We start from the raw sequence: 63,065 nt of genomic DNA, 5'->3' as shown, positions 1-63,065 counted from the left end.
CGCAGCTGTTCCTGCGCAGCTGTTCCTGCGCAGCTGTTCCTGCGCAGCTGTACCTGCGCAGCTGTTCCTGCGCAGCTGTTCCTGCGCAGCTGTTCCTGCGCAGCTGTTCCTGCGCAGCTGTTCCTGCGCAGCTGTTCCTGCGCAGCTGTTCCTGCGCAGCTGTTTCTGCGCAGCTGTTTCTGCGCAGCTGTTCCTGCGCAGCTGTTCCTGCGCAGCTGTTCCTGCGCAGCTGTTCCTGCGCAGCTGTTCCTGCGCAGCTGTTTCTGCGCAGCTGTTTCTGCGCAGCTGTTTCTGCGCAGCTGTTTCAGCGCAGCTGTATCTGCGCAGCTGTATCTGCGCAGCTGTTTCTGCGCAGCTGTTTCTGCGCAGCTGCTTCTGCGCAGCTGCTTCTGCGCAGCTGCTTCTGCGCAGCTGCTTCTGCGCAGCTGTTCCTGCGCAGCTGTTTCTGCGCAGCTGTTTCTGCGCAGCTGTTCCTGCGCAGCTGTTTCTGCGCAGCTGTTTCTGCGCAGCTTTTTCTGCGCAGCTGTTCCTGCGCAGCTGTTTCTGCGCAGCTGTTTCTGCGCAGCTGTTCCTGCGCAGCTGTTTCTGCGAAGCTGTTTCTGCGCAGCTGTTTCTGCGCAGCTGTTTCTGCGCAGCTGTTCCTGCGCAGCTGTTTCTGCGCAGCTGTTCCTGCGCAGCTGTTCCTGCGCAGCTGTTCCTGCGCACCTGTTTTTGCGCAGCTGTTCCTGCGCAGCTGTTCCTGCGCAGCTGTTCCTGCGCAGCTGTTCCCGCGCACCTATTCTCGCGCAGCTGTTCTCGCGCAGCCGTTTCCGCGCAGCCGTTTCCGCGCAGCCGTTTCCGCGCAGCCGTTTCCGCATAGCCGCTTCCGCGCAGCCGCTTCTGCGCAGCCGTCTCCGCGCAGCTGTTTCTGATTTTCTGATGAGACTTCACTGCAACAGCATGGGTGACGAACTCCGTACGCGCGCGTGGTCTAGAGATCCTACCACGCGCGTACGGGATTCAACTTTACATGTTCAACTGCCCAAAAAACATTGAACATGGAGGTACGCTCCTGTAACCGGAGGCTATAGAGTGTTTCTGCGCCGCTGTTTCTGCGCCGCTGTTTCTGCGCAGCTGTTTCTGCGCAGCTGTTTCTGCGCAGCTGTTTCTGCGCAGCTGTTTCTGCGCAGCTGTTTCTGCGCAGCTGTTTCTGCGCAGCTTTTTCTGCGCAGCTGTTTCTGCGCAGCTGTTTCTGCGAACCTGTTTCTTCGCAGCTGTTTCTGCGCAGCTGTCTCTGCGCAGCTGTTTCTGCGCAGCTGTTTCTGCGCAGCTGTTTCTGCGCAGCTGTTTCTGCGCAGCTGTTTCTGCGCAGCTGTTTCTGCGCAGCTGTTTCTGCGCAGCTGTTTCTGCGCAGCTGTTTCTGCGTAGCTGTTCCTGCGCAGCTGTTTCTGCGCAGCTGTTTCTGCGCAGCTGTTTCTGCGCAGCTGTTTCTGCGCAGCTGTTTCTGCGCAGCTGTTCCTGCGCAGCTGTTCCTGCGCAGCTGTTTCTGCGCAGCTGTTTCTGCGCAGCTGTTTCTGCGCAGCTGTTCCTGCGCAGCTGTTTCTGCGCAGCTGTTTCTGCGCAGCTGTTTCTACGCAGCTGTTTCTGCGCAGCTGTTTCTGCGCAGCTGTAACTGCGCAGATGTCTCTGCGCAGCTGTCTCTGCGCAGCTGTCTCTGCGCAGCTGTTTCTGCGGAGCTGTTTCTGCGCAGCTGTTTCTGCGCAGCTGTTTCTGCGCAGCTGTTTCTGCGCAGCTGTTTCTGCGCAGCTGTTTCTGCGCAGCTGTTTCTGCGCAGCTGTTTCTGCGCAGCTGTTTCTGCGCAGCTGTTTCTGCGCACCTGTTCCTGCGCACCTGTTCCTGCGCACCTGTTCCTGCGCACCTGTTCCTGCGCAGCTGTTCCTGCGCAGCTGTTCCTGCACAGCTGTTCCTGCGCACCTGCTCCTGCGCACCTGTTCCTGCGCAGCTGTTCCTGCGCACCTGTTCCTCCGCACCTGTTCCTGCGCACCTGTTCCTGCGCACCTGTTCCTGCGCAGCTGTTCCTGCGCAGCTGTTCCTGCGCAGCTGTTCCTGCGCAGCTGTTCATGCGCAGCTGCTCCTGCGCAGCTGTTTCTGCGCAGCTGTTCCTGCGCAACTGTTTCTGCGCAGCTGTTTCTGCGCAGCTGTTTCTGCGCAGCTGTTTCTGCGCAGCTGTTTCTGCGCAGCTGTTTCTGCGCAGCTGTTTCTGCGCAGCTGTTCCTGCGCAGCTGTTTCTGCGCAGCTGTTTCTGCGCAGCTGTTTCTGCGAAGCTGTTTCTGCGCAGCTGTTTCTGCGCAGCTGTTTCTGCGCAGCTGTTTCTGCGCAGTTGTTTCTGCGCAGTTGTTTCTGCGCAGCTGTTCCTGCGCAGCTGTTTCTGCGCAGCTGTTCCTGCGCAGCTGTTTCTGCGCAGCTGTTCCAGCGCAGCTGTTCCTGCGCAGCTGTTCCTGCGCAGCTGTTCCTGCGCAGCTGTTCCTGCGCAGCTGTTCCTGCGCAGCTGTTCCTGCGCAGCTGTTCCTGCGCAGCTGTTTCTGCGCAGCTGTTTCTGCGCAGCAGTTTCTGCGCAGCAGTTTCTGCGCAGCTGTTCCTGCGCAGCTGTTCCTGCGCAGCTGTTCCTGCGCAGCTGTTCCTGCGCAGCTGTTCCCGCGCAGCTGTTTCTGCGCAGCTGTTTCTGCGCAGCTGTTTCTGCGCAGCTGTTTCTGCGCAGCTGTTCCTGCGCAGCTGTTCCTGCACAGCTGCTCCTGCGCAGCTGTTCCTGCGCAGCTGTTCCTGCGCAGCTGTTTCTGCGCAGCTGTTTCTGCGCAGCTGTTCCTGCGCAGCTGTTTCTGCGCAGCTGTTCCTGCGCAGCTGTTCCTGCGCAGCTGCTCCTGCGCAACTGTTCCTGCGCAGCTGTACCTGCGCAGCTGTTCCTGCGCAGCTGTTCCTGCGCAGCTGTTCCTGCGCAGCTGTTCCTGCGCAGCTGTTCCTGCGCAGCTGTTCCTGCGCAGCTGTTTCTGCGCAGCTGTTTCTGCGCAGCTGTTTCTGCGCAGCTGTTCCTGCGCAGCTGTTCCTGCGCAGCTGTTCCTGCGCAGCTGTTCCTGCGCAGCTGTTCCTGCGCAGCTGTTCCTGCGCAGCTGTTTCTGCGCAGCTGTTTCTGCGCAGCTGTTTCTGCGCAGCTGTTCCTGCGCAGCTGTTCCTGCGCAGCTGTTCCTGCGCAGCTGTTCCTGCGCAGCTGTTTCTGCGCAGCTGTTTCTGCGCAGCTGTTCCTGCGCAGCTGTTTCTGCGCAGCTGTTCCTGCGCAGCTGTTCCTGCGCAGCTGCTCCTGCGCAACTGTTCCTGCGCAGCTGTTCCTGCGCAGCTGTTCCTGCGCAGCTGTTCCTGCGCAGCTGTTCCTGCGCAGCTGTTCCTGCGCAGCTGTTCCTGCGCAGCTGTTCCTGCGCAGCTGTTCCTGCGCAGCTGTTCCTGCGCAGCTGTTTCTGCGCAGCTGTTTCTGCGCAGCTGTTTCTGCGCAGCTGTTTCTGCGCAGCTGTTTCTGCGCAGCTGTTCCAGCGCAGCTGTTCCTGCGCAGCTGTTCCTGCGCAGCTGTTCCTGCGCAGCTGTTCCTGCGCAGCTGTTCCTGCGCAGCTGTTCCTGCGCAGCTGTTCCTGCGCAGCTGTTTCTGCGCAGCTGTTTCTGCGCAGCAGTTTCTGCGCAGCAGTTTCTGCGCAGCTGTTCCTGCGCAGCTGTTCCTGCGCAGCTGTTCCTGCGCAGCTGTTCCTGCGCAGCTGTTCCCGCGCAGCTGTTTCTGCGCAGCTGTTTCTGCGCAGCTGTTTCTGCGCAGCTGTTTCTGCGCAGCTGTTCCTGCGCAGCTGTTCCTGCACAGCTGCTCCTGCGCAGCTGTTCCTGCGCAGCTGTTCCTGCGCAGCTGTTTCTGCGCAGCTGTTTCTGCGCAGCTGTTCCTGCGCAGCTGTTTCTGCGCAGCTGTTCCTGCGCAGCTGTTCCTGCGCAGCTGCTCCTGCGCAACTGTTCCTGCGCAGCTGTACCTGCGCAGCTGTTCCTGCGCAGCTGTTCCTGCGCAGCTGTTCCTGCGCAGCTGTTCCTGCGCAGCTGTACCTGCGCAGCTGTTCCTGCGCAGCTGTTCCTGCGCAGCTGTTCCTGCGCAGCTGTTCCTGCGCAGCTGTTCCTGCGCAGCTGTTCCTGCGCAGCTGTTCCTGCGCAGCTGTTTCTGCGCAGCTGTTTCTGCGCAGCTGTTTCTGCGCAGCTGTTTCTGCGCAGCTGTTCCTGCGCAGCTGTTCCTGCGCAGCTGTTCCTGCGCAGCTGTTCCTGCGCAGCTGTTTCTGCGCAGCTGTTCCTGCGCAGCTGTTTCTGCGCAGCTGTTCCTGCGCAGCTGTTCCTGCGCAGCTGTTTCTGCGCAGCTGTTTCTGCGCAGCTGTTCCTGCGCAGCTGTTTCTGCGCAGCTGTTTCTGCGCAGCTGTTTCTGCGAAGCTGTTTCTGCGCAGCTGTTTCTGCGCAGCTGTTTCTGTGCAGCTGTTCCTGCGCAGCTGTTTCTGCGCAGCTGTTTCTGCGCAGCAGTTTCTGCGCAGCAGTTTCTGCGCAGCTGTTCCTGCGCAGCTGTTCCTGCGCAGCTGTTCCTGCGCAGCTGTTCCTGCGCAGCTGTTTCTGCGCAGCTGTTTCTGCGCAGCTGTTTCTGCGCAGCTGTTCCTGCGCAGCTGTTCCTGCGCAGCTGTTCCTGCGCAGCTGTTCCTGCGCAGCTGTTTCTGCGCAGCTGTTTCTGCGCAGCTGTTCCTGCGCAGCTGTTTCTGCGCAGCTGTTCCTGCGCAGCTGTTCCTGCGCAGCTGCTCCTGCGCAACTGTTCCTGCGCAGCTGTTCCTGCGCAGCTGTTCCTGCGCAGCTGTTCCTGCGCAGCTGTTCCTGCGCAGCTGTACCTGCGCAGCTGTTCCTGCGCAGCTGTTCCTGCGCAGCTGTTCCTGCGCAGCTGTTCCTGCGCAGCTGTTCCTGCGCAGCTGTTTCTGCGCAGCTGTTTCTGCGCAGCTGTTTCTGCGCAGCTGTTTCTGCGCAGCTGTTTCTGCGCAGCTGTTCCTGCGCAGCTGTTCCTGCGCAGCTGTTCCTGCGCAGCTGTTCCTGCGCAGCTGTTCCTGTGCAGCTGTTCCTGCGCAGCTGTTTCTGCGCAGCTGTTCCTGCGCAGCTGTTCCTGCGCAGCTGTTCCTGCGCAGCTGTTCCTGCGCAGCTGTTCCTGCGCAGCTGTTCCTGCGCAGCTGTTTCTGCGCAGCTGTTCCTGCGCAGCTGTTTCTGCGCAGCTGTTTCAGCGCAGCTGTATCTGCGCAGCTGTATCTGCGCAGCTGTTTCTGCGCAGCTGTTTCTGCGCAGCTGCTTCTGCGCAGCTGCTTCTGCGCAGCTGTTTCTGCGCAGCTGTTCCTGCGCAGCTGTTCCTGCGCAGCTGTTCCTGCGCAGCTGTTCCTGCGCAGCTGTTCCTGCGCACCTGTTTTTGCGCACCTGTTCCTGCGCAGCTGTGCCTGCGCAGCTGTTCCTGCGCAGCTGTTCCCGCGCAGCTGTTCCCGCGCACCTGTTCTCGCGCAGCTGTTCTCGCGCAGCCGTTTCCGCGCAGCCGTTTCCGCGCAGCCGTTTCCGCGCAGCCGCTTCCGCGCAGCCGCTTCTGCGCAGCCGTCTCCGCGCAGCTGTTTCTGATTTTCTGATGAGACTTCACTGCAACAGCATGGGTGACGAACTCCGTACGCGCGCGTGGTCTAGAGATCCTACCACGCGCGTACGGGATTCAACTTTACATGTTCAACTGCCCAAAAAACATTGAACATGGAGGTACGCTCCTGTAACCGGAGGCTATAGAGTGTTTCTGCGCCGCTGTTTCTGCGCCGCTGTTTCTGCGCAGCTGTTTCTGCGCAGCTGTTTCTGCGCAGCTGTTTCTGCGCAGCTGTTTCTGCGCAGCTGTTTCTGCGCAGCTGTTTCTGCGCAGCTGTTTCTGCGCAGCTGTTTCTTCGCAGCTGTTTCTGCGCAGCTGTCTCTGCGCAGCTGTCTCTGCGCAGCTGTTTCTTCGCAGCTGTTTCTGCGCAGCTGTTTCTGCGCAGCTGTTTCTGCGCAGCTGTTTCTGCGCAGCTGTTTCTGCGCAGCTGTTTCTGCGTAGCTGTTCCTGCGCAGCTGTTTCTGCGAAGCTGTTTCTGCGCAGCTGTTTCTGCGCAGCTGTTTCTGCGCAGCTGTTTCTGCGCAGCTGTTCCTGCGCAGCTGTTCCTGCGCAGCTGTTTCTGCGCAGCTGTTTCTGCGCAGCTGTTTCTGCGCAGCTGTTCCTGCGCAGCTGTTTCTGCGCAGCTGTTTCTGCGCAGCTGTTCCTGCGCAGCTGTTCCTGCGCAGCTGTTTCTGCGCCGCTGTTTCTGCACCGCTGTTTCTGCGCAGCTGTTTCTGCGCAGCTGTTTCTTCGCATCTGTTTCTGCGCAGCTGTTTCTGCGCAGCTGTTTCTGCGCAGCTGTTTCTGCGCAGCTGTTTCTGCGCAGCTGTTTCTGCGCAGCTGTTTCTGCGCAGCTGTTTCTGCGCAGCTGTTTCTGCGCAGCTGTTTCTGCGCAGCTGTTTCTGCGCAGCTGTAACTGCGCAGATGTCTCTGCGCAGCTGTCTCTGCGCAGCTGTCTCTGCGCAGCTGTCTCTGCGGAGCTGTTTCTGCGCAGCTGTTTCTGCGCAGCTGTTTCTGCGCAGCTGTTTCTGCGCAGCTGTTTCTGCGCAGCTGTTTCTGCGCAGCTGTTTCTGCGCAGCTGTTTCTGCGCAGCTGTTTCTGCGCAGCTGTTCCTGCGCACCTGTTCCTGCGCACCTGTTCCTGCGCACCTGTTCCTGCGCAGCTGTTCCTGCGCAGCTGTTCCTGCGCAGCTGTTCCTGCGCACCTGCTCCTGCGCACCTGTTCCTGCGCAGCTGTTCCTGCGCACCTGTTCCTCCGCACCTGTTCCTGCGCACCTGTTCCTGCGCACCTGTTCCTGCGCAGCTGTTCCTGCGCAGCTGTTCCTGCGCAGCTGTTCCTGCGCAGCTGTTCCTGCGCAGCTGCTCCTGCGCAGCTGTTTCTGCGCAGCTGTTCCTGCGCAGCTGTTCCTGCGCAGCTGTTTCTGCGCAGCTGTTTCTGCGCAGCTGTTTCTGCGCAGCTGTTTCTGCGCAGCTGTTTCTGCGCAGCTGTTTCTGCGCAGCTGTTCCTGCGCAGCTGTTTCTGTGCAGCTGTTTCTGCGCAGCTGTTCCTGCGCAGCTGTTTCTGCGCAGCTGTTTCTGCGCAGCTGTTCCTGCGCAGCTGTTCCTGCGCAGCTGTTTCTGCGCAGCTGTTTCTGCGCAGCTGTTTCTGCGAAGCTGTTTCTGCGCAGCTGTTTCTGCGCAGCTGTTTCTGCGCAGCTGTTCCTGCGCAGCTGTTTCTGCGCAGTTGTTTCTGTGCAGTTGTTTCTGTGCAGCTGTTCCTGCGCAGCTGTTTCTGCGCAGCTGTTCCTGCGCAGCTGTTTCTGCGCAGCTGTTCCTGCGCAGCTGTTCCTGCGCAGCTGTTCCTGCGCAGCTGTTCCTGCGCAGCTGTTCCTGCGCAGCTGTTCCTGCGCAGCTGTTCCTGCGCAGCTGTTATTGCGCAGCTGTTTCTGCGCAGCAGTTTCTGCGCAGCAGTTTCTGCGCAGCAGTTTCTGCGCAGCTGTTCCTGCGCAGCTGTTCCTGCGCAGCTGTTCCTGCGCAGCTGTTCCTGCGCAGCTGTTTCTGCGCAGCTGTTTCTGCGCAGCTGTTCCTGCGCAGCTGTTCCTGCGCAGCTGTTCCTGCGCAGCTGTTCCTGCGCAGCTGTTCCTGCGCAGCTGTTTCTGCGCAGCTGTTTCTGCGCAGCTGTTCCTGCGCAGCTGTTTCTGCGCAGCTGTTCCTGCGCAGCTGTTCCTGCGCAGCTGCTCCTGCGCAACTGTTCCTGCGCAGCTGTACCTGCGCAGCTGTTCCTGCGCAGCTGTTCCTGCGCAGCTGTTCCTGCGCAGCTGTACCTGCGCAGCTGTTCCTGCGCAGCTGTTCCTGCGCAGCTGTTCCTGCGCAGCTGTTCCTGCGCAGCTGTTCCTGCGCAGCTGTTTCTGCGCAGCTGTTTCTGCGAAGCTGTTTCTGCGCAGCTGTTTCTGCGCAGCTGTTCCTGCGCAGCTGTTCCTGCGCAGCTGTTCCTGCGCAGCTGTTCCTGCGCAGCTGTTTCTGCGCAGCTGTTCCTGCGCAGCTGTTCCTGCGCAGCTGTTCCTGTTCAGCTGTTCCTGCGCAGCTGTTCCTGCGCAGCTGTTCCTGCGCAGCTGTTCCTGCGCAGCTGTTCCTGCGCAGCTGTTCCTGCGCAGCTGTTTCTGCGCAGCTGTTTCTGCGCAGCTGTTTCTGCGCAGCTGCTTCTGCGCAGCTGCTTCTGCGCAGCTGCTTCTGCGCAGCTGCTTCTGCGCAGCTGCTTCTGCGCAGCTGCTTCTGCGCAGCTGTTTCTGCGCAGCTGTTTCTGCGCAGCTGTTTCTGCGCAGCTGTTTCTGCGCAGCCGTTTCTGCGCAGCCGTTTCTGCGCAGCCGTTTCTGCGCAGCCGTTTCTGCGCAGCCGTTTCTGCGCAGCCGTTTCTGCGGAGCCGTTTCTGCGCAGCCGTTTCTGCGCAGCCGTTTCTGCGCAGCCGTTTCTGCGCAGCCGTTTCTGCGCAGCCGTTTCTGCGCAGCCGTTTCTGCGCAGCCGTTTCTGCGCAGCCGTTCCTGCGCTGCTGTTTCTGCGCAGCTGTTTCTGCGAAGCTGTTTCTGCGCAGCTGTTTCTGCGCAGCTGTTCCTGCGCAGCTGTTTCTGCGCAGCTGTTCCTGCGCAGCTGTTCCTGCGCAGCTGTTCCTGCGCAGCTGTTCCTGCGCACCTGTTCCTGCGCACCTGTTTTTGCGCACCTGTTTTTGCGCACCTGTTCCTGCGCACCTGTTCCTGCGCAGCTGTTCCTGCGCAGCTGTTCCTGCGCAGCTGTTCCTGCGCAGCTGTTCCCGCGCACCTGTTCCCGCGCACCTGTTCTCGCGCAGCTGTTCTCGCGCAGCCGTTTCCGCGCAGCCGTTTCCGCGCAGCCGTTTCCGCGCAGCCGCTTCCGCGCAGCCGCTTCTGCGCAGCCGTCTCCGCGCAGCTGTTTCTGATTTTCTGATGAGACTTCACTGCAACAGCATGGGTGACGAACTCCGTACGCGCGCGTGGTCTAGAGATCCTACCACGCGCGTACGGGATTCAACTTTACATGTTCAACTGCCCAAAAAACATTGAACATGGAGGTACGCTCCTGTAACCAGAGGCTATAGAGTGTTTCTGCGCCGCTGTTTCTGCGCCGCTGTTTCTGCGCCGCTGTTTCTGCGCAGCTGTTTCTGCGCAGCTGTTTCTGCGCAGCTGTTTCTGCGCAGCTGTTTCTGCGCAGCTGTTTCTGCGCAGCTGTTTCTGCGCAGCTGTTTCTGCGCAGCTGTTTCTGCGCAGCTGTTTCTGCGCAGCTGTCTCTGCGCAGCTGTTTCTGCGCAGCTGTCTCTGCGCAGCTGTTTCTGCGCAGCTGTTTCTGCGCAGCTGTTTCTGCGCAGCTGTTTCTGCGCAGCTGTTTCTGCGCAGCTGTTTCTGCGTAGCTGTTCCTGCGCAGCTGTTTCTGCGCAGCTGTTTCTGCGCAGCTGTTTCTGCGCAGCTGTTTCTGCGCAGCTGTTCCTGCGCAGCTGTTCCTGCGCAGCTGTTTCTGCGCAGCTGTTTCTGCGCAGCTGTTTCTGCGCAGCTGTTCCTGCGCAGCTGTTCCTGCGCAGCTGTTTCTGCGCAGCTGTTTCTGCGCAGCTGTTCCTGCGCAGCTGTTTCTGCGCCGCTGTTTCTGCGCCGCTGTTTCTGCGCAGCTGTTTCTGCGCAGCTGTTTCTGCGCAGCTGTTTCTTCGCATCTGTTTCTGCGCAGCTGTTTCTGCGCAGCTGTTTCTGCGCAGCTGTTTCTGCGCAGCTGTTTCTGCGCAACTGTTTCTGCGCAGCTGTTTCTGCGCAGCTGTTTCTGCGCAGCTGTTTCTGCGCAGCTGTATCTGCGCAGCTGTCTCTGCGCAGCTGTCTCTGCGCAGCTGTTTCTGCGCAGCTGTTTCTGCGCAGCTGTTTCTGCGCAGCTGTTTCTGCGCAGCTGTTTCTGCGCAGCTGTTTCTGCGCAGCTGTTCCTGCGCAGCTGTTCCTGCGCACCTGTTCCTGCGCACCTGTTCCTGCGCAGCTGTTCCTGCGCAGCTGTTCCTGCGCAGCTGTTCCTGCGCAGCTGTTCCTGCGCAGCTGTTCCTGCGCAGCTGTTCCTGCGCACCTGCTCCTGCGCACCTGTTCCTGCGCAGCTGTTCCTGCGCACCTGTTCCTCCGCACCTGTTCCTGCGCACCTGTTCCTGCGCACCTGTTCCTGTGCAGCTGTTCCTGCGCAGCTGTTCCTGTGCAGCTGTTCCTGCGCAGCTGTTCCTGCGCAGCTGCTCCTGCGCAGCTGTTTCTGCGCAGCTGTTTCTGCGCAGCTGTTTCTGCGCAGCTGTTTCTGCGCAGCTGTTTCTGCGCAGCTGTTTCTGCGAAGCTGTTTCTGCGCAGCTGTTTCTGCGCAGCTGTTTCTGCGCAGCTGTTCCTGCGCAGCTGTTTCTGCGCAGTTGTTTCTGCGCAGTTGTTTCTGCGCAGCTGTTCCTGCGCAGCTGTTTCTGCGCAGCTGTTCCTGCGCAGCTGTTTCTGCGCAGCTGTTCCTGCGCAGCTGTTCCTGCGCAGCTGTTCCTGCGCAGCTGTTCCTGCGCAGCTGTTCCTGCGCAGCTGTTCCTGCGCAGCTGTTCCTGCGCAGCTGTTTCTGCGCAGCAGTTTCTGCGCAGCAGTTTCTGCACAGCAGTTTCTGCGCAGCTGTTCCTGCGCAGCTGTTCCTGCGCAGCTGTTCCTGCGCAGCTGTTTCTGCGCAGCTGTTTCTGCGCAGCTGTTCCTGCGCAGCTGTTCCTGCGCAGCTGTTTCTGCGCAGCTGTTCCTGCGCAGCTGTTTCTGCGCAGCTGTTCCTGCGCAGCTGTTCCTGCGCAGCTGTTCCTGCGCAGCTGTTCCTGCGCAGCTGCTCCTGCGCAGCTGTACCTGCGCAGCTGTTCCTGCGCAGCTGTTCCTGCGCAGCTGTTCCTGCGCAGCTGTTTCTGCGCAGCTGTTCCTGCGCAGCTGTACCTGCGCAGCTGTTCCTGCGCAGCTGTTCCTGCGCAGCTGTTCCTGCGCAGCTGTTCCTGCGCAGCTGTTCCTGCGCAACTGTTCCTGCGCAGCTGTTCCTGCGCAGCTGTTCCTGCGCAGCTGTTCCTGCGCAGCTGTTTCTGCGCAGCTGTTCCTGCGCAGCTGTTCCTGCGCAGCTGTTCCTGCGCAGCCGTTTCTGCGCAGCCGTTTCTGCGCAGCCGCTTCTGCGCAGCCGCTTCTGCGCAGCCGCTTCTGCGCAGCCGCTTCTGCGCAGCCGCTTCTGCGCAGCCGCTTCTGCGCAGCCGCTTCTGCGCAGCCGCTTCTGCGCAGCCGCTTCTGCGCAGCCGCTTGTGCGCAGCCGCTTCTGCGCAGCCGCTTCTGCGCAGCCGCTTCTGCGCAGCCGCTTCTGCGCAGCCGTTTCTGCGCAGCCGTTTCTGCGCAGCCGTTTCTGCGCAGCCGCTTCTCCGCAGCCGCTTCTGCGCAGCCGCTTCTGCGCAGCCGCTTCTGCGCAGCCGCTTCTGCGCAGCCGCTTCTGCGCAGCCGCTTCTGCGCAGCCGCTTCTGCGCAGCCGCTTCTGCGCAGCCGCTTCTGCGCAGCCGCTTCTGCGCAGCCGCTTCTGCGCAGCCGCTTCTGCGCAGCCGCTTCTGCGCAGCCGCTTCTGCGCAGCTGTTCCTGCGCAGCCGCTTCTGCGCAGCTGTTTCTGATTTTCTGATGAGACTCCACTGCAACAGCATGGGTGACGAACTCCGTACGCGCGCGTGGTCTAGAGATCCTACCACGCGCGTACGGGATTCAACTTTACATGTTCAACTGCCCAAAAAACATTGAACATGGAGGTACGCTCCTGTAACCGGAGGCTATAGAGTGTTTCTGCGCCGCTGTTTCTGCGCCGCTGTTTCTGCGCAGCTGTTTCTGCGCAGCTGTTCCTGCGCAGCTGTTCCTGCGCAGCTGTTCCTGCGCAGCTGTTCCTGCGCAGCTGTTCCTGTGCAGCTGTTCCTGCGCAGCTGTTCCTGCGCAGCTGTTCCTGCGTAGCTGTTCCTGCGCAGCTGTTCCTGCGCAGCTGTTTCTGCGCAGCTGTTCCTGCGCAGCTGTTCCTGCGCAGCTGTTTCTGCGCAGCTGTTTCTGCGCAGCTGTTTCTGCGCAGCTGTTCCTGCGCAGCTGTTTCTGCGCAGCTGTTTCTGCGCAGCTGTTTCTGCGCAGCTGTTTCTGCGCAGCTGTTTCTGCGCAGCTGTATCTGCGCAGCTGTATCTGCGCAGCTGTTTCTGCGCAGCTGTTTCTGCGCAGCTGTATCTGCGCAGCTGTATCTGCGCAGCTGTTTCTGCGCGGCTGTTTCTGCGCGGCTGTTTCTGCGCAGCTGTTTCTGCGCAGCTGTTTCTGCGCACTGTTTCTGCGCAGCTGTTTCTGCGCAGCTGTTTCTGCGCAGCTGTTTCTGCGCAGCTGCTTCAGCGCAGCTGTTTCTGCGCAGCTGCTTCTGCGCAGCTGTTTCTGCGCAGCTGTTTCTGCGCAGCTGTTTCTGCGCAGCTGTTTCTGCGCAGCTGTTTCTGCGCAGCCGTTTCTGCGCAGCCGTTTCTGCGCAGCCGTTTCTGCGCAGCCGTTTCTGCGCAGCCGTTTCTGCGCAGCCGTTTCTGCGCAGCCGTTTCTGCGCAGCCGTTTCTGCGCAGCCGTTTCTGCGCAGCCGTTTCTGCGCAGCCGTTTCTGCGCAGCCGTTTCTGCGCATACGTTTCTGCGCAGCCGTTTCTGCGCAGCCGTTTCTCCGCAGCCGTTTCTGCGCAGCCGTTTCTGCGCAGCTGTATCTGCGCAGCTGTATCTGCGCAGCTGTATCTGCGCAGCTGTTTCTGCGCAGCTGTTTCTGCGCAGCTGCTTCTGCGCAGCTGCTTCTGCGCAGCTGCTTCTGCGCAGCTGCTTCTGCGCAGCTGATTCTGCGCAGCTGCTTCTGCGCAGCTGCTTCTGCGCAGCTGTTTCTGCGCAGTCGTTTCTGCGCAGCCGTTTCTGCGCAGCCGTTTCTGCGCAGCCGTTTCTGCGCAGCCGTTTCTGCGCAGCCGTTTCTGCGCAGCCGTTCCTGCGCAGCCGTTTCTGCGCAGCCGTTTCTGCGCAGCCGTTTCTGCGCAGCCGCTTCTGCGCAGCCGCTTCTGCGCAGCCGCTTCTGCGCAGCCGCTTCTGCGCAGCCGCTTCTGCGCAGCCGCTTCTGCGCAGCCGCTTCTGCGCAGCCGCTTCTGCGCAGCCGCTTCTGCGCAGCCGCTTCTGCGCAGCCGCTTCTGCGCAGCCGCTTCTGCGCAGCCGTTCCTGCGAAGCCGTTCCTGCGCAGCCGTTCCTGCGCAGCCGTTCCTGCGCAGCCGTTCCTGCGCAGCCGTTCCTGCGCAGCCGTTCCTGCGCAGCCGTTCCTGCGCAGCCGTTCCTGCGCAGCCGTATCTGCGCAGCCGTTTCTGCGCAGCCGTTTCTGCGCAGCCGTTTCTGCGCAGCCGTTTCTGCGCAGCCGTTTCTGCGCAGCCGCTTCTGCGCAGCCGCTTCTGCGCAGCCGCTTCTGCGCAGCCGCTTCTGCGCAGCCGCTTCTGCGCAGCCGCTTCTGCGCAGCCGCTTCTGCGCAGCCGCTTCTGCGCAGCCGCTTCTGCGCAGCCGCTTCTGCGCAGCCGTTTCTGCGCAGCCGTTTCTGCGCAGCCGTTTCTGCGCAGCCGTTTCTGCGCAGCCGTTACTGCGCAGCCGTTTCTGCGCAGCCGCTTCTGCGCAGCCGCTTCTGCGCAGCCGCTACTGCGCAGCCGCTACTGCGCAGCCGCTTCTGCGCAGCCGCTTCTGCGCAGCCGCTTCTGCGCAGCCGCTTCTGCGCAGCCGCTTCTGCGCAGCCGCTTCTGCGCAGCCGCTTCTGCGCAGCCGCTTCTGCGCAGCCGCTTCTGCGCAGCCGCTTCTGCGCAGCCGCTTCTGCGCAGCCGCTTCTGCGCAGCCGCTTCTGCGCAGCCGCTTCTGCGCAGCCGCTTATGCGCAGCTGTTCCTGCGCAGCCGTTCCTGCGCAGCCGTTTCTGCGAAGCCGTTTCTGCGCAGCCGCTTCTGCGCAGCTGTTTCTGATTTTCTGATGAGACTTCACTGCAACAGCATGGGTGACGAACTCCGTACGCGCGCGTGGTCTAGAGATCCTACCACGTGCGTACGGGATTTAACTTTACATGTTCAACTGCCCAAAAAACATTGAACATGGAGGTACGCTCCTGTAACCGGAGGCTATAGAGTGTTTCTGCGCCGCTGTTTCTGCGCCGCTGTTTCTGCGCCGCTGTTTCTGCGCAGCTGTTTCTGCAGCTGTTTCTGCGCAGCTGTTTCTGCGCAGCTGTTTCTGCGCAGCTGTTGCTGCGCAGCTGTTCCTGCGCAGCTGTTCCTGCGCAGCTGTACCTGCGCAGCTGTTTCTGCGCAGCTGTTCCTGCGCAGCTGTTCCTGCGCAGCTGTTCCTGCGCAGCTGTTCCTGCGCAGCTGTTTCTGCGCAGCTGTTTCTGCGCACCTGTTTCTGCGCAGCTGTTCCTGCGCAGCTGTTCCTGCGCAGCTGTTTCTGCGCAGCTGTTTCTGCGCAGCTGTTCCTGCGCAGCTGTTTCTGTGCAGCTGTTTCTGCGCAGCTGTTTCTGCGCAGCTGTTTCTGCGCAGCTGTTTCTGCGCAGCTCTTTCTGCGCAGCTGTATCTGCGCAGCTGTTTCTGCGCAGCTGTATCTGCGCAGCTGTATCTGCGCAGCTGTATCTGCGCAGCTGTATCTGCGCAGCTGTTTCTGCGCAGCTGTTTCTGCGCAGCTGTTTCTGCGCCCTGTTTCTGCGCAGCTGTTTCTGCGCAGCTGTTTCTGCGCAGCTGTTTCTGCGCAGCTGCTTCTGCGCAGCTGCTTCTGCGCAGCTGTTTCTGCGCAGCTGTTTCTGCGCAGCTGTTTCTGCGCAGCTGTTTCTGCGCAGCTGTTTCTGCGCAGCTGTTTCTGCGCAGCCGTTTCTGCGCAGCCGTTTCTGCGCAGCCGTTTCTGCGCAGCCGTTTCTGCGCAGCCGTTTCTGCGCAGCCGTTTCTGCGCAGCCGTTTCTGCGCAGCCGTTTCTGCGCAGCCGTTTCTGCGCAGCCGTTTCTGCGCAGCCGTTTCTGCGCAGCCGTTTCTGCGCAGCCGTTTCTGCGCAGCCGTTTCTGCGCATACGTTTCTGCGCAGCCGTTTCTGCGCAGCCGTTTCTGCGCAGCCGTTTCTGCGCAGCCGTTTCTGCGCAGCCGTTTCTGCGCAGCCGCTTCTGCGCAGCCGCTTCTGCGCAGCCGCTTCTGCGCAGCCGCTTCTGCGCAGCCGTTTCCGCGCAGCCGCTTCCGCGCAGCCGCTTCCGCGCAGCCGCTTCTGCGCAGCCGCTTCTGCGCAGCCGCTTCTGCGCAGCCGCTTCTGCGCAGCCGCTTCTGCGCAGCCGCTTCTGCGCAGCCGCTTCTGCGCAGCTGTTTCTGCGCAGCTGTTTCTGCGCAGCTGCATCTGCGCAGCTGTTTCTGCGCAGCTGCTTCTGCGCAGCTGCTTCTGCGCAGCTGCTGCTGCGCAGCCGTTTCTGCGCAGCCGTTTCTGCGCAGCCGTTTCTGCTCAGCCGTTTCTGCGCAGCCGCTTCTGCGCAGCCGCTTCTGCGCAGCCGCTTCTGCGCAGCCGCTTCTGCGCAGCCGCTTCTGCGCAGCCGCTTCTGCGCAGCCGCTTCTGCGCAGCCGCTTCTGCGCAGCCGCTTCTGCGCAGCCGCTTCTGCGCCGCCGCTTCTGCGCAGCCGCTTCTGCGCAGCCGCTTCTGCGCAGCCGCTTCTGCGCAGCCGCTTGTGCGCAGCCGCTTCTGCGCAGCCGCTTCTGCGCAGCCGCTTCTGCGCAGCCGCTTCTGCGCAGCCGTTTCTGCGCAGCCGTATCTGCGCAGCCGTTTCTGCGCAGCCGTTTCTGCGCAGCCGTTTCTGCGCAGCCGTTTCTGCGCAGCCGTTTCTGCGCAGCCGTTTCTGCGCAGCCGCTTCTGCGCAGCCGCTTCTGCGCAGCCGCTTCTGCGCAGCCGCTTCTGCGCAGCCGCTTCTGCGCAGCCGCTTCTGCGCAGCCGCTTCTGCGCAGCCGCTTCTGCGCAGCCGTTTCTGCGCAGCCGTTTCTGCGCAGCCGCTTCTGCGCAGCCGCTTCTGCGCAGCCGCTTCTGCGCAGCCGCTTCTGCGCAGCCGCTTCTGCGCAGCCGCTTCTGCGCAGCCGCTTCTGCGCAGCCGCTTCTGCGCAGCTGTTCCTGCGCAGCCGCTTCTGCGCAGCTGTTTCTGATTTTCTGATGAGACTTCACTGCAACAGCATGGGTGACGAACTCCGTACGCGCGCGTGGTCTAGAGATCCTACCACGCGCGTACGGGATTCAACTTTACATGTTCAACTGCCCAAAAAACATTGAACATGGAGGTACGCTCCTGTAACCGGAGGCTATAGAGTGTTTCTGCGCCGCTGTTTCTGCGCCGCTGTTTCTGCGCAGCTGTTTCTGCGCAGCTGTTTCTGCGCAGCTGTTCCTGCGCAGCTGTTCCTGCGCAGCTGTTCCTGCGCAGCTGTTCCTGCGCAGCTGTTCCTGCGCAGCTGTTCCTGCGCAGCTGTTTCTGCGCAGCTGTTTCTGCGCAGCTGTTTCTGCGCAGCTGTTTCAGCGCAGCTGTATCTGCGCAGCTGTATCTGCGCAGCTGTTTCTGCGCAGCTGTTTCTGCGCAGCTGCTTCTGCGCAGCTGCTTCTGCGCAGCTGCTTCTGCGCAGCTGCTTCTGCGCAGCTGCTTCTGCGCAGCGGTTTCTGCGCAGCTGTTCCTGCGCAGCTGTTTCTGCGCAGCTGTTCCTGCGCAGCTGTTTCTGCGCAGCTGTTTCTGCGCAGCTTTTTCTGCGCAGCTGTTCCTGCGCAGCTGTTTCTGCGCAGCTGTTTCTGCGCAGCTGTTCCTGCGCAGCTGTTTCTGCGAAGCTGTTTCTGCGCAGCTGTTTCTGCGCAGCTGTTTCTGCGCAGCTGTTCCTGCGCAGCTGTTTCTGCGCAGCTGTTCCTGCGCAGCTGTTCCTGCGCAGCTGTTCCTGCGCAGCTGTTCCTGCGCAGCTGTTTCTGCACAGCTGTTTCTGCGCAGCTGTTCCTGCGCAGCTGTTTCTGCGCAGCTGTTTCTGCGCAGCTGTTCCTGCGCAGCTGTTTCTGCGCAGCTGTTTCTGCGCAGCTGTTCCTGCGCAGCTGTTCCTGCGCAGCTGTTCCTGCGCAGCTGTTCCTGCGCAGCTGTTCCTGCGCTGCTGTTCCTGCGCAGCTGTTTCTGCGCAGCTGTTCCTGCGCAGCTGTTTCTGCGCAGCTGTTCCTGCGCAGCTGTTTCTGCGCAGCTGTTCCTGCGCAGCTGTTCCTGCGCAGCTGTTCCTGCGCAGCTGTTCCTGCGCAGCTGTACCTGCGCAGCTGTTCCTGCGCAGCTGTTCCTGCGCAGCTGTTCCTGCGCAGCTGTTCCTGCGCAGCTGTTTCTGCGCAGCTGTTCCTGCGCAGCTGTTCCTGCGCAGCTGTACCTGCGCAGCTGTTCCTGCGCAGCTGTTCCTGCGCAGCTGTTCCTGCGCAGCTGTTCCTGCGCAGCTGTTCCTGCGCAGCTGTTCCTGCGCAGCTGTTCCTGCGCAGCTGTTTCTGCGCAGCTGTTTCTGCGCAGCTGTTTCTGCGCAGCTGTATCTGCGCAGCTGTATCTGCGCAGCTGTTTCTGCGCAGCTGTTTCTGCGCAGCTGCTTCTGCGCAGCTGCTTCTGCGCAGCTGCTTCTGCGCAGCTGCTTCTGCGCAGCTGCTTCTGCGCAGCTGCTTCTGCGCAGCTGCTTCTGCGCAGCTGTTTCTGCGCAGCTGTTTCTGCGCAGCCGTTTCTGCGCAGCCTTTTCTGCGCAGCCGTTTCTGCGCAGCCGTTTCTGCGCAGCCGTTTCTGCGCAGCCGTTTCTGCGCAGCCGTTTCTGCGCAGCCGTTTCTGCGCAGCCGTTCCAGCGCAGCCGTTTCTGCGAAGCTGTTTCTGCGCAGCTGTTTCTGCGCAGCTGTTTCTGTGCAGCTGTTTCTGCGCAGCTGTTCCTGCGCAGCTGTTCCTGCGCAGCTGTTCCTGCGCAGCTGTTCCTGCGCAGCTGTTCCTGCGCACCTGTTCCTGCGCACCTGTTTTTGCGCACCTGTTCCTGCGCAGCTGTTCCTGCGCAGCTGTTCCCGCGCAGCTGTTCCCGCGCAGCTGTTCCCGCGCACCTGTTCTCGCGCAGCTGTTCTCGCGCAGCCGTTTCCGCGCAGCCGTTTCCGCGCAGCCGTTTCCGCGCAGCCGCTTCCGCGCAGCCGCTTCTGCGCAGCCGTTTCTGCGCAGCCGTTTCTGCGCAGCCGTTTCTGCGCAGCCGTTTCTGCGCAGCCGTTTCTGCGCAGCCGTTTCTGCGCAGCCGTTTCTGCGCAGCCGTTCCTGCGCTGCTGTTTCTGCGCAGCTGTTTCTGCGAAGCTGTTTCTGCGCAGCTGTTTCTGCGCAGCTGTTTCTGCGCAGCTGTTTCTGCGCAGCTGTTTCTGCGCAGCTGTTCCTGCGCAGCTGTTCCTGCGCAGCTGTTCCTGCGCAGCTGTTCCTGCGCAGCTGTTCCTGCGCAGCTGTTCCTGCGCAGCTGTTCCTGCGCAGCTGTTCCTGCGCACCTGTTTTTGCGCACCTGTTTTTGCGCACCTGTTCCTGCGCAGCTGTTCCTGCGCAGCTGTTCCTGCGCAGCTGTTCCCGCGCACCTGTTCCCGCGCACCTGTTCTCGCGCAGCTGTTCTCGCGCAGCCGTTTCCGCGCAGCCGTTTCCGCGCAGCCGTTTCCGCGCAGCCGCTTCCGCGCAGCCGCTTCTGCGCAGCCGTCTCCGCGCAGCTGTTTCTGATTTTCTGATGAGACTTCACTGCAACAGCATGGGTGACGAACTCCGTACGCGCGCGTGGTCTAGAGATCCTACCACGCGCGTACGGGATTCAACTTTACATGTTCAACTGCCCAAAAAACATTGAACATGGAGGTACGCTCCTGTAACCAGAGGCTATAGAGTGTTTCTGCGCCGCTGTTTCTGCGCCGCTGTATCTGCGCAGCTGTTTCTGCGCAGCTGTTTCTGCGCAGCTGTTTCTGCGCAGCTGTTTCTGCGCAGCTGTTTCTGCGCAGCTGTTTCTGCGCAGCTGTTTCTGCGCAGCTGTCTCTGCGCAGCTGTTTCTGCGCAGCTGTCTCTGCGCAGCTGTTTCTGCGCAGCTGTTTCTGCGCAGCTGTTTCTGCGCAGCTGTTTCTGCGCAGCTGTTTCTGCGCAGCTGTTTCTGCGCAGCTGTTTCTGCGTAGCTGTTCCTGCGCAGCTGTTTCTGCGCAGCTGTTTCTGCGCAGCTGTTTCTGCGCAGCTGTTTCTGCGCAGCTGTTCCTGCGCAGCTGTTCCTGCGCAGCTGTTTCTGCGCAGCTGTTTCTGCGCAGCTGTTTCTGCGCAGCTGTTCCTGCGCAGCTGTTCCTGCGCAGCTGTTTCTGCGCAGCTGTTTCTGCGCAGCTGTTCCTGCGCAGCTGTTTCTGCGCCGCTGTTTCTGCGCCGCTGTTTCTGCGCAGCTGTTTCTGCGCAGCTGTTTCTGCGCAGCTGTTTCTTCGCATCTGTTTCTGCGCAGCTGTTTCTGCGCAGCTGTTTCTGCGCAGCTGTTTCTGCGCAGCTGTTTCTGCGCAGCTGTTTCTGCGCAGCTGTTTCTGCGCTGCTGTATCTGCGCAGCTGTTTCTGCGCAGCTGTATCTGCGCAGCTGTCTCTGCGCAGCTGTCTCTGCGCAGCTGTTTCTGCGGAGCTGTTTCTGCGGAGCTGTTTCTGCGCAGCTGTTTCTGCGCAGCTGTTTCTGCGCAGCTGTTTCTGCGCAGCTGTTTCTGCGCAGCTGTTTCTGCGCAGCTTTTCCTGCGCACCTGTTCCTGCGCAGCTGTTCCTGCGCAGCTGTTCCTGCGCAGCTGTTCCTGCGCAGCTGTTCCTGCGCACCTGCTCCTGCGCACCTGTTCCTGCGCAGCTGTTCCTGCGCACCTGTTCCTCCGCACCTGTTCCTGCGCACCTGTTCCTGCGCACCTGTTCCTGCGCAGCTGTTCCTGCGCAGCTGTTCCTGCGCAGCTGCTCCTGCGCAGCTGTTTCTGCGCAGCTGTTTCTGCGCAGCTGTTTCTGCGCAGCTGTTTCTGCGCAGCTGTTTCTGCGCAGCTGTTTCTGCGCAGCTGTTTCTGCGCAGCTGTTTCTGCGCAGCTGTTTCTGCGCAGCTGTTTCTGCGCAGCTGTTTCTGCGCAGCTGTTTCTGCGCAGCTGTTTCTGCGCAGCTGTTTCTGCGCAGCTGCTTCTGCGCAGCTGTTCCTGCGCAGCTGTTCCTGCGCAGCTGTTTCTGCGCAGCTGTTTCTGCGCAGCTGTTTCTGCGAAGCTGTTTCTGCGCAGCTGTTTCTGCGCAGCTGTTTCTGCGCAGCTGTTCCAGCGCAGCTGTTTCTGCGCAGTTGTTTCTGCGCAGTTGTTCCTGCGCAGCTGCTCCTGCGCAGCTGTACCTGCGCAGCTGTTCTTGCGCAGCTGTTCCTGCGCAGCTGTTCCTGCGCAGCTGTTCCTGCGCAGCTGTTTCTGCGCAGCTGTACCTGCGCAGCTGTTCCTGCGCAGCTGTTCCTGCGCAGCTGTTCCTGCGCAGCTGTTCCTGCGCAGCTGTTCCTGCGCAACTGTTCCTGCGCAGCTGTTCCTGCGCAGCTGTTCCTGCGCAGCTGTTCCTGCGCAGCTGTTTCTGCGCAGCTGTTCCTGCGCAGCTGTTCCTGCGCAGCTGTTCCTGCGCAGCCGTTTCTGCGCAGCCGTTTCTGCGCAGCCGCTTCTGCGCAGCCGCTTCTGCGCAGCCGCTTCTGCGCTGCCGCTTCTGCGCAGCCGCTTCTGCGCAGCCGCTTCTGCGCAGCCGCTTCTGCGCAGCCGCTTCTGCGCAGCCGCTTCTGCGCAGCCGCTTGTGCGCAGCCGCTTCTGCGCAGCCGCTTCTGCGCAGCCGCTTCTGCGCAGCCGCTTCTGCGCAGCCGTTTCTGCGCAGCCGTTTCTGCGCAGCCGTTTCTGCGCAGCCGTTTCTGCGCAGCCGTTTCTGCGCAGCCGTTTCTGCGCAGCCGTTTCTGCGCAGCCGCTTCTGCGCAGCCGCTTCTGCGCAGCCGCTTCTGCGCAGCCGCTTCTGCGCAGCCGCTTCTGCGCAGCCGCTTCTGCGCAGCCGCTTCTGCGCAGCCGCTTCTGCGCAGCCGCTTGTGCGCAGCCGCTTGTGCGCAGCCGCTTCTGCGCAGCCGCTTCTGCGCAGCCGCTTCTGCGCAGCCGCTTCTGCGCAGCTGTTCCTGCGCAGCCGCTTCTGCGCAGCTGTTTCTGATTTTCTGATGAGACTCCACTGCAACAGCATGGGTGACGAACTCCGTACGCGCGCGTGGTCTAGAGATCCTACCACGCGCGTACGGGATTCAACTTTACATGTTCAACTGCCCAAAAAACATTGAACATGGAGGTACGCTCCTGTAACCGGAGGCTATAGAGTGTTTCTGCGCCGCTGTTTCTGCGCCGCTGTTTCTGCGCAGCTGTTTCTGCGCAGCTGTTTCTGCGCAGCTGTTCCTGCGCAGCTGTTCCTGCGCAGCTGTTCCTGCGCAGCTGTTCCTGCGCAGCTGTTCCTGTGCAGCTGTTCCTGCGCAGCTGTTCCTGCGCAGCTGTTCCTGCGTAGCTGTTCCTGCGCAGCTGTTCCTGCAAGCTGTTTCTGCGCAGCTGTTCCTGCGCAGCTGTTCCTGCGCAGCTGTTTCTGCGCAGCTGTTTCTGCGCAGCTGTTTCTGTGCAGCTGTTCCTGCGCAGCTGTTTCTGCGCAGCTGTTTCTGCGCAGCTGTTTCTGCGCAGCTGTTTCTGCGCAGCTGTTTCTGCGCAGCTGTATCTGCGCAGCTGTATCTGCGCAGCTGTTTCTGCGCAGCTGTTTCTGCGCAGCTGTATCTGCGCAGCTGTATCTGCGCAGCTGTATCTGCGCAGCTGTTTCTGCGCAGCTGTTTCTGCGCAGCTGTTTCTGCGCACTGTTTCTGCGCAGCTGTTTCTGCGCAGCTGTTTCTGCGCAGCTGTTTCTGCGCAGCTGCTTCTGCGCAGCTGTTTCTGCGCAGCTGCTTCTGCGCAGCTGTTTCTGCGCAGCTGTTTCTGCGCAGCTGTTTCTGCGCAGCTGTTTCTGCGCAGCCGTTTCTGCGCAGCCGTTTCTGCGCAGCCGTTTCTGCGCAGCCGTTTCTGCGCAGCCGTTTCTGCGCAGCCGTTTCTGCGCAGCCGTTTCTGCGCAGCCGTTTCTGCGCAGCCGTTTCTGCGCAGCCGTTTCTGCGCAGCCGTTTCTGCGCAGCCGTTTCTGCGCAGCCGTTTCTGCGCAGCCGTTTCTGCGCAGCCGTTTTTGCGCATACGTTTCTGCGCAGCCGTTTCTGCGCAGCCGTTCCTGCGCAGCCGTTACTGCGCAGCCGTTACTGCGCAGCCGTTTCTGCGCAGCCGTTTCTGCGCAGCCGTTTCTGCGCAGCCGTTTCTGCGCAGCCGTTTCTGCGCAGCCGTATCTGCGCAGCCGTTTCTGCGCAGCCGCTTCTGCGCAGCCGCTTCTGCGCAGCCGCTTCTGCGCAGCCGCTTCTGCGCAGCCGCTTCTGCGCAGCCGCTTCTGCGCATTCGTTTCTGCGCAGCCGTTTCTGCGCAGCCGTTTCTGCGCAGCCGTATCAGCGCAGCCGTTTCTGCGCAGCCGTTTCTGCGCAGCCGTTTCTGCGCAGCCGTTTCTGCGCAGCCGTTTCTGCGCAGCTGTATCTGCGCAGCTGTATCTGCGCAGCTGTATCTGCGCAGCTGTTTCTGCGCAGCTGCTTCTGCGCAGCTGCTTCTGCGCAGCTGCTTCTGCGCAGCTGCTTCTGCGCAGCTGATTCTGCGCAGCTGCTTCTGCGCAGCTGCTTCTGCGCAGCTGTTTCTGCGCAGTCGTTTCTGCGCAGCCGTTTCTGCGCAGCCGTTTCTGCGCAGCCGTTTCTGCGCAGCCGTTTCTGCGCAGCCGTTCCTGCGCAGCCGTTTCTGCGCAGCCGTTTCTGCGCAGCCGTTTCTGCGCAGCCGTTTCTGCGCAGCCGCTTCTGCGCAGCCGCTTCTGCGCAGCCGCTTCTGCGCAGCCGCTTCTGCGCAGCCGCTTCTGCGCAGCCGCTTCTGCGCAGCCGCTTCTGCGCAGCCGCTTCTGCGCAGCCGCTTCTGCGCAGCCGCTTCTGCGCAGCCGCTTCTGCGCAGCCGCTTCTGCGCAGCCGCTACTGCGCAGCCGCTTCTGCGCAGCCGCTTCTGCGCAGCCGCTTCTGCGCAGCCGCTGCTGCGCAGCCGTTCCTGCGAAGCCGTTCCTGCGCAGCCGTTCCTGCGCAGCCGTTCCTGCGCAGCCGTTCCTGCGCAGCCGTTCCTGCGCAGCCGTTCCTGCGCAGCCGTTCCTGCGCAGCCGTATCTGCGCAGCCGTTTCTGCGCAGCCGTTTCTGCGCAGCCGTTTCTGCGCAGCCGTTTCTGCGCAGCCGTTTCTGCGCAGCCGTTTCTGCGCAGCCGCTTCTGCGCAGCCGCTTCTGCGCAGCCGCTTCTGCGCAGCCGCTTCTGCGCAGCCGCTTCTGCGCAGCCGCTTCTGCGCAGCCGCTTCTGCGCAGCCGCTTCTGCGCAGCCGCTTCTGCGCAGCCGCTTCTGCGCAGCCGCTTCTGCGCAGCCGCTTCTGCGCAGCCGCTTCTGCGCAGCCGTTTCTGCGCAGCCGTTTCTGCGCAGCCGTTTCTGCGCAGCCGTTTCTGCGCAGCCGTTTCTGCGCAGCCGCTTCTGCGCAGCCGCTTCTGCGCAGCCGCTACTGCGCAGCCGCTACTGCGCAGCCGCTACTGCGCAGCCGCTTCTGCGCAGCCGCTTCTGCGCAGCCGCTTCTGCGCAGCCGCTTCTGCGCAGCCGCTTCTGCGCAGCCGCTTCTGCGCAGCCGCTTCTGCGCAGCCGCTTCTGCGCAGCCGCTTCTGCGCAGCCGCTTCTGCGCAGCCGCTTATGCGCAGCCGCTTATGCGCAGCTGTTCCTGCGCAGCTGTTCCTGCGCAGCCGTTTCTGCGCAGCCGCTTCTGCGCAGCTGTTTCTGATTTTCTGATGAGACTTCACTGCAACAGCATGGGTGACGAACTCCGTACGCGCGCGTGGTCTAGAGATCCTACCACGTGCGTACGGGATTCAACTTTACATGTTCAACTGCCCAAAAAACATTGAACATGGAGGTACGCTCCTGTAACCGGAGGCTATAGAGTGTTTCTGCGCCGCTGTTTCTGCGCCGCTGTTTCTGCGCCGCTGTTTCTGCGCCGCTGTTTCTGCGCAGCTGTTTCTGCAGCTGTTTCTGCGCAGCTGTTTCTGCGCAGCTGTTTCTGCGCAGCTGTTGCTGCGCAGCTGTTCCTGCGCAGCTGTTCCTGCGCAGCTGTTCCTGCGCAGCTGTTTCTGCGCAGCTGTTCCTGCGCAGCTGTTCCTGCGCAGCTGTTCCTGCGCAGCTGTTCCTGCGCAGCTGTTTCTGCGCAGCTGTTTCTGCGCAGCTGTTTCTGCGCAGCTGTTCCTGCGCAGCTGTTCCTGCGCAGCTGTTTCTGCGCAGCTGTATCTGCGCAGCTGTTTCTGCGCAGCTGTATCTGCGCAGCTGTATCTGCGCAGCCGTATCTGCGCAGCCGTTTCTGCGCAGCCGTTTCTGCGCAGCCGTTTCTGCGCAGCCGTTTCTGCGCAGCCGTTTCTGCGCAGCCGTTTCTGCGCAGCCGTTTCTGCGCAGCCGTTTCTGCGCATACGTTTCTGCGCAGCCGTTTCTGCGCAGCCGTTTCTGCGCAGCCGTTTCTGCGCAGCCGTTTCTGCGCAGCCGCTTCTGCGCAGCCGCTTCTGCGCAGCCGCTTCTGCGCAGCCGCTTCTGCGCAGCCGCTTCTGCGCAGCCGCTTCTGCGCAGCCGTTTCCGCGCAGCCGCTTCCGCGCAGCCGCTTCCGCGCAGCCGCTTCTGCGCAGCCGCTTCTGCGCAGCCGCTTCTGCGCAGCCGCTTCTGCGCAGCCGCTTCTGCGCAGCTGTTTCTGCGCAGCTGTTTCTGCGCAGCTGTTTCTGCGCAGCTGCATCTGCGCAGCTGTTTCTGCGCAGCTGCTTCTGCGCAGCTGCTTCTGCGCAGCTGCTGCTGCGCAGCCGTTTCTGCGCAGCCGTTTCTGCGCAGCCGTTTCTGCGCAGCCGCTTCTGCGCAGCCGCTTCTGCGCAGCCGCTTCTGCGCAGCCGCTTCTGCGCAGCCGCTTCTGCGCAGCCGCTTCTGCGCAGCCGCTTCTGCGCAGCCGCTTCTGCGCAGCCGCTTCTGCGCAGCCGCTTCTGCGCAGCCGCTTCTGCGCAGCCGCTTGTGCGCAGCCGCTTCTGCGCAGCCGCTTCTGCGCAGCCGCTTCTGCGCAGCCGCTTCTGCGCAGCCGTATCTGCGCAGCCGTTTCTGCGCAGCCGTTTCTGCGCAGCCGTTTCTGCGCAGCCGTTACTGCGCAGCCGTTTCTGCGCAGCCGTTTCTGCGCAGCCGCTTCTGCGCAGCCGCTTCTGCGCAGCCGCTTCTGCGCAGCCGCTTCTGCGCAGCCGCTTCTGCGCAGCCGCTTCTGCGCAGCCGCTTCTGCGCAGCCGCTTCTGCGCAGCCGCTTCTGCGCAGCCGTTTCTGCGCAGCCGTTTCTGCGCATCCGCTTCTGCGCAGCCGCTTCTGCGCAGCCGCTTCTGCGCAGCCGCTTCTGCGCAGCCGCTTCTGCGCAGCCGCTTCTGCGCAGCTGTTCCTGCGCAGCCGCTTCTGCGCAGCTGTTTCTGATTTTCTGATGAGACTTCACTGCAACAGCATGGGTGACGAACTCCGTACGCGCGCGTGGTCTAGAGATCCTACCACGCGCGTACGGGATTCAACTTTACATGTTCAACTGCCCAAAAAACATTGAACATGGAGGTACGCTCCTGTAACCGGAGGCTATAGAGTGTTTCTGCGCCGCTGTTTCTGCGCCGCTGTTTCTGCGCAGCTGTTTCTGCGCAGCTGTTTCTGCGCAGCTGTTCCTGCGCAGCTGTTCCTGCGCAGCTGTTCCTGTGCAGCTGTTCCTGCGCAGCTGTTCCTGCGCAGCTGTTCCTGCGCAGCTGTTCCTGCGTAGCTGTTCCTGCGCAGCTGTTCCTGCGCAGCTGTTCCTGCGCAGCTGTTTCTGCGCAGCTGTTCCTGCGCAGCTGTTCCTGCGCAGCTGTTTCTGCGCAGCTGTTTCTGCGCAGCTGTTTCTGAGCAGCTGTTCCTGCGCAGCTGTTTCTGCGCAGCTGTTTCTGCGCAGCTGTTTCTGCGCAGCTGTTTCTGCGCAGCTGTTTCTGCGCAGCTGTATCTGCGCAGCTGTATCTGCGCAGCTGTTTCTGCGCAGCTGTTTCTGCGCACTGTTTCTGCGCAGCTGTTTCTGCGCAGCTGTTTCTGCGCAGCTGTTTCTGCGCAGCCGTTTCTGCGCAGCCGTTTCTGCGCAGCCGTTTCTGCGCAGCCGTTTCTGCGCAGCCGTTTCTGCGCAGCCGTTTCTGCGCAGCCGTTTCTGTGCAGCCGTTTCTGCGCAGCCGTTTCTGCGCAGCCGTTTCTGCGCAGCCGTTTCTGCGCAGCCGTTTCTGCGCAGCCGTTTCTGCGCAGCCGTTTCTGCGCAGCCGTTTCTGCGCATACGTTTCTGCGCAGCCGTTTCTGCGCAGCCGTTTCTGCGCAGCCGTTTCTGCGCAGCCGTTTCTGCGCAGCCGTTTCTGCGCAGCCGTTTCTGCGCAGCCGTATCTGCGCAGCCGTTTCTGCGCAGCCGCTTCTGCGCAGCCGCTTCTGCGCAGCCGCTTCTGCGCAGCCGCTTCTGCGCAGCCGCTTCTGCGCAGCCGTTTCTGCGCAGCCGTTTCTGCGCAGCCGTTTCTGCGCAGCCGTATCAGCGCAGCCGTTTCTGCGCAGCCGTTTCTGCGCAGCCGTTTCTGCGCAGCTGTATCTGCGCAGCTGTATCTGCGCAGCTGCTTCTGCACAGCTGTTTCTGCGCAGCTGCTTCTGCGCAGCTGCTTCTGCGCAGCTGCTTCTGCGCAGCTGATTCTGCGCAGCTGATTCTGCGCAGCTGCTTCTGCGCAGCCGCTTCTGCGCAGCCGTTTCTGCGCAGTCGTTTCTGCGCAGCCGCTTCTGCGCAGCCGCTTCTGCGCAGCCGCTTCTGCGCAGCCGCTTCTGCGCAGCCGCTTCTGCGCAGCCGCTTCTGCGCAGCCGCTTCTGCGCAGCCGCTTCTGCGCAGCTGTTCCTGCGCAGCCGCTTCTGCGCAGCTGTTTCTGATTTTCTGATGAGACTCCACTGCAACAGCATGGGTGACGAACTCCGTACGCGCGCGTGGTCTAGAGATCCTACCACGCGCGTACGGGATTCAACTTTACATGTTCAACTGCCCAAAAAACATTGAACATGGAGGTACGCTCCTGTAACCGGAGGCTATAGAGTGTTTCTGCGCCGCTGTTTCTGCGCCGCTGTTTCTGCGCAGCTGTTTCTGCGCAGCTGTTTCTGCGCAGCTGTTCCTGCGCAGCTGTTCCTGCGCAGCTGTTCCTGTGCAGCTGTTCCTGCGCAGCTGTTCCTGTGCAGCTGTTCCTGCGCAGCTGTTCCTGCGCAGCTGTTCCTGCGTAGCTGTTCCTGCGCAGCTGTTCCTGCGCAGCTGTTTCTGCGCAGCTGTTCCTGCGCAGCTGTTCCTGCGCAGCTGTTTCTGCGCAGCTGTTTCTGCGCAGCTGTTTCTGTGCAGCTGTTCCTGCGCAGCTGTTTCTGCGCAGCTGTTTCTGCGCAGCTGTTTCTGCGCAGCTGTTTCTGCGCAGCTGTTTCTGCGCAGCTGTATCTGCGCAGCTGTATCTGCGCAGCTGTTTCTGCGCAGCTGTTTCTGCGCAGCTGTTTCTGCGCAGCTGTATCTGCGCAGCTGTATCTGCGCAGCTGTATCTGCGCAGCTGTTTCTGCGCAGCTGTTTCTGCGCAGCTGTTTCTGCGCACTGTTTCTGCGCAGCTGTTTCTGCGCAGCTGTTTCTGCGCAGCTGTTTCTGCGCAGCTGCTTCTGCGCAGCTGTTTCTGCGCAGCTGCTTCTGCGCAGCTGTTTCTGCGCAGCTGTTTCTGCGCAGCTGTTTCTGCGCAGCTGTTTCTGCGCAGCCGTTTCTGCGCAGCCGTTTCTGCGCAGCCGTTTCTGCGCAGCCGTTTCTGCGCAGCCGTTTCTGCGCAGCCGTTTCTGCGCAGCCGTTTCTGCGCAGCCGTTTCTGCGCAGCCGTTTCTGCGCAGCCGTTTCTGCGCAGCCGTTTCTGCGCAGCCGTTTCTGCGCAGCCGTTTTTGCGCATACGTTTCTGCGCAGCCGTTTCTGCGCAGCCGTTTCTGCGCAGCCGTTACTGCGCAGCCGTTTCTGCGCAGCCGTTTCTGCGCAGCCGTTTCTGCGCAGCCGTTTCTGCGCAGCCGTTTCTGCGCAGCCGTTTCTGCGCAGCCGTTTCTGCGCAGCCGTATCTGCGCAGCCGTTTCTGCGCAGCCGCTTCTGCGCAGCTGCTTCTGCGCAGCCGCTTCTGCGCAGCCGCTTCTGCGCAGCCGCTTCTGCGCAGCCGCTTCTGCGCATTCGTTTCTGCGCAGCCGTTTCTGCGCAGCCGTTTCTGCGCAGCCGTTTCTGCGCAGCCGTTTCTGCGCAGCCGTATCAGCGCAGCCGTTTCTGCGCAGCCGTTTCTGCGCAGCCGTTTCTGCGCAGCCGTTTCTGCGCAGCCGTTTCTGCGCAGCTGTATCTGCGCAGCTGTATCTGCGCAGCTGTATCTGCGCAGCTGTTTCTGCGCAGCTGTTTCTGCGCAGCTGCTTCTGCGCAGCTGCTTCTGCGCAGCTGCTTCTGCGCAGCTGCTTCTGCGCAGCTGATTCTGCGCAGCTGCTTCTGCGCAGCTGCTTCTGCGCAGCTGTTTCTGCGCAGTCGTTTCTGCGCAGCCGTTTCTGCGCAGCCGTTTCTGCGCAGCCGTTTCTGCGCAGCCGTTTCTGCGCAGCCGTTTCTGCGCAGCCGTTCCTGCGCAGCCGTTTCTGCGCAGCCGTTTCTGCTTAGCCGTTTCTGCGCAGCCGCTTCTGCGCAGCCGCTTCTGCGCAGCCGCTTCTGCGCAGCCGCTTCTGCGCAGCCGCTTCTGCGCAGCCGCTTCTGCGCAGCCGCTTCTGCGCAGCCGCTTCTGCGCAGCCGCTTCTGCGCAGCCGCTTCTGCGCAGCCGCTACTGCGCAGCCGCTTCTGCGCAGCCGCTTCTGCGCAGCCGCTTCTGCGCAGCCGCTGCTGCGCAGCCGTTCCTGCGAAGCCGTTCCTGCGCAGCCGTTCCTGCGCAGCCGTTCCTGCGCAGCCGTTCCTGCGCAGCCGTTCCTGCGCAGCCGTTCCTGCGCAGCCGTTCCTGCGCAGCCGTATCTGCGCAGCCGTTTCTGCGCAGCCGTTTCTGCGCAGCCGTTTCTGCGCAGCCGTTTCTGCGCAGCCGGTTCTGCGCAGCCGCTTCTGCGCAGCCGCTTCTGCGCAGCCGCTTCTGCGCAGCCGCTTCTGCGCAGCCGCTTCTGCGCAGCCGCTTCTGCGCAGCCGCTTCTGCGCAGCCGCTTCTGCGCAGCCGCTTCTGCGCAGCCGCTTCTGCGCAGCCGCTTCTGCGCAGCCGTTTCTGCGCAGCCGTTTCTGCGCAGCGGTTTCTGCGCAGCCGTTTCTGCGCAGCCGTTTCTGCGCAGCCGTTTCTGCGCAGCCGCTTCTGCGCAGCCGCTTCTGCGCAGCCGCTACTGCGCAGCCGCTACTGCGCAGCCGCTACTGCGCAGCCGCTTCTGCGCAGCCGCTTCTGCGCAGCCGCTTCTGCGCAGCCGCTTCTGCGCAGCCGCTTCTGCGCAGCCGCTTCTGCGCAGCCGCTTCTGCGCAGCCGCTTCTGCGCAGCCGCTTCTGCGCAGCCGCTTCTGCGCAGCCGCTTATGCGCAGCCGCTTATGCGCAGCTGTTCCTGCGCAGCTGTTCCTGCGCAGCCGTTTCTGCGCAGCCGCTTCTGCGCAGCTGTTTCTGATTTTCTGATGAGACTTCACTGCAACAGCATGGGTGACGAACTCCGTACGCGCGCGTGGTCTAGAGATCCTACCACGTGCGTACGGGATTCAACTTTACATGTTCAACTGCCCAAAAAACATTGAACATGGAGGTACGCTCCTGTAACCGGAGGCTATAGAGTGTTTCTGCGCCGCTGTATCTGCGCCGCTGTTTCTGCGCCGCTGTTTCTGCGCAGCTGTTTCTGCAGCTGTTTCTGCGCAGCTGTTTCTGCGCAGCTGTTTCTGCGCAGCTGTTGCTGCGCAGCTGTTCCTGCGCAGCTGTTCCTGCGCAGCTGTTCCTGCGCAGCTGTTTCTGCGCAGCTGTTCCTGCGCAGCTGTTCCTGCGCAGCTGTTCCTGCGCAGCTGTTCCTGCGCAGCTGTTTCTGCGCAGCTGTTTCTGCGCAGCTGTTTCTGCGCAGCTGTTCCTGCGCAGCTGTTCCTGCGCAGCTGTTTCTGCGCAGCTGTTTCTGCGCAGCTGTTCCTGCGCAGCTGTTTCTGCGCAGCTGTTTCTGCACAGCTGTTTCTGCGCAGCTGTTTCTGCGCAGCTGTTTCTGCGCAGCTGTATCTGCGCAGCTGTTTCTGCGCAGCTGTATCTGCGCAGCTGTATCTGCGCAGCTGTATCTGCGCAGCTGTATCTGCGCAGCTGTTTCTGCGCAGCTGTTTCTGCGCAGCTGTTTCTGCGCCCTGTTTCTGCGCAGCTGTTTCTGCGCAGCTGTTTCTGCGCAGCTGTTTCTGCGCAGCTGCTTCTGCGCAGCTGCTTCTGCGCAGCTGTTTCTGCGCAGCTGTTTCTGCGCAGCTGTTTCTGCGCAGCTGTTTCTGCGCAGCTGTTTCTGCGCAGCTGTTTCTGCGCAGCCGTTTCTGCGCAGCCGTTTCTGCGCAGCCGTTTCTGCGCAGCCGTTTCTGCGCAGCCGTTTCTGCGCAGCCGTTTCTGCGCAGCCGTTTCTGCGCAGCCGTTTCTGCGCAGCCGTTTCTGCGCAGCCGTTTCTGCGCAGCCGTTTCTGCGCAGCCGTTTCTGCGCAGCCGTTTCTGCGCAGCCGTTTCTGCGCAGCCGTTTCTGCGCAGCCGTTTCTGCGCATACGTTTCTGCGCAGCCGTTTCTGGGCAGCCGTTTCTGCGCAGCCGTTTCTGCGCAGCCGTTTCTGCGCAGCCGCTTCTGCGCAGCCGCTTCTGCGCAGCCGCTTCTGCGCAGCCGCTTCTGCGCAGCCGCTTCTGCGCAGCCGTTTCCGCGCAGCCGCTTCCGCGCAGCCGCTTCCGCGCAGCCGCTTCCGCGCAGCCGCTTCCGCGCAGCCGCTTCCGCGCAGCCGCTTCTGCGCAGCCGCTTCTGCGCAGCTGTTTCTGCGCAGCTGTTTCTGCGCAGCTGTTTCTGCGCAGCTGCATCTGCGCAGCTGTTTCTGCGCAGCTGCTTCTGCGCAGCTGCTGCTGCGCAGCCGTTTCTGCGCAGCCGTTTCTGCGCAGCCGTTTCTGCGCAGCCGCTTCTGCGCAGCCGCTTCTGCGCAGCCGCTTCTGCGCAGCCGCTTCTGCGCAGCCGCTTCTGCGCAGCCGCTTCTGCGCAGCCGCTTCTGCGCAGCCGCTTCTGCGCAGCCGCTTCTGCGCAGCCGCTTCTGCGCAGCCGCTTCTGCGCAGTCGCTTCTGCGCAGCCGCTTCTGCGCAGCCGCTTCTGCGCAGCCGCTTGTGCGCAGCCGCTTCTGCGCAGCCGCTTCTGCGCAGCCGCTTCTGCGCAGCCGCTTCTGCGCAGCCGTTTCTGCGCAGCCGTATCTGCGCAGCCGTTTCTGCGCAGCCGTTTCTGCGCAGCCGTTTCTGCGCAGCCGTTACTGCGCAGCCGTTTCTGCGCAGCCGTTTCTGCGCAGCCGCTTCTGCGCAGCCGCTTCTGCGCAGCCGCTTCTGCGCAGCCGCTTCTGCGCAGCCGCTTCTGCGCAGCCGCTTCTGCGCAGCCGCTTCTGCGCAGCCGCTTCTGCGCAGCCGTTTCTGCGCAGCCGTTTCTGCGCAGCCGCTTCTGCGCAGCCGTTTCTGCGCAGCCGTTTCTGCGCAGCCGTTTCTGCGCAGCCGTTTCTGCGCAGCCGTTTCTGCGCAGCCGTTTCTGCGCAGCCGTTTCTGCGCATACGTTTCTGCGCAGCCGTTTCTGCGCAGCCGTTTCTGCGCAGCCGTTTCTGCGCAGCCGTTACTGCGCAGCCGTTTCTGCGCAGCCGTTTCTGCGCAGCCGTTTCTGCGCAGCCGTTTCTGCGCAGCCGTTTCTGCGCAGCCGTTTCTGCGCAGCCGTATCTGCGCAGCCGTTTCTGCGCAGCCGCTTCTGCGCAGCCGCTTCTGCGCAGCCGCTTCTGCGCAGCCGCTTCTGCGCAGCCGTTTCTGCGCAGCCGTTTCTGCGCAGCCGTTTCTGCGCAGCCGTATCAGCGCAGCCGTTTCTGCGCAGCCGTTTCTGCGCAGCCGTTTCTGCGCAGCCGTTTCTGCGCAGCCGTTTCTGCGCAGCTGCTTCTGCGCAGCTGCTTCTGCGCAGCTGCTTCTGCGCAGCTGCTTCTGCGCAGCTGCTTCTGCGCAGCTGATTCTGCGCAGCTGATTCTGCGCAGCCGCTTCTGCGCAGCCGCTTCTGCGCAGCCGTTTCTGCGCAGTCGTTTCTGCGCAGCCGTTTCTGCGCAGCCGTTTCTGCGCAGCCGTTCCTGCGCAGCCGTTTCTGCGCAGCCGTTTCTGCGCAGCCGTTTCTGCGCAGCCGTTCCTGCGCAGCCGTTTCTGCGCAGCCGCTTCTGCGCAGCCGCTTCTGCGCAGCCGCTTCTGCGCAGCCGCTTCTGCGCAGCCGCTTCTGCGCAGCCGCTTCTGCGCAGCCGCTTCTGCGCAGCCGCTTCTGCGCAGCCGCTTCTGCGCAGCCGCTTCTGCGCAGCCGCTTCTGCGCAGCCGCTTCTGCGCAGCCGCTTCTGCGCAGCCGCTTCTGCGCAGCCGCTTCTGCGCAGCCGCTTCTGCGCAGCCGCTTCTGCGCAGCCGCTTCTGCGCAGCCGCTTCTGCGCAGCCGCTTCTGCGCAGCCGTTCCTGCGAAGCCGTTCCTGCGCAGCCGTTCCTGCGCAGCCGTTCCTGCGCAGCCGTTCCTGCGCAGCCGTTCCTGCGCAGCCGTTCCTGCGCAGCCGTTCCTGCGCAGCCGTTCCTGCGCAGCCGTTTCTGCGCAGCCGTTTCTGCGCAGCCGTATCTGCGCATCCGTTTCTGCGCAGCCGTTTCTGCGCAGCCGCTTCTGCGCAGCCGCTTCTGCGCAGCCGCTTCTGCGCAGCCGCTTCTGCGCAGCCGCTTCTGCGCAGCCGCTTCTGCGCAGCCGCTTCTGCGCAGCCGCTTCTGCGCAGCCGCTTCTGCGCAGCCGCTTCTGCGCAGCCGCTTCTGCGCAGCCGCTTCTGCGCAGCCGCTTATGCGCAGCTGTTCCTGCGCAGCCGTTCCTGCGCAGCCGTTTCTGCGAAGCCGTTTCTGCGCAGCCGCTTCTGCGCAGCTGTTTCTGATTTTCTGATGAGATTTCACTGCAACAGCATGGGTGACGAACTCCGTACGCGCGCGTGGTCTAGAGATCCTACCACGTGCGTACGGGATTCAACTTTACATGTTCAACTGCCCAAAAAACATTGAACATGGAGGTACGCTCCTGTAACCGGAGGCTATAGAGTGTTTCTGCGCCGCTGTTTCTGCGCCGCTGTTTCTGCGCCGCTGTTTCTGCGCAGCTGTTTCTGCGCAGCTGTTTCTGCGCAGCTGTTTCTGCGCAGCTGTTTCTGCGCAGCTGTTGCTGCGCAGCTGTTCCTGCGCAGCTGTTCCTGCGCAGCTGTTCCTGTGCAGCTGTTTCTGCGCAGCTGTTCCTGCGCAGCCGTTCCTGCGCAGCCGTTTCTGCGCAGCCGCTTCTGCGCAGCCGCTTCTGCGCAGCCGCTTCTGCGCAGCCGCTTCTGCGCAGCCGCTTCTGCGCAGCCGCTTCTGCGCAGCTGCTGCTGCGCAGCCGTTTCTGCGCAGCCGTTTCTGCGCAGCCGTTTCTGCGCAGCCGCTTCTGCGCAGCCGCTTCTGCGCAGCCGCTTCTGCGCAGCCGCTTCTGCGCAGCCGCTTCTGCGCAGCCGCTTCTGCGCAGCCGCTTCTGCGCAGCCGCTTCTGCGCAGCCGCTTCTGCGCAGCCGTTTCTGCGCAGCCGTATCTGCGCAGCCGTTTCTGCGCAGCCGTTTCTGCGCAGCCGTTTCTGCGCAGCCGTTACTGCGCAGCCGTTTCTGCGCAGCCGTTTCTGCGCAGCCGCTTCTGCGCAGCCGCTTCTGCGCAGCCGCTTCTGCGCAGCCGCTTCTGCGCAGCCGCTTCTGCGCAGCCGCTTCTGCGCAGCCGCTTCTGCGCAGCCGCTTCTGCGCAGCCGTTTCTGCGCAGCCGTTTCTGCGCAGCCGCTTCTGCGCAGCCGTTTCTGCGCAGCCGTTTCTGCGCAGCCGTTTCTGCGCAGCCGTTTCTGCGCAGCCGTTTCTGCGCAGCCGTTTCTGCGCAGCCGTTTCTGCGCATACGTTTCTGCGCAGCCGTTTCTGCGCAGCCGTTTCTGCGCAGCCGTTACTGCGCAGCCGTTTCTGCGCAGCCGTTTCTGCGCAGCCGTTTCTGCGCAGCCGTTTCTGCGCAGCCGTATCTGCGCAGCCGTTTCTGCGCAGCCGCTTCTGCGCAGCCGCTTCTGCGCAGCCGCTTCTGCGCAGCCGCTTCTGCGCAGCCGTTTCTGCGCAGCCGTTTCTGCGCAGCCGTTTCTGCGCAGCCGTATCAGCGCAGCCGTTTCTGCGCAGCCGTTTCTGCGCAGCCGTTTCTGCGCAGCCGTTTCTGCGCAGCCGTTTCTGCGCAGCTGCTTCTGCGCAGCTGCTTCTGCGCAGCTGCTTCTGCGCAGCTGCTTCTGCGCAGCTGATTCTGCGCAGCTGATTCTGCGCAGCTGCTTCTGCGCAGCCGCTTCTGCGCAGCCGTTTCTGCGCAGTCGTTTCTGCGCAGCCGTTTCTGCGCAGCCGTTTCTGCGCAGCCGTTTCTGCGCAGCCGTTTCTGCGCAGCCGTTTCTGCGCAGCCGTTTCTGCGCAGCCGTTTCTGCGCAGCCGTTCCTGCGCAGCCGTTTCTGCGCAGCCGCTTCTGCGCAGCCGCTTCTGCGCAGCCGCTTCTGCGCAGCCGCTTCTGCGCAGCCGCTTCTGCGCAGCCGCTTCTGCGCAGCCGCTTCTGCGCAGCCGCTTCTGCGCAGCCGCTTCTGCGCAGCCGCTTCTGCGCAGCCGCTTCTGCGCAGCCGCTTCTGCGCAGCCGCTTCTGCGCAGCCGCTTCTGCGCAGCCGCTTCTGCGCAGCCGCTTCTGCGCAGCCGCTTCTGCGCAGCCGCTTCTGCGCAGCCGCTTCTGCGCAGCCGCTTCTGCGCAGCCGTTCCTGCGAAGCCGTTCCTGCGCAGCCGTTCCTGCGCAGCCGTTCCTGCGCAGCCGTTCCTGCGCAGCCGTTCCTGCGCAGCCGTTCCTGCGCAGCCGTTCCTGCGCAGCCGTTCCTGCGCAGCCGTTTCTGCGCAGCCGTTTCTGCGCAGCCGTATCTGCGCATCCGTTTCTGCGCAGCCGTTTCTGCGCAGCCGCTTCTGCGCAGCCGCTTCTGCGCAGCCGCTTCTGCGCAGCCGCTTCTGCGCAGCCGCTTCTGCGCAGCCGCTTCTGCGCAGCCGCTTCTGCGCAGCCGCTTCTGCGCAGCCGCTTCTGCGCAGCCGCTTCTGCGCAGCCGCTTCTGCGCAGCCGCTTCTGCGCAGCCGCTTATGCGCAGCTGTTCCTGCGCAGCTGTTCCTGCGCAGCCGTTTCTGCGAAGCCGTTTCTGCGCAGCCGCTTCTGCGCAGCCGCTTCTGCGCAGCTGTTTCTGATTTTCTGATGAGATTTCACTGCAACAGCATGGGTGACGAACTCCGTACGCGCGCGTGGTCTAGAGATCCTACCACGTGCGTACGGGATTCAACTTTACATGTTCAACTGCCCAAAAAACATTGAACATGGAGGTACGCTCCTGTAACCGGAGGCTATAGAGTGTTTCTGCGCCGCTGTTTCTGCGCCGCTGTTTCTGCGCCGCTGTTTCTGCGCAGCTGTTTCTGCGCAGCTGTTTCTGCGCAGCTGTTTCTGCGCAGCTGTTTCTGCGCAGCTGTTGCTGCGCAGCTGTTCCTGCGCAGCTGTTCCTGCGCAGCTGTTCCTGTGCAGCTGTTTCTGCGCAGCTGTTCCTGCGCAGCTGTTCCTGCGCAGCTGTTCCTGCGCAGCTGTTCCTGCGCAGCTGTTTCTGCGCAGCTGTTTCTGCGCAGCTGTTTCTGCGCAGCTGTTCCTGCGCAGCTGTTTCTGCGCAGCTGTTTCTGCGCAGCTGTTCCTGCGCAGCTGTTTCTGCGCAGCTGTTTCTGCGCAGCTGTTTCTGCGCAGCTGTTTCTGCGCAGCTGTTTCTGCGCAGCTGTTTCTGCGCAGCTGTATCTGCGCAGCTGTTTCTGCGCAGCTGTATCTGCGCAGCTGTATCTGCGCAGCTGTATCTGCGCAGCTGTATCTGCGCAGCTGTTTCTGCGCAGCTGTTTCTGCGCACTGTTTCTGCGCAGCTGTTTCTGCGCAGCTGTTTCTGCGCAGCTGTTTCTGCGCAGCTGCTTCTGCGCAGCTGCTTCTGCGCAGCTGTTTCTGCGCAGCTGTTTCTGCGCAGCTGTTTCTGCGCAGCTGTTTCTGCGCAGCCGTTTCTGCGCAGCCGTTTCTGCGCTGCCGTTTCTGCGCAGCCGTTTCTCCGCAGCCGTTTCTGCGCAGCCGTTTCTGCGCAGCCGTTTCTGCGCAGCCGTTTCTGCGCAGCCGTTTCTGCGCAGCCGTTTCTGCGCATACGTTTCTGCGCAGCCGTTTCTGCGCAGCCGTTTCTGCGCAGCCGTTTCTGCGCAGCCGTTTCCGCGCAGCCGTTTCCGCGCAGCCGCTTCCGCGCAGCCGCTTCCGCGCAGCCGCTTCCGCGCAGCCGCTTCCGCGCAGCCGCTTCCGCGCAGCCGCTTCCGCGCAGCTGCTTCCGCGCAGCCGCTTCCGCGCAGCCGCTTCCGCGCAGCCGCTTCCGCGCAGCCGCTTCTGCGCAGCCGCTTCTGCGCAGCTGTTTCTAATTTTCTGATGAGACTTCACTGCAACAGCATGGGTGACGAACTCCGTACGCGCGCGTGGTCTAGAGATCCTACCACGCGCGTACGGGATTCAACTTTACATGTTCAACTGCCCAAAAAACATTGAACATGGAGGTACGCTCCTGTAACCGGAGGCTATAGAGTGTTTCTGCGCCGCTGTTTCTGCGCCGCTGTTTCTGCGCCGCTGTTTCTGCGCAGCTGTTTCTGCGCAGCTGTTTCTGCGCACCTGTTCCTGCGCACCTGTTCCTGCGCAGCTGTTCCTGCGCAGCTGTTCCTGCGCACCTGTTCCTGCGCAGCTGTTCCTGCGCAGCTGTTCCTGCGCAGCTGTTCCCGCGCACCTGTTCCCGCGCACCTGTTCCCGCGCACCTGTTCCCGCGCACCTGTTCCCGCGCAGCCGTTCCCTCGCAGCCGTTTCCGCGCAGCCGTTTCCGCGCAGCCGTTTCCGCGCAGCCGCTTCCGCGCAGCCGCTTCCGCGCAGCCGCTTCCGCGCAGCCGCTTCTGCGCAGCCGCTTCTGCGCAGCCGCTTCTGCGCAGCCGTCTCCGCGCAGCTGTTTCTGATTTTCTGATGAGACTTCACTGCAACAGCATGGGTGACGAACTCCGTACGCGCCCGTGGTCTAGAGATCCTACCACGCGCGTACGGGATTCAACTTTACATGTTCAACTGCCCAAAAAACATTGAACATGGAGGTACGCTCCTGTAACCGGAGGCTATAGAGTGTTTCTGCGCCGCTGTTTCTGCGCCGCTGTTTCTGCGCCGCTGTTTCTGCGCCGCTGTTTCTGCGCAGCTGTTTCTGCGCAGCTGTTTCTGCGCAGCTGTTTCTGCGCAGCTGTTTCTGCGCAGCTGTTTCTGCGCAGCTGTTTCTGCGCAGCTGTTTCTGCGCGGCTGTTTCTGCGCAGCTGTTTCTGCGCAGCTGTTACTGCGCAGCTGTTCCTGCGCACCTGTTCCTGCGCACCTGTTCCTGCGCAGCTGTCCCTGCGCAGCTGTTCCTGCGCAGCTGTTCCTGCGCACCTGTTCCTGCGCAGCTGTTCCTGCGCACCTGTTCCTGCGCACCTGTTCCTGCGCACCTGTTCCTGCGCAGCTGTTCGTGCGCACCTGTTCCTGCGCAGCTGTTCCTGCGCAGCTGTTCCTGCGCACCTGTTCCTGCGCACCTGTTCCTGCGCAGCTGTTCCTGCGCAGCTGTTCCTGCGCAGCTGTTCCTGCGCAGCTGTTCCTGCGCAGCTGTTCCTGCGCAGCTGCTCCTGCACAGCTGTTCCTGCGCAGCAGCTCCTGCGCAGCTGTTTCTGCGCAGCTGTTCCTGCGCAGCTGTTTCTGCGCAGCTGTTTCTGCGCAGCTGTTTCTGCGCAGCTGTTTCTGCGCAGCTGTTTCTGCGCAGCTGCTTCTGCGCAGCTGTTTCTGCGCAGCTGTTCCTGCGCAGCTGTTTCTGCGAAGCTGTTTCTGCGCAGCTGTTTCTGCGCAGCTGTTTCTGCGCAGCCGTTTCTGCGCAGCTGTTTCTGCGCAGCTGTTTCTGCGCAGCTGTTTCTTTGCAGCTGTTTCTGCGCAGCTGTTCCTGCGCAGCTGTTTCTGCGCAGCTGTTTCTGCGCAGCTGTTTCTGCGCAGCTGTTTCTGCGCAGCTGTTCCTGCGCAGCTGTTCCTGCGCAGCTGTTTCTGCGCAGCTGTTTCTGCGCAGCTGATCCTGCGCAGCTGTTCCTGCGCAGCTGTTCCTGCGCAGCTGTTTCTGCGCAGCTGTTTCTGCGCAGCTGTTCCTGCGCAGCTGTTCCTGCGCGGCTGTTCCTGCGCGGCTGTTCCTGCGCGGCTGTTCCTGCGCGGCTGTTGCTGCGCGGCTGTTGCTGCGCGGCTGTTTCTGCGCGGCTGTTTCTGCGCGGCTGTTTCTGCGAGGCTGTTTCTGCGCGGCTGTTTCTGCGCGGCTGTTTCTGCGCTGCTGTTTCTGCGCAGCTGTTTCTGCGCAGCTGTTCCTGCGCAGCTGTTCCTGCGCAGCTGTTCCTGCGCAGCTGTTCCTGCGCAGCTGTTCCTGCGCACCTGTTCCTGCGCAGCTGTTCCTGCGCAGCTGTTCCTGCGCAGCTGTTCCTGCGCAGCTGTTCCTGCGCAGCTGTTCCTGCGCAGCTGTTCCTGCGCAGCTGTTCCTGCGCACCTGTTTTTGCGCACCTGTTTTTGCGCACCTGCTCCTGCGCACCTGTTCCTGCGCAGCTGTTCCTGCGCAGCTGTTCCTGCGCAGCTGTTCCTGCGCACCTGTTCCCCCGCACCTGTTCCCGCGCGGCCGTTTCCGCGCAGCCGTTTCCGCGCAGCCGTTTCCGCGCAGCCGTTTCCGCGCAGCCGTTTCCGCGCAGCCGCTTCCGGGCAGCCGCTTCCGCGCAGCCGCTTCCGCGCAGCCGCTTCTGCGCAGCCGTCTCCGCGCAGCTGTTTCTGATTTTCTGAAGAGACTTCACTGCAACAGCATGGGTGACGAACTCCGTACGCGCGCGTGGTCTAGAGATCCTACCACGCGCGTACGGGATTCAACTTTACATGTTCAACTGCCCAAAAATCATTGAACATGGAGGTACGCTCCTGTAACCGGAGGCTATAGAGTGTTTCTGCGCCGCTGTTTCTGCGCCGCTGTTTCTGCGCAGCTGTTTCTGCGCAGCTGTTTCTGCGCATCTGTTTCTGCGCAGCTGTTTCTGCGCAGATGTTTCTGCGCAGCTGTTTCTGCGCAGCTGTTTCTGCGCAGCTGTTTCTGCGCAGCTGTTTCTGCGCAGCTGTTTCTGCGCAGCTGTTTCTGTGCAGCTGTTTCTGCGCAGCTGTTTCTGCGCATCTGTTTCTGCGCAGCTGTTTCTGCGCAGCTGTTTCTGCGCAGCTGTTTCTGCGCAGCTGTTTCTGCGCAGCTGTTTCTGCGCAGCTGTTTCTGCGCAGCTGTTTCTGCGCAGCTGTATCTGCGCAGCTGTTTCTGCGCAGCTGTCTCTGTGCAGCTGTCTCTGCGCAGCTGTCTCTGCGCAGCTGTTTCTGCGCAGCTGTTTCTGCGCAGCTGTTTCTGCGCAGCTGTTTCTGCGCAGCTGTTTCTGCGCAGCTGTTTCTGCGCAGCTGTTCCTGCGCAGCTGTTTCTGCGCAGCTGTTTCTGCGCAGCTGTTCCTGCGCAGCTGTTTCTGCGCAGCTGTTTCTGCGCAGCTGTTTCTGCGCAGCTGTTCCTGCGCAGCTGTTTCTGCGCAGCTGTTTCTGCGCAGCTGTTTCTGCGCAGCTGTTCCTGCGCACCTGTTCCTGCGCACCTGTTCCTGCGCAGCTGTTCCTGCGCAGCTGTTCCTGCGCAGCTGTTCCTGCGCACCTGCTCCTGCGCACCTGTTCCTGCGCAGCTGTTCCTGCGCACCTGTTCCTCCGCACCTGTTCCTGCGCAGCTGTTCCTGCGCACCTGTTCCTGCGCAGCTGTTCCTGCGCAGCTGTTCCTACGCAGCTGTTCCTGCGCAGCTGTTCCTGCGCAGCTGCTCCTGCGCAGCTGTTTCTGCGCAGCTGTTCCTGCGCAGCTGTTTCTGCGCAGCTGTTTCTGCGCAGCTGTTTCTGCGCAGCTGTTTCTGCGCAGCTGTTTCTGCGCAGCTGTTTCTGCGCAGCTGTTCCTGCGCAGCTGTTTCTGCGCAGCTGTTTCTGCGCAGCTGTTCCTGCGCAGCTGTTTCTGCGCAGCTGTTTCTGCGCAGCTTTTTCTGCGCAGCTGTTCCTGCGCAGCTGTTTCTGCGCAGCTGTTTCTGCGCAGCTGTTCCTGCGCAGCTGTTTCTGCGAAGCTGTTTCTGTGCAGCTGTTTCTGCGCAGCTGTTTCTGCGCAGCTGTTTCTGCGCAGCTGTTTCTGCGCAGCTGTTCCTGCGCAGCTGTTTCTGCGCAGCTGTTCCTGCGCAGCTGTTCCTGCGCAGCTGTTCCTGCGCAGCTGTTCCTGCGCAGCTGTTTCTGCGCAGCTGTTTCTGCGCAGCTGTTCCTGCGCAGCTGTTTCTGCGCAGCTGTTTCTGCGCAGCTGTTCCTGCGCAGCTGTTCCTGCGCAGCTGTTCCTGCGCTGCTGTTCCTGCGCAGCTGTTTCTGCGCAGCTGTTCCTGCGCAGCTGTTTCTGCGCAGCTGTTCCTGCGCAGCTGTTTCTGCGCAGCTGTTCCTGCGCAGCTGTTCCTGCGCAGCTGTTCCTGCGCAGCTGTTCCTGCGCAGCTGTACCTGCGCAGCTGTTCCTGCGCAGCTGTTCCTGCGCAGCTGTTCCTGCGCAGCTGTTCCTGCGCAGCTGTTTCTGCGCAGCTGTTCCTGCGCAGCTGTACCTGCGCAGCTGTTCCTGCGCAGCTGTTCCTGCGCAGCTGGTCCTGCGCAGCTGTTCCTGCGCAGCTGTTCCTGCGCAGCTGTTCCTGCGCAGCTGTTCCTGCGCAGCTGTTCCTGCGCAGCTGTTCCTGCGCAGCTGTTCCTGCGCAGCTGTTCCTGCGCAGCTGTTCCTGCGCAGCTGTTTCTGCGCAGCTGTTTCTGCGCAGCTGTTTCTGCGCAGCTGTTTCTGCGCAGCTGTTTCTGCGCAGCTGTATCTGCGCAGCTGTATCCGCGCAGCTGTTTCTGCGCAGCTGTTTCTGCGCAGCTGCTTCTGCGCAGCTGCTTCTGCGCAGCTGCTTCTGCGCAGCTGCTTCTGCGCAGCTGCTTCTGCGCAGCTGCTTCTGCGCAGCTGTTTCTGCGCAGCTGCTTCTGCGCAGCCGCTTCTGCGCAGCCGTTTCTGCGCAGCTGTTTCTGCGCAGCCGTTTCTGCGCAGCCTTTTCTGCGCAGCCGTTTCTGCGCAGCCGTTTCTGCGCAGCCGTTTCTGCGCAGCCGTTTCTGCGCAGCCGTTTCTGCGCAGCCGTTTCTGCGCAGCCGTTTCTGCGCAGCTGTTCCAGCGCAGCTGTTTCTGCGAAGCTGTTTCTGCGCAGCTGTTTCTGCGCAGCTGTTTCTGCGCAGCTGTTTCTGCGCAGCTGTTCCTGCGCAGCTGTTCCTGCGCAGCTGTTCCTGCGCAGCTGTTCCTGCGCAGCTGTTCCTGCGCAGCTGTTCCTGCGCAGCTGTTCCTGCGCACCTGTTCCTGCGCACCTGTTTTTGCGCAGCTGTTCCTGCGCAGCTGTTCCTGTGCAGCTGTTCCTGCGCAGCTGTTCCCGCGCAGCTGTTCCCGCGCACCTGTTCTCGCGCAGCTGTTCTCGCGCAGCCGTTTCCGCGCAGCCGTTTCCGCGCAGCCGTTTCCGCGCAGCCGCTTCCGCGCAGCCGCTTCTGCGCAGCCGTCTCCGCGCAGCTGTTTCTGATTTTCTGATGAGACTTCACTGCAACAGCATGGGTGACGAACTCCGTACGCGCGCGTGGTCTAGAGATCCTACCACGCGCGTACGGGATTCAACTTTACATGTTCAACTGCCCAAAAAACATTGAACATGGAGGTACGCTCCTGTAACCGGAGGCTATAGAGTGTTTCTGCGCCGCTGTTTCTGCGCCGCTGTTTCTGCGCAGCTGTTTCTGCGCAGCTGTTTCTGCGCAGCTGTTTCTGCGCAGCTGTTTCTGCGCAGCTGTTTCTGCGCAGCTGTTTCTGCGCAGCTTTTTCTGCGCAGCTGTTTCTGCGCAGCTGTTTCTGCGCAGCTGTTTCTTCGCAGCTGTCTCTGCGCAGCTGTCTCTGCGCAGCTGTCTCTGCGCAGCTGTTTCTGCGCAGCTGTTTCTGCGCAGCTGTTTCTGCGCAGCTGTTTCTGCGCAGCTGTTTCTGCGCAGCTGTTTCTGCGCAGCTGTTCCTGCGCACCTGCTCCTGCGCACCTGTTCCTGCGCAGCTGTTCCTGCGCACCTGTTCCTCCGCACCTGTTCCTGCGCAGCTGTTCCTGCGCACCTGTTCCTGCGCAGCTGTTCCTGCGCAGCTGTTCCTACGCAGCTGTTCCTGCGCAGCTGTTCCTGCGCAGCTGCTCCTGCGCAGCTGTTTCTGCGCAGCTGTTCCTGCGCAGCTGTTTCTGCGCAGCTGTTTCTGCGCAGCTGTTTCTGCGCAGCTGTTTCTGCGCAGCTGTTTCTGCGCAGCTGTTTCTGCGCAGCTGTTCCTGCGCAGCTGTTTCTGCGCAGCTGTTTCTGCGCAGCTGTTCCTGCGCAGCTGTTTCTGCGCAGCTGTTTCTGCGCAGCTTTTTCTGCGCAGCTGTTCCTGCGCAGCTGTTTCTGCGCAGCTGTTTCTGCGCAGCTGTTCCTGCGCAGCTGTTTCTGCGAAGCTGTTTCTGTGCAGCTGTTTCTGCGCAGCTGTTTCTGTGCAGCTGTTTCTGCGCAGCTGTTTCTGCGCAGCTGTTTCTGCGCAGCTGTTCCTGCGCAGCTGTTTCTGCGCAGCTGTTCCTGCGCAGCTGTTCCTGCGCAGCTGTTCCTGCGCAGCTGTTCCTGCGCAGCTGTTTCTGCGCAGCTGTTTCTGCGCAGCTGTTCCTGCGCAGCTGTTTCTGCGCAGCTGTTTCTGCGCAGCTGTTCCTGCGCAGCTGTTCCTGCGCAGCTGTTCCTGCGCTGCTGTTCCTGCGCAGCTGTTTCTGCGCAGCTGTTCCTGCGCAGCTGTTTCTGCGCAGCTGTTTCTGCGCAGCTGTTCCTGCGCAGCTGTTTCTGCGCAGCTGTTCCTGCGCAGCTGTTCCTGCGCAGCTGTTCCTGCGCAGCTGTTCCTGCGCAGCTGTACCTGCGCAGCTGTTCCTGCGCAGCTGTTCCTGCGCAGCTGTTCCTGCGCAGCTGTTCCTGCGCAGCTGTTTCTGCGCAGCTGTTCCTGCGCAGCTGTACCTGCGCAGCTGTTCCTGCGCAGCTGTTCCTGCGCAGCTGGTCCTGCGCAGCTGTTCCTGCGCAGCTGTTCCTGCGCAGCTGTTCCTGCGCAGCTGTTCCTGCGCAGCTGTTCCTGCGCAGCTGTTCCTGCGCAGCTGTTCCTGCGCAGCTGTTCCTGCGCAGCTGTTCCTGCGCAGCTGTTTCTGCGCAGCTGTTTCTGCGCAGCTGTTTCTGCGCAGCTGTTTCTGCGCAGCTGTTTCTGCGCAGCTGTATCTGCGCAGCTGTATCCGCGCAGCTGTTTCTGCGCAGCTGTTTCTGCGCAGCTGCTTCTGCGCAGCTGCTTCTGCGCAGCTGCTTCTGCGCAGCTGCTTCTGCGCAGCTGCTTCTGCGCAGCTGCTTCTGCGCAGCTGTTTCTGCGCAGCTGCTTCTGCGCAGCCGCTTCTGCGCAGCCGTTTCTGCGCAGCTGTTTCTGCGCAGCCGTTTCTGCGCAGCCTTTTCTGCGCAGCCGTTTCTGCGCAGCCGTTTCTGCGCAGCCGTTTCTGCGCAGCCGTTTCTGCGCAGCCGTTTCTGCGCAGCTGTTCCAGCGCAGCTGTTTCTGCGAAGCTGTTTCTGCGCAGCTGTTTCTGCGCAGCTGTTTCTGCGCAGCTGTTTCTGCGCAGCTGTTCCTGCGCAGCTGTTCCTGCGCAGCTGTTCCTGCGCAGCTGTTCCTGCGCAGCTGTTCCTGCGCAGCTGTTCCTGCGCAGCTGTTCCTGCGCACCTGTTCCTGCGCACCTGTTTTTGCGCAGCTGTTCCTGCGCAGCTGTTCCTGCGCAGCTGTTCCTGCGCAGCTGTTCCCGCGCAGCTGTTCCCGCGCACCTGTTCTCGCGCAGCTGTTCTCGCGCAGCCGTTTCCGCGCAGCCGTTTCCGCGCAGCCGTTTCCGCGCAGCCGCTTCCGCGCAGCCGCTTCTGCGCAGCCGTCTCCGCGCAGCTGTTTCTGATTTTCTGATGAGACTTCACTGCAACAGCATGGGTGACGAACTCCGTACGCGCGCGTGGTCTAGAGATCCTACCACGCGCGTACGGGATTCAACTTTACATGTTCAACTGCCCAAAAAACATTGAACATGGAGGTACGCTCCTGTAACCGGAGGCTATAGAGTGTTTCTGCGCCGCTGTTTCTGCGCCGCTGTTTCTGCGCAGCTGTTTCTGCGCAGCTGTTTCTGCGCAGCTGTTTCTGCGCAGCTGTTTCTGCGCAGCTGTTTCTGCGCAGCTGTTTCTGCGCAGCTTTTTCTGCGCAGCTGTTTCTGCGCAGCTGTTTCTGCGCAGCTGTTTCTTCGCAGCTGTCTCTGCGCAGCTGTCTCTGCGCAGCTGTCTCTGCGCAGCTGTTTCTGCGCAGCTGTTTCTGCGCAGCTGTTTCTGCGCAGCTGTTTCTGCGCAGCTGTTTCTGCGCAGCTGTTTCTGCGCAGCTGTTTCTGCGTAGCTGTTCCTGCGCAGCTGTTTCTGCGAAGCTGTTTCTGCGCAGCTGTTTCTGCGCAGCTGTTTCTGCGCAGCTGTTTCTGCGCAGCTGTTCCTGCGCAGCTGTTCCTGCGCAGCTGTTCCTGCGTAGCTGTTTCTGCGCAGCTGTTTCTGCGCAGCTGTTTCTGCGCAGCTGTTCCTGCGCAGCTGTTTCTGCGCAGCTGTTTCTGCGCAGCTGTTCCTGCGCAGCTGTTCCTGCGCAGCTGTTTCTGCGCCGCTGTTTCTGCGCCGCTGTTTCTGCGCAGCTGTTTCTGCGCAGCTGTTTCTGCGCAGCTGTTTCTTCGCATCTGTTTCTGCGCAGCTGTTTCTGCGCAGCTGTTTCTGCGCAGCTGTTTCTGCGCAGCTGTTTCTGCGCAGCTGTTTCTGCGCAGCTGTTTCTGCGCAGCTGTTTCTGCGCAGCTGTTTCTGCGCAGCTGTTTCTGCGCAGCTGTAACTGCGCAGATGTCTCTGCGCAGCTGTCTCTGCGCAGCTGTCTCTGCGCAGCTGTTTCTGCGGAGCTGTTTCTGCGCAGCTGTTTCTGCGCAGCTGTTTCTGCGCAGCTGTTTCTGCGCAGCTGTTTCTGCGCAGCTGTTTCTGCGCAGCTGTTTCTGCGCAGCTGTTTCTGCGCAGCTGTTTCTGCGCAGCTGTTTCTGCGCAGCTGTTCCTGCGCACCTGTTCCTGCGCACCTGTTCCTGCGCACCTGTTCCTGCGCAGCTGTTCCTGCGCAGCTGTTCCTGCGCAGCTGTTCCTGCGCAGCTGTTCCTGCGCACCTGTTCCTGCGCAGCTGTTCCTGCGCACCTGTTCCTCCGCACCTGTTCCTGCGCACCTGTTCCTGCGCACCTGTTCCTGCGCAGCTGTTCCTGCGCAGCTCTTCCTGCGCAGCTGTTCCTGCGCAGCTGTTCCTGCGCAGCTGTTCCTGCGCAGCTGCTCCTGCGCAGCTGTTTCTGCGCAGCTGTTCCTGCGCAGCTGTTTCTGCGCAGCTGTTTCTGCGCAGCTGTTTCTGCGCAGCTGTTTCTGCGCAGCTGTTTCTGCGCAGCTGTTTCTGCGCAGCTGTTCCTGCGCAGCTGTTTCTGCGCAGCTGTTTCTGCGCAGCTGTTCCTGCGCAGCTGTTTCTGCGCAGCTGTTTCTGCGCAGCTGTTCCTGCGCAGCTGTTCCTGCGCAGCTGTTTCTGCGCAGCTGTTTCTGCGCAGCTGTTTCTGCGAAGCTGTTTCTGCGCAGCTGTTTCTGCGCAGCTGTTTCTGCGCAGTTGTTTCTGCGCAGTTGTTTCTGCGCAGCTGTTCCTGCGCAGCTGTTTCTGCGCAGCTGTTCCTGCGCAGCTGTTCCTGCGCAGCTGTTCCTGCGCAGCTGTTCCTGCGCAGCTGTTCCTGCGCAGCTGTTTCTGCGCAGCTGTTTCTGCGCAGCTGTTTCAGCGCAGCTGTTCCTGCGCAGCTGTTTCTGCGCAGCTGTTTCTGCGCAGCTGTTTCTGCGCAGCTGTTTCTGCGCAGCTGTTTCTGCGCAGCTGTTTCTGCGCAGCTGTTCCTTCGCAGCTGTTTCTGCGCAGCTGTTTCTGCGCAGCAGTTTCTGCGCAGCAGTTTCTGCGCAGCTGTTCCTGCGCAGCTGTTCCTGCGCAGCTGTTCCTGCGCAGCTGTTCCTGCGCAGCTGTTTCTGCGCAGCTGTTTCTGCGCAGCTGTTTCTGCGCAGCTGTTCCTGCGCAGCTGTTTCTGCGCAGCTGTTTCTGCGCAGCTGTTCCTGCGCAGCTGTTCCTGCGCAGCTGTTCCTGCGCAGCTGTTCCTGCGCAGCTGTTCCTGCGCAGCTGTTCCTGCGCAGCTGTTTCTGCGCAGCTGTTTCTGCGCAGCTGTTTCTGCGCAGCTGTTTCTGCGCAGCTGTTCCTGCGCAGCTGTTTCTGCGCAGCTGTTCCTGCGCAGCTGTTCCTGCGCAGCTGTTCCTGCGCAGCTGTACCTGCGCAGCTGTTCCTGCGCAGCTGTTCCTGCGCAGCTGTTCCTGCGCAGCTGTTCCTGCGCAGCTGTTCCTGCGCAGCTGTACCTGCGCAGCTGTTCCTGCGCAGCTGTTCCTGCGCAGCTGTTCCTGCGCAGCTGTTCATGCGCAGCTGTTCCTGCGCAGCTGTTCCTGCGCAGCTGTTCCTGCGCAGCTGTTTCTGCGCAGCTGTTTCTGCGCAGCTGTTTCTGCGCAGCTGTTCCTGCGCAGCTGTTCCTGCGCAGCTGTTCCTGCGCAGCTGTTCCTGCGCAGCTGTTCCTGCGCAGCTGTTCCTGCGCAGCTGTTCCTGCGCAGCTGTTCCTGCGCAGCTGTTCCTGCGCAGCTGTTCCTGCGCAGCTGTTCCTGCGCAGCTGTTTCTGCGCAGCTGTTTCTGCGCAGCTGTTTCTGCGCAGCTGTTTCAGCGCAGCTGTATCTGCGCAGCTGTATCTGCGCAGCTGTTTCTGCGCAGCTGTTTCTGCGCAGCTGCTTCTGCGCAGCTGCTTCTGCGCAGCTGCTTCTGCGCAGCTGCTTCTGCGCAGCTGTTTCTGCGCAGCTGTTCCTGCGCAGCTGTTTCTGCGCAGCTGTTTCTGCGCAGCTGTTCCTGCGCAGCTGTTTCTGCGCAGCTGTTTCTGCGCAGCTTTTTCTGCGCAGCTGTTCCTGCGCAGCTGTTTCTGCGCAGCTGTTTCTGCGCAGCTGTTCCTGCGCAGCTGTTTCTGCGAAGCTGTTTCTGCGCAGCTGTTTCTGCGCAGCTGTTTCTGCGCAGCTGTTCCTGCGCAGCTGTTTCTGCGCAGCTGTTCCTGCGCAGCTGTTCCTGCGCAGCTGTTCCTGCGCACCTGTTTTTGCGCAGCTGTTCCTGCGCAGCTGTTCCTGCGCAGCTGTTCCTGCGCAGCTGTTCCCGCGCACCTATTCTCGCGCAGCTGTTCTCGCGCAGCCGTTTCCGCGCAGCCGTTTCCGCGCAGCCGTTTCCGCGCAGCCGTTTCCGCGCAGCCGCTTCCGCGCAGCCGCTTCTGCGCAGCCGTCTCCGCGCAGCTGTTTCTGATTTTCTGATGAGACTTCACTGCAACAGCATGGGTGACGAACTCCGTACGCGCGCGTGGTCTAGAGATCCTACCACGCGCGTACGGGATTCAACTTTACATGTTCAACTGCCCAAAAAACATTGAACATGGAGGTACGCTCCTGTAACCGGAGGCTATAGAGTGTTTCTGCGCCGCTGTTTCTGCGCCGCTGTTTCTGCGCAGCTGTTTCTGCGCAGCTGTTTCTGCGCAGCTGTTTCTGCGCAGCTGTTTCTGCGCAGCTGTTTCTGCGCAGCTGTTTCTGCGCAGCTTTTTCTGCGCAGCTGTTTCTGCGCAGCTGTTTCTGCGAACCTGTTTCTTCGCAGCTGTTTCTGCGCAGCTGTCTCTGCGCAGCTGTTTCTGCGCAGCTGTTTCTGCGCAGCTGTTTCTGCGCAGCTGTTTCTGCGCAGCTGTTTCTGCGCAGCTGTTTCTGCGCAGCTGTTTCTGCGCAGCTGTTTCTGCGTAGCTGTTCCTGCGCAGCTGTTTCTGCGCAGCTGTTTCTGCGCAGCTGTTTCTGCGCAGCTGTTTCTGCGCAGCTGTTTCTGCGCAGCTGTTCCTGCGCAGCTGTTCCTGCGCAGCTGTTTCTGCGCAGCTGTTTCTGCGCAGCTGTTTCTGCGCAGCTGTTCCTGCGCAGCTGTTTCTGCGCAGCTGTTTCTGCGCAGCTGTTCCTGCGCAGCTGTTCCTGCGCAGCTGTTTCTGCGCCGCTGTTTCTGCGCCGCTGTTTCTGCGCAGCTGTTTCTGCGCAGCTGTTTCTTCGCATCTGTTTCTGCGCAGCTGTTTCTGCGCAGCTGTTTCTGCGCAGCTGTTTCTGCGCAGCTGTTTCTGCGCAGCTGTTTCTGCGCAGCTGTTTCTGCGCAGCTGTTTCTGCGCAGCTGTTTATGCGCAGCTGTAACTGCGCAGATGTCTCTGCGCAGCTGTCTCTGCGCAGCTGTCTCTGCGCAGCTGTTTCTGCGGAGCTGTTTCTGCGCAGCTGTTTCTGCGCAGCTGTTTCTGCACAGCTGTTTCTGCGCAGCTGTTTCTGCGCAGCTGTTTCTGCGCAGCTGTTTCTGCGCAGCTGTTTCTGCGCAGCTGTTTCTGCGCACCTGTTCCTGCGCACCTGTTCCTGCGCACCTGTTCCTGCGCACCTGTTCCTGCGCACCTGTTCCTGCGCAGCTGTTCCTGCGCAGCTGTTCCTGCGCAGCTGTTCCTGCGCACCTGCTCCTGCGCACCTGTTCCTGCGCAGCTGTTCCTGCGCACCTGTTCCTCCGCACCTGTTCCTGCGCACCTGTTCCTGCGCACCTGTTCCTGCGCAGCTGTTCCTGCGCAGCTGTTCCTGCGCAGCTGTTCCTGCGCAGCTGTTCATGCGCAGCTGCTCCTGCGCAGCTGTTTCTGCGCAGCTGTTCCTGCGCAGCTGTTTCTGCGCAGCTGTTTCTGCGCAGCTGTTTCTGCGCAGCTGTTTCTGCGCAGCTGTTTCTGCGCAGCTGTTTCTGCGCAGCTGTTTCTGCGCAGCTGTTCCTGCGCAGCTGTTTCTGCGCAGCTGTTTCTGCGCAGCTGTTTCTGCGAAGCTGTTTCTGCGCAGCTGTTTCTGCGCAGCTGTTTCTGCGCAGCTGTTTCTGCGCAGTTGTTTCTGCGCAGTTGTTTCTGCGCAGCTGTTCCTGCGCAGCTGTTTCTGCGCAGCTGTTCCTGCGCAGCTGTTTCTGCGCAGCTGTTCCAGCGCAGCTGTTCCTGCGCAGCTGTTCCTGCGCAGCTGTTCCTGCGCAGCTGTTCCTGCGCAGCTGTTCCTGCGCAGCTGTTCCTGCGCAGCTGTTCCTGCGCAGCTGTTTCTGCGCAGCTGTTTCTGCGCAGCAGTTTCTGCGCAGCAGTTTCTGCACAGCTGTTCCTGCGCAGCTGTTCCTGCACAGCTGTTCCTGCGCAGCTGTTCCTGCGCAGCTGTTCCCGCGCAGCTGTTTCTGCGCAGCTGTTTCTGCGCAGCTGTTTCTGCGCAGCTGTTCCTGCGCAGCTGTTCCTGCACAGCTGCTCCTGCGCAGCTGTTCCTGCGCAGCTGTTCCTGCGCAGCTGTTTCTGCGCAGCTGTTTCTGCGCAGCTGTTCCTGCGCAGCTGTTTCTGCGCAGCTGTTCCTGCGCAGCTGTTCCTGCGCAGCTGCTCCTGCGCAACTGTTCCTGCGCAGCTGTACCTGCGCAGCTGTTCCTGCGCAGCTGTTCCTGCGCAGCTGTTCCTGCGCAGCTGTTCCTGCGCAGCTGTACCTGCGCAGCTGTTCCTGCGCAGCTGTTCCTGCGCAGCTGTTCCTGCGCAGCTGTTCCTGCGCAGCTGTTCCTGCGCAGCTGTTCCTGCGCAGCTGTTCCTGCGCAGCTGTTTCTGCGCAGCTGTTTCTGCGCAGCTGTTTCTGCGCAGCTGTTTCTGCGCAGCTGTTTCTGCGCAGCTGTTCCTGCGCAGCTGTTCCTGCGCAGCTGTTCCTGCGCAGCTGTTCCTGCGCAGCTGTTCCTGCGCAGCTGTTTCTGCGCAGCTGTTCCTGCGCAGCTGTTTCTGCGCAGCTGTTCCTGCGCAGCTGTTCCTGCGCAGCTGTTCCTGCGCAGCTGTTTCTGCGCAGCTGTTTCTGCGCAGCTGTTCCTGCGCAGCTGTTTCTGCGCAGCTGTTTCTGCGCAGCTGTTTCTGCGAAGCTGTTTCTGCGCAGCTGTTTCTGCGCAGCTGTTTCTGCGCAGCTGTTCCTGCGCAGCTGTTTCTGCGCAGCTGTTTCTGCGCAGCAGTTTCTGCGCAGCAGTTTCTGCGCAGCTGTTCCTGCGCAGCTGTTCCTGCGCAGCTGTTCCTGCGCAGCTGTTCCTGCGCAGCTGTTTCTGCGCAGCTGTTTCTGCGCAGCTGTTTCTGCGCAGCTGTTCCTGCGCAGCTGTTCCTGCGCAGCTGTTCCTGCGCAGCTGTTCCTGCGCAGCTGTTTCTGCGCAGCTGTTTCTGCGCAGCTGTTCCTGCGCAGCTGTTTCTGCGCAGCTGTTCCTGCGCAGCTGTTCCTGCGCAGCTGCTCCTGCGCAACTGTTCCTGCGCAGCTGTTCCTGCGCAGCTGTTCCTGCGCAGCTGTTCCTGCGCAGCTGTTTCTGCGCAGCAGTTTCTGCGCAGCAGTTTCTGCGCAGCAGTTTCTGCGCAGCAGTTTCTGCGCAGCTGTTCCTGCGCAGCTGTTCCTGCGCAGCTGTTTCTGCGCAGCAGTTTCTGCGCAGCAGTTTCTGCGCAGCAGTTTCTGCGCAGCTGTTCCTGCGCAGCTGTTCCTGCGCAGCTGTTCCTGCGCAGCTGTTCCTGCGCACCTGTTCCTGCGCAGCTGTTCCTGCGCACCTGTTCCTCCGCACCTGTTCCTGCGCACCTGTTCCTGCGCACCTGTTCCTGCGCAGCTGTTCCTGCGCAGCTGTTCCTGCGCAGCTGTTCCTGCGCAGCTGTTTCTGCGCAGCTGTTCCTGCGCAGCTGTTTCTGCGCAGCTGTTTCTGCGCAGCTGTTTCTGCGCAGCAGTTTCTGCGCAGCTGTTTCTGCGCAGCTGTTCCTGCGCAGCTGTTTCTGCGCAGCTGTTCCTGCGCAGCTGTTCCTGCGCAGCTGTTCCTGCGCAGCTGTTCCTGCGCAGCTGTTTCTGCGCAGCTGTTCCTGCGCAGCTGTTCCTGCGCAGCTGTTCCTGCGCAGCTGTTTCTGCGCAGCAGTTTCTGCGCAGCAGTTTCTGCGCAGCAGTTTCTGCGCAGCAGTTTCTGCGCAGCAGTTTCTGCGCAGCTGTTCCTGCGCAGCTGTTCCTGCGCAGCTGTTTCTGCGCAGCTGTTTCTGCGCAGCAGTTTCTGCGCAGCAGTTTCTGCGCAGCTGTTCCTGCGCAGCTGTTCCTGCGCAGCTGTTCCTGCGCAGCTGTTCCTGCGCACCTGTTCCTGCGCAGCTGTTCCTGCGCACCTGTTCCTCCGCACCTGTTCCTGCGCACCTGTTCCTGCGCACCTGTTCCTGCGCAGCTGTTCCTGCGCAGCTGTTCCTGCGCAGCTGTTCCTGCGCAGCTGTTTCTGCGCAGCTGTTCCTGCGCAGCTGTTTCTGCGCAGCTGTTTCTGCGCAGCTGTTTCTGCGCAGCTGTTTCTGCGCAGCTGTTTCTGCGCAGCTGTTCCTGCGCAGCTGTACCTGCGCAGCTGTTCCTGCGCAGCTGTTCCTGCGCAGCTGTTCCTGCGCAGCTGTTCCTGCGCAGCTGTTTCTGCGCAGCTGTTCCTGCGCAGCTGTTCCTGCGCAGCTGTACCTGCGCAGCTGTTCCTGCGCAGCTGTTCCTGCGCAGCTGTTCCTGCGCAGCTGTTCCTGCGCAGCTGTTCCTGCGCAGCTGTTCCTGCGCAGCTGTTCCTGCGCAGCTGTTCCTGCGCAGCTGTTCCTGCGCAGCTGTTCCTGCGCAGCTGTTCCTGCGCAGCTGTTTCTGCGCAGCTGTTTCTGCGCAGCTGTTTCTGCGCAGCTGTATCTGCGCAGCTGTATCTGCGCAGCTGTTTCTGCGCAGCTGTTTCTGCGCAGCTGCTTCTGCGCAGCTGCTTCTGCGCAGCTGCTTCTGCGCAGCTGCTTCTGCGCAGCTGCTTCTGCGCAGCTGCCTCTGCGCAGCTGCCTCTGCGCAGCTGCTTCTGCGCAGCTGCTTCTGCGCAGCTGCTTCTGCGCAGCTGCTTCTGCGCAGCTGCTTCTGCGCAGCTGCTTCTGCGCAGCTGCTTCTGCGCAGCTGCTTCTGCGCAGCTGCTTCTGCGCAGCTGCCTCTGCGCAGCTGCTTCTGCGCAGCTGCTTCTGCGCAGCTGCTTCTGCGCAGCTGCTTCTGCGCAGCTGTTTCTGCGCAGCTGTTTCTGCGCAGCCGTTTCTGCGCAGCCTTTTCTGCGCAGCCGTTTCTGCGCAGCCGTTTCTGCGCAGCCGTTTCTGCGCAGCCGTTTCTGCGCAGCCGTTTCTGCGCAGCCGTTTCTGCGCAGCCGTTTCTGCGCAGCCGTTCCAGCGCAGCCGTTTCTGCGAAGCTGTTTCTGCGCAGCTGTTTCTGCGCAGCTGTTTCTGCGCAGCTGTTCCTGCGCAGCTGTTCCTGCGCACCTGTTCCTGCGCACCTGTTTTTGCGCACCTGTTCCTGCGCAGCTGTTCCTGCGCAGCTGTTCCTGCGCAGCTGTTCCTGCGCAGCTGTTCCCGCGCAGCTGTTCCCGCGCACCTGTTCTCGCGCAGCTGTTCTCGCGCAGCCGTTTCCGCGCAGCCGTTTCCGCGCAGCCGTTTCCGCGCAGCCGTTTCCGCGCAGCCGCTTCCGCGCAGCCGCTTCTGCGCAGCCGTCTCCGCGCAGCTGTTTCTGATTTTCTGATGAGACTCACTGCAACAGCATGGGTGACGAACTCCGTACGCGCGCGTGGCCTAGAGATCCTACCACGCGCGTACGGGATTCAACTTTACATGTTCAACTGCCCAAAAAACATTGAACATGGAGGTACGCTCCTGTAACCGGAGGCTATAGAGTGTTTCTGCGCCGCTGTTTCTGCGCAGCTGTTTCTGCGCAGCTGTTTCTGCGCAGCTGTTTCTGCGCAGCTGTTTCTGCGCAGCTGTTTCTGCGCAGCTGTTTCTGCGCAGCTGTTTCTGCGCAGCTTTTTCTGCGCAGCTGTTTCTGCGCAGCTGTTTCTGCGCAGCTGTTTCTTCGCAGCTGTTTCTGCGCAGCTGTCTCTGCGCAGCTGTCTCTGCGCAGCTGTTTCTGCGCAGCTGTTTCTGCGCAGCTGTTTCTGCGCAGCTGTTTCTGCGCAGCTGTTTCTGCGCAGCTGTTTCTGCGCAGCTGTTTCTGCGCAGCTGTTTCTGCGTAGCTGTTCCTGCGCAGCTGTTTCTGCGAAGCTGTTTCTGCGCAGCTGTTTCTGCGCAGCTGTTTCTGCGCAGCTGTTTCTGCGCAGCTGTTCCTGCGCAGCTGTTCCTGCGCAGCTGTTTCTGCGCAGCTGTTTCTGCGCAGCTGTTTCTGCGCAGCTGTTTCTGCGCAGCTGTTCCTGCGCAGCTGTTTCTGCGCAGCTGTTTCTGCGCAGCTGTTCCTGCGCAGCTGTTCCTGCGCAGCTGTTTCTGCGCCGCTGTTTCTGCGCCGCTGTTTCTGCGCAGCTGTTTCTGCGCAGCTGTTTCTGCGCAGCTGTTTCTTCGCATCTGTTTCTGCGCAGCTATTTCTGCGCAGCTGTTTCTGCGCAGCTGTTTCTGCGCAGCTGTTTCTGCGCAGCTGTTTCTGCGCAGCTGTTTCTGCGCAGCTGTTTCTGCGCAGCTGTTTCTGCGCAGCTGTAACTGCGCAGATGTCTCTGCGCAGCTGTCTCTGCGCAGCTGTCTCTGCGCAGCTGTTTCTGCGGAGCTGTTTCTGCGCAGCTGTTTCTGCGCAGCTGTTTCTGCGCAGCTGTTACTGCGCAGCTGTTTCTGCGCAGCTGTTTCTGCGCAGCTGTTTCTGCGCAGCTGTTTCTGCGCAGCTGTTTCTGCGCAGCTGTTTCTGCGCAGCTGTTCCTGCGCACCTGTTCCTGCGCACCTGTTCCTGCGCACCTGTTCCTGCGCAGCTGTTCCTGCGCAGCTGTTCCTGCGCAGCTGTTCCTGCGCACCTGCTCCTGCGCACCTGTTCCTGCGCAGCTGTTCCTGCGCACCTGTTCCTCCGCACCTGTTCCTGCGCACCTGTTCCTGCGCACCTGTTCCTGCGCAGCTGTTCCTGCGCAGCTGTTCCTGCGCAGCTGTTCCTGCGCAGCTGTTCCTGCGCAGCTGCTCCTGCGCAGCTGTTCCTGCGCAGCTGTTTCTGCGCAGCTGTTTCTGCGCAGCTGTTTCTGCGAAGCTGTTTCTGCGCAGCTGTTTCTGCGCAGCTGTTTCTGCGCAGTTGTTTCTGCGCAGTTGTTTCTGCGCAGCTGTTCCTGCGCAGATGTTTCTGCGCAGCTGTTCCTGCGCAGCTGTTTCTGCGCAGCTGTTCCTGCGCAGCTGTTCCTGCGCAGCTGTTCCTGCGCAGCTGTTCCTGCGCAGCTGTTCCTGCGCAGCTGTTCCTGCGCAGCTGTTTCTGCGCAGCTGTTTCTGCGCAGCAGTTTCTGCGCAGCAGTTTCTGCGCAGCAGTTTCTGCGCAGCTGTTCCTGCGCAGCTGTTCCTGCGCAGCTGTTCCTGCGCAGCTGTTCCTGCGCAGCTGTTTCTGCGCAGCTGTTTCTGCGCAGCTGTTCCTGCGCAGCTGTTCCTGCGCAGCTGTTCCTGCGCAGCTGTTCCTGCGCAGCTGTTCCTGCGCAGCTGTTCCTGCGCAGCTGTTCCTGCGCAGCTGTTTCTGCGCAGCAGTTTCTGCGCAGCAGTTTCTGCGCAGCAGTTTCTGCGCAGCAGTTTCTGCGCAGCTGTTCCTGCGCAGCTGTTCCTGCGCAGCTGTTTCTGCGCAGCAGTTTCTGCGCAGCAGTTTCTGCGCAGCAGTTTCTGCGCAGCTGTTCCTGCGCAGCTGTTCCTGCGCAGCTGTTCCTGCGCAGCTGTTCCTGCGCACCTGTTCCTGCGCACCTGTTCCTCCGCACCTGTTCCTGCGCACCTGTTCCTGCGCACCTGTTCCTGCGCACCTGTTCCTGCGCAGCTGTTCCTGCGCAGCTGTTCCTGCGCAGCTGTTTCTGCGCAGCTGTTCCTGCGCAGCTGTTTCTGCGCAGCTGTTTCTGCGCAGCTGTTTCTGCGCAGCTGTTTCTGCGCAGCTGTTTCTGCGCAGCTGTTTCTGCGCAGCTGTTTCTGCGCAGCTGTTTCTGCGCAGCTGTTCCTGCACAGCTGTTTCTGCGCAGCTGTTCCTGCGCAGCTGTTCCTGCGCAGCTGTTTCTGCGCAGCTGTTTCTGCGCAGCTGTTCCTGCGCAGCTGTTCCTGCGCAGCTGTTCCTGCGCAGCTGTTCCTGCGCAGCTGTTTCTGCGAAGCTGTTTCTGCGCAGCTGTTTCTGCGCAGCTGTTTCTGCGCAGCTGTTCCTGCGCAGCTGTTTCTGCGCAGTTGTTTCTGCGCAGTTGTTTCTGCGCAGCTGTTCCTGCGCAGCTGTTTCTGCGCAGCTGTTCCTGCGCAGCTGTTTCTGCGCAGCTGTTTCTGCGCAGCTGTTTCTGCGCAGCTGTTCCTGCGCAGCTGTTCCTGCGCAGCTGTTCCTGCGCAGCTGTTCCTGCGCAGCTGTTTCTGCGCAGCTGTTTCTGCGCAGCAGTTTCTGCGCAGCAGTTTCTGCGCAGCTGTTCCTGCGCAGCTGTTCCTGCGCAGCTGTTCCTGCGCAGCTGTTCCTGCGCAGCTGTTTCTGCGCAGCTGTTTCTGCGCAGCTGTTTCTGCGCAGCTGTTCCTGCGCAGCTGTTCCTGCGCAGCTGTTCCTGCGCAGCTGTTCCAGCGCAGCTGTTTCTGCGCAGCTGTTCCTGCGCAGCTGTTTCTGCGCAGCTGTTCCTGCGCAGCTGTTCCTGCGCAGCTGTTCCTGCGCAGCTGTTTCTGCGCAGCTGTTTCTGCGCAGCTGTTTCTGCGCAGCTGTTCCTGCGCAGCTGTTCCTGCGCAGCTGTTCCTGCGCAGCTGTTCCAGCGCAGCTGTTTCTGCGCAGCTGTTCCTGCGCAGCTGTTTCTGCGCAGCTGTTCCTGCGCAGCTGTTCCTGCGCAGCTGTTCCTGCGCAGCTGTTCCTGCGCAGCTGTTCCTGCGCAGCTGTTCCTGCGTAGCTGTTCCTGCGCAGCTGTTCCTGCGCAGCTGTTCCTGCGCAGCTGTTTCTGCGCAGCTGTTTCTGCGCAGCTGCTTCTGCGCAGCTGCTTCTGCGCAGCTGCTTCTGCGCAGCTGCTTCTGCGCAGCTGCTTCTGCGCAGCTGCTTCTGCGCAGCTGCTTCTGCGCAGCTGCTTCTGCGCAGCCGTTTCTGCGCAGCCGTTTCTGCGCAGCCGTTTCTGCGCTGCCGTTTCTGCGCAGCCGTTTCTGCGCAGCCGTTTCTGCGCAGCCGTTCCTGCGCAGCTGTTCCTGCGCAGCTGTTTCTGCGCAGCTGTTCCTGCGCAGCTGTTTCTGCGCAGCTGTTTCTGCGCAGCTGTTCCTGCGCAGCTGTTTCTGCGCAGCTGTTCCTGCGCAGCTGTTCCTGCGCAGCTGTTCCTGCGCAGCTGTTCCTGCGCAGCTGTTCCTGCGCAGCTGTTCCTGCGCAGCTGTTTCTGCGCAGCAGTTTCTGCGCAGCAGTTTCTGCGCAGCAGTTTCTGCGCAGCAGTTTCTGCGCAGCTGTTCCTGCGCAGCTGTTCCTGCGCAGCTGTTTCTGCGCAGCAGTTTCTGCGCAGCAGTTTCTGCGCAGCAGTTTCTGCGCAGCTGTTCCTGCGCAGCTGTTCCTGCGCAGCTGTTCCTGCGCAGCTGTTCCTGCGCACCTGTTCCTGCGCAGCTGTTCCTGCGCACCTGTTCCTCCGCACCTGTTCCTGCGCACCTGTTCCTGCGCACCTGTTCCTGCGCAGCTGTTCCTGCGCAGCTGTTCCTGCGCAGCTGTTCCTGCGCAGCTGTTTCTGCGCAGCTGTTCCTGCGCAGCTGTTTCTGCGCAGCTGTTTCTGCGCAGCTGTTTCTGCGCAGCTGTTTCTGCGCAGCTGTTTCTGCGCAGCTGTTTCTGCGCAGCTGTTTCTGCGCAGCTGTTTCTGCGCAGCTGTTCCTGCGCAGCTGTTTCTGCGCAGCTGTTCCTGCGCAGCTGTTCCTGCGCAGCTGTTTCTGCGCAGCTGTTTCTGCGCAGCTGTTCCTGCGCAGCTGTTCCTGCGCAGCTGTTTCTGCGCAGCTGTTTCTGCGAAGCTGTTTCTGCGCAGCTGTTTCTGCGCAGCTGTTTCTGCGCAGCTGTTCCTGCGCAGCTGTTTCTGCGCAGTTGTTTCTGCGCAGTTGTTTCTGCGCAGCTGTTTCTGCGCAGCTGTTTCTGCGCAGCTGTTCCTGCGCAGCTGTTTCTGCGCAGCTGTTCCTGCGCAGCTGTTTCTGCGCAGCTGTTCCTGCGCAGCTGTTCCTGCGCAGCTGTTCCTGCGCAGCTGTTCCTGCGCAGCTGTTTCTGCGCAGCTGTTTCTGCGCAGCAGTTTCTGCGCAGCAGTTTCTGCGCAGCTGTTCCTGCGCAGCTGTTCCTGCGCAGCTGTTCCTGCGCAGCTGTTCCTGCGCAGCTGTTTCTGCGCAGCTGTTTCTGCGCAGCTGTTCCTGCGCAGCTGTTCCTGCGCAGCTGTTCCTGCGCAGCTGTTCCTGCGCAGCTGTTCCTGCGCAGCTGTTCCAGCGCAGCTGTTTCTGCGCAGCTGTTCCTGCGCAGCTGTTCCTGCGCAGCTGTTCCTGCGCAGCTGTTCCTGCGCAGCTGTTCCTGCGCAGCTGTTCCTGCGCAGCTGTTCCTGCGCAGCTGTTCCTGCGCAGCTGTTCCTGCGCAGCTGTTCCTGCGCAGCTGTTCCTGCGCAGCTGTTCCTGCGCAGCTGTTCCTGCGCAGCTGTTTCTGCGCAGCTGTTTCTGCGCAGCTGCTTCTGCGCAGCTGCTTCTGCGCAGCTGCTTCTGCGCAGCTGCTTCCGCGCAGCTGCTTCCGCGCAGCTGCTTCCGCGCAGCTGCTTCTGCGCAGCTGCTTCTGCGCAGCTGCTTCTGCGCAGCTGCTTCTGCGCAGCTGCTTCTGCGCAGCCGTTTCTGCGCAGCCGTTTCTGCGCAGCCGTTTCTGCGCTGCCGTTTCTGCGCAGCCGTTTCTGCGCAGCCGTTTCTGCGCAGCCGTTCCTGCGCAGCCGTTCCTGCGCAGCTGTTTCTGCGCAGCTGTTCCTGCGCAGCTGTTTCTGCGCAGCTGTTTCTGCGCAGCTGTTTCTGCGCAGCTGTTTCTGCGCAGCTGTTTCTGCACAGCTGTTTCTGCGCAGCTGTTTCTGCGCAGCTGTTTCTGCGCAGCTGTTCCTGCGCAGCTGTTTCTGCGCAGCTGTTCCTGCGCAGCTGTTCCTGCGCAGCTGTTTCTGCGCAGCTGTTTCTGCGCAGCTGTTTCTGCGCAGCTGTTCCTGCGCAGCTGTTTCTGCGCAGTTGTTTCTCCGCAGCTGTTTCTGCGCAGCTGTTTCTGCGAAGCTGTTTCTGCGCAGCTGTTTCTGCGCAGCTGTTTCTGCGCAGCTGTTCCTGCGCAGCTGTTTCTGCGCAGTTGTTTCTGCGCAGCTGTTCCTGCGCAGCTGTTCCTGCGCAGCTGTTCCTGCGCAGCTGTTCCTGCGCAGCTGTTCCTGCGCAGCTGTTTCTGCGCAGCAGTTTCTGCGCAGCAGTTTCTGCGCAGCAGTTTCTGCGCAGCAGTTTCTGCGCAGCTGTTCCTGCGCAGCTGTTCCTGCGCAGCTGTTCCTGCGCAGCTGTTCCTGCGCAGCTGTTCCTGCGCAGCTGTTTCTGCGCAGCTGTTCCTGCGCAGCTGTTCCTGCGCAGCTGTTCCTGCGCAGCTGTTCCTGCGCAGCTGTTTCTGCGCAGCTGTTCCTGCGCAGCTGTTCCTGCGCAGCTGTTCCTGCGCAGCTGTTCCTGCGCAGCTGTTCCTGCGCAGCTGTTCCTGCGCAGCTGTTCCTGCGCAGCTGTTCCTGCGCAGCTGTTCCTGCGCAGCTGTTTCTGCGCAGCTGTTTCTGCGCAGCTGCTTCTGCGCAGCTGCTTCTGCGCAGCTGCTTCTGCGCAGCTGCTTCTGCGCAGCTGCTTCTGCGCAGCTGCTTCTGCGCAGCTGCTTCTGCGCAGCCGCTTCTGCGCAGCCGCTTCTGCGCAGCCGTTTCTGCGCAGCCGTTTCTGCGCAGCCGTTTCTGCGCAGCCGTTTCTGCGCAGCCGTTTCTGCGCAGCCGTTTCTGCGCAGCCGCTTCTGCGCAGCCGCTTCTGCGCAGCCGCTTCTGCGCAGCCGCTTCTGCGCAGCCGCTTCTGCGCAGCCGCTTCTGCGCAGCCGCTTCCGCGCAGCCGCTTCCGCGCAGCCGCTTCCGCGCAGCCGCTTCCGCGCAGCCGCTTCCGCGCAGCCGCTTCCGCGCAGCCGTTTCCGCGCAGCCGTTTCCGCGCAGCCGTTTCCGCGCAGCCGCTTCCGCGCAGCCGCTTCCGCGCAGCCGCTTCCGCGCAGCCGCTTCTGCGCAGCCGCTTCTGCGCAGCCGCTTCTGCGCAGCCGCTTCTGCGCAGCCGCTTCTGCGCAGTTGTTTCTGCGCAGCTGTTTCTGCGCAGCTGTTTCTGCGCAGCTGCATCTGCGCAGCCGCTTCTGCGCAGCCGCTTCTGCGCAGCCGCTTCTGCGCAGCCGCTTCTGCGCAGCCGTTTCTGCGCAGCCGTTTCTGCGCAGCCGTTTCTGCACAGCTGCATCTGCGCAGCTGTTTCTGCGCAGCCGCTTCTGCGCAGCCGCTTCTGCGCAGCCGCTTCTGCGCAGCCGCTTCTGCGCAGCCGCTTCTGCGCAGCCGCTGCTGCGCAGCCGTTTCTGCGCAGCCGTTTCTGCGCAGCCGTTTCTGCGCAGCCGTTTCTGCGCAGCCGCTTCTGCGCAGCCGCTTCTGCGCAGCCGCTTCTGCGCAGGCGCTTCTGCGCAGCCGCTTCTGCGCAGCCGCTTCTGCGCAGCCGCTTCTGCGCAGCCGCTTCTGCGCAGCCGCTTCTGCGCAGCCGCTTCTGCGCAGCCGCTTCTGCGCAGCCGCTTCTGCGCTGCCGCTTCTGCGCAGCCGCTTGTGCGCAGCCGCTTGTGCGCAGCCGCTTGTGCGCAGCCGCTTGTGCGCAGCCGCTTCTGCGCAGCCGTTTCTGCGCAGCCGCTTCTGCGCAGCCGCTTCTGCGCAGCCGCTTCTGCGCAGCCGCTTCTGCGCAGCCGCTTCTGCGCAGCCGCTTCTGCGCAGCCGCTTCTGCGCAGCTGTTCCTGCGCAGCCGCTTCTGCGCAGCTGTTTCTGATTTTCTGATGAGACTGCACTGCAACAGCATGGGTGACGAACTCCGTACGCGCGCGTGGTCTAGAGATCCTACCACGCGCGTACGGGATTCAACTTTACATGTTCAACTGCCCAAAAAACATTGAACATGGAGGTACGCTCCTGTAACCGGAGGCTATAGAGTGTTTCTGCGCCGCTGTTTCTGCGCCGCTGTTTCTGCGCAGCTGTTCCTGCGCAGCTGTTCCTGCGCAGCTGTTCCTGCGCAGCTGTTCCTGCGCAGCTGTTCCTGCGCAGCTGTTCCTGCGCAGCTGTTCCTGTGCAGCTGTTCCTGCGCGGCTGTTCCTGCGCGGCTGTTCCTGCGCGGCTGTTTCTGCGCGGCTGATTCTGCGCGGCTGTTTCTGCGAGGCTGTTTCTGCGCGGCTGTTTCTGCGCAGCTGTTTCTGCGCAGCTGTTTCTGCGCAGCTGTTCCTGCGCAGCTGTTCCTGCGCAGCTGTTCCTGCGCAGCTGTTCCTGCGCAGCTGTTCCTGCGCACCTGTTCCTGCGCAGCTGTTCCTGCGCAGCTGTTCCTGCGCACCTGTTCCTGCGAACCTGTTCCTGCGCACCTGTACCTGCGCACCTGTTCCTGCGCACCTGTTCCTGCGCACCTGTTCCTGCGCAGCTGTTCCTGCGCAGCTGTTCCCGCGCACCTGTTCCCGCGCACCTGTTCCCGCGCACCTGTTCCCGCGCAGCCGTTCCCGCGCAGCCGTTCCCGCGCAGCCGTTTCCGCGCAGCCATTTCCGCGCAGCCGTTTCCGCGCAGCCGTTTCCGCGCAGCCGCTTCCGCGCAGCCGCTTCTGCGCAGCCGTCTCCGCGCAGCTGTTTCTGATTTTCTGATGAGACTTCACTGCAACAGCATGGGTGACGAACTCCGTACGCGCGCGTGGTCTAGAGATCCTACCACGCGCGTACGGGATTCAACTTTACATGTTCAACTGCCCAAAAAACATTGAACATGGAGGTACGCTCCTGTAACCGGAGGCTATAGAGTGTTTCTGCGCCGCTGTTTCTGCGCAGCTGTTTCTGCGCAGCTGTTTCTGCGCAGCTGTTTCTGCGCAGCTGTTTCTGCGCAGCTGTTTCTGCGCAGCTGTTTCTGCGCAGCTGTTTCTGCGCAGCTGTCTCTGCGCAGCTGTCTCTGCGCAGCTGTCTCTGCGCAGCTGTCTCTGCGCAGCTGTTTCTGCGCAGCTGTTTCTGCGCAGCTGTTTCTGCGCAGCTGTTTCTGCGCAGCTGTTTCTGCGCAGCTGTTTCTGCGCAGCTGTTTCTGCGCGGCTGTTTCTGCGCAGCTGTTTCTGCGCAGCTGTTACTGCGCAGCTGTTCCTGCGCACCTGTTCCTGCGCACCTGTTCCTGCGCAGCTGTCCCTGCGCAGCTGTTCCTGCGCAGCTGTTCCTGCGCACCTGTTCCTGCGCAGCTGTTCCTGCGCACCTGTTCCTGCGCACCTGTTCCTGCGCACCTGTTCCTGCGCAGCTGTTCGTGCGCACCTGTTCCTGCGCAGCTGTTCCTGCGCAGCTGTTCCTGCGCACCTGTTCCTGCGCACCTGTTCCTGCGCAGCTGTTCCTGCGCAGCTGTTCCTGCGCAGCTGTTCCTGCGCAGCTGTTCCTGCGCAGCTGTTCCTGCGCAGCTGCTCCTGCACAGCTGTTCCTGCGCAGCAGCTCCTGCGCAGCTCTTTCTGCGCAGCTGTTCCTGCGCAGCTGTTTCTGCGCAGCTGTTTCTGCGCAGCTGTTTCTGCGCAGCTGTTTCTGCGCAGCTGCTTCTGCGCAGCTGTTTCTGCGCAGCTGTTCCTGCGCAGCTGTTTCTGCGAAGCTGTTTCTGCGCAGCTGTTTCTGCGCAGCTGTTTCTGCGCAGCCGTTTCTGCGCAGCCGTTCCTGCGCAGCTGTTTCTGCGCAGCTGTTTCTGCGCAGCTGTTCCTGCGCAGCTGTTTCTGCGCAGCTGTTTCTGCGCAGCTGTTTCTGCGCAGCTGTTCCTGCGCAGCTGTTTCTGCGCAGCTGTTTCTGCGCAGCTGTTTCTGCGCAGCTGTTTCTGCGAAGCTGTTTCTGCGCAGCTGTTTCTGCGCAGCTGTTTCTGCGCAGCTGTTTCTGCGCAGCTGTTCCTGCGCAGC

The 63,065-nt window shown here is 62.0% G+C and overlaps 4 protein-coding genes across 4 annotated transcripts in view; all 4 read right to left on the bottom strand.

Annotated features, from left to right (window-relative positions):
- Positions 1-11,903: 11,903 nt before the first annotated feature.
- On the bottom strand, positions 11,904-21,405 carry LOC126232355 (trichohyalin-like). The gene is made up of 5 exons (XM_049942631.1): positions 19,082-21,405; positions 16,518-18,977; positions 14,299-16,363; positions 13,852-14,088; positions 11,904-13,766 (listed from the first exon to the last, which is right to left on the bottom strand). Exons 1-5 carry the CDS (start codon positions 21,403-21,405, stop codon positions 11,904-11,906), a joined length of 8,949 nt encoding a protein of 2,982 aa, XP_049798588.1.
- Positions 21,406-21,528: 123 nt separating this feature from the next.
- LOC126232354 (trichohyalin-like) lies at positions 21,529-27,314 on the bottom strand. The gene is made up of 4 exons (XM_049942630.1): positions 25,972-27,314; positions 24,242-25,817; positions 23,851-24,003; positions 21,529-23,751 (listed from the first exon to the last, which is right to left on the bottom strand). The coding sequence occupies exons 1-4, from the start codon at positions 27,312-27,314 to the stop codon at positions 21,529-21,531; spliced, it is 5,295 nt and encodes a 1,764-aa protein (XP_049798587.1).
- A 123-nt stretch (positions 27,315-27,437) lies between these two features.
- LOC126232353 (trichohyalin-like) lies at positions 27,438-28,577 on the bottom strand. The gene has a single exon (XM_049942629.1). It carries the CDS (start codon positions 28,575-28,577, stop codon positions 27,438-27,440), a length of 1,140 nt encoding a protein of 379 aa, XP_049798586.1.
- A 32,473-nt stretch (positions 28,578-61,050) lies between these two features.
- LOC126232351 (trichohyalin-like) overlaps positions 61,051-63,065 on the bottom strand; it is a 7,573-nt gene continuing 5,558 nt past the window's right edge. Inside the window, exons 3-4 of the mRNA XM_049942628.1 lie at positions 61,897-63,065; positions 61,051-61,788 (exon numbers count right to left, since the gene is read on the bottom strand). The exon at positions 61,897-63,065 is cut by the window's right edge and continues 1,404 nt beyond it. Of these exons, the coding sequence (XP_049798585.1) occupies positions 61,051-61,788; positions 61,897-63,065 (1,907 nt within the window). The remainder of the gene's footprint in view (positions 61,789-61,896) is intronic.

Source organism: Schistocerca nitens, unplaced genomic scaffold, assembly GCF_023898315.1.
Source record: "Schistocerca nitens isolate TAMUIC-IGC-003100 unplaced genomic scaffold, iqSchNite1.1 HiC_scaffold_468, whole genome shotgun sequence".
NCBI classification, from domain to species: domain Eukaryota; kingdom Metazoa; phylum Arthropoda; class Insecta; order Orthoptera; family Acrididae; genus Schistocerca; species Schistocerca nitens.
The sequence above is the reverse complement of the archived record's forward strand: the minus strand, read 5'-3'. Positions and strand labels throughout refer to the sequence as shown.

What these genes read in the sequence shown, in the direction of transcription:
- LOC126232355 (XM_049942631.1), bottom strand. Translation starts at nt 21,405, where the DNA reads ATGCTGTTGCAGTGGAGTCTCATCAGAAAATCAGAAACAGCTGCGCAG. An exon ending in ACAGCGGCGCAGAAACAGCG is followed by an intron (nt 18,978 to 19,081) that starts GCGCAGAAACAC and finishes CGCGCGTGGTAG; the next exon opens with GATCTCTAGACCACGCGCGC. An exon ending in ACAGCGGCGCAGAAACAGCG is followed by an intron (nt 16,364 to 16,517) that starts GCGCAGAAACAC and finishes ATGCTGTTGCAG; the next exon opens with TGAAGTCTCATCAGAAAATC.
- LOC126232353 (XM_049942629.1), bottom strand. Translation starts at nt 28,577, where the DNA reads ATGCGCAGAAGCGGCTGCGCAGAAGCGGCTGCGCAGAAGCGGCTGCGC.
- LOC126232354 (XM_049942630.1), bottom strand. Translation starts at nt 27,314, where the DNA reads ATGCTGTTGCAGTGGAGTCTCATCAGAAAATCAGAAACAGCTGCGCAG. An exon ending in ACAGCGGCGCAGAAACAGCG is followed by an intron (nt 25,818 to 25,971) that starts GCGCAGAAACAC and finishes ATGCTGTTGCAG; the next exon opens with TGAAGTCTCATCAGAAAATC. An exon ending in TGCGCAGTAGCGGCTGCGCA is followed by an intron (nt 23,752 to 23,850) that starts GTAGCGGCTGCG and finishes ACGGCTGCGCAG; the next exon opens with AAACGGCTGCGCAGAAACGG.